Source organism: Lepidothrix coronata, unplaced genomic scaffold, assembly GCF_001604755.1.
Source record: "Lepidothrix coronata isolate B3197 unplaced genomic scaffold, Lepidothrix_coronata-1.0 Scaffold114, whole genome shotgun sequence".
NCBI lineage: Eukaryota > Metazoa > Chordata > Aves > Passeriformes > Pipridae > Lepidothrix > Lepidothrix coronata.
In genome coordinates this window covers 2,961,411-3,025,926 of record NW_016690294.1, presented here as the reverse complement: position 1 = coordinate 3,025,926, position 64,516 = coordinate 2,961,411, and the positions used below count along the sequence as shown (strand labels likewise).

At 39.8% G+C, this 64,516-nt stretch overlaps 3 protein-coding genes across 4 annotated transcripts in view; all 3 read left to right on the top strand.

Annotated features, from left to right (window-relative positions):
* The first annotated feature begins 12,701 nt into the window (after positions 1-12,701).
* Positions 12,702-34,170, top strand: SSX2IP (SSX family member 2 interacting protein). The gene is made up of 14 exons (XM_017824948.1): positions 12,702-12,996; positions 20,412-20,545; positions 21,197-21,363; positions 21,621-21,821; positions 23,454-23,564; positions 24,776-24,911; positions 26,490-26,565; positions 26,640-26,811; positions 27,471-27,621; positions 28,825-28,961; positions 29,391-29,558; positions 30,930-31,041; positions 32,987-33,107; positions 33,293-34,170. Exons 2-14 carry the CDS (start codon positions 20,503-20,505, stop codon positions 33,441-33,443), a joined length of 1,746 nt encoding a protein of 581 aa, XP_017680437.1. The 5' UTR covers positions 12,702-12,996; positions 20,412-20,502; the 3' UTR covers positions 33,444-34,170.
* Positions 34,171-38,392: 4,222 nt separating this feature from the next.
* LOC108502229 (vitellogenin-2-like) lies at positions 38,393-60,892 on the top strand. Of its 2 annotated transcripts, XM_017824953.1 has the most exons (35): positions 38,393-38,464; positions 38,576-38,596; positions 38,702-38,853; positions 40,213-40,464; positions 41,026-41,187; positions 41,268-41,416; positions 42,013-42,163; positions 42,283-42,440; positions 42,531-42,696; positions 43,503-43,628; positions 43,975-44,193; positions 45,165-45,382; positions 45,540-45,637; positions 45,952-46,076; positions 46,182-46,283; positions 46,936-47,055; positions 47,140-47,329; positions 48,137-48,230; positions 48,341-48,526; positions 49,067-49,211; positions 49,331-49,553; positions 49,644-49,819; positions 50,195-50,983; positions 51,377-51,427; positions 52,308-52,397; positions 53,446-53,658; positions 53,755-53,897; positions 54,285-54,423; positions 54,934-55,069; positions 55,502-55,688; positions 56,013-56,104; positions 57,172-57,269; positions 58,011-58,170; positions 59,586-59,747; positions 60,570-60,892. In XM_017824953.1, exons 1-35 carry the CDS (start codon positions 38,395-38,397, stop codon positions 60,686-60,688), a joined length of 5,682 nt encoding a protein of 1,893 aa, XP_017680442.1. In that variant the 5' UTR covers positions 38,393-38,394; the 3' UTR covers positions 60,689-60,892. The 2 variants fall into 2 exon arrangements, with proteins under 2 accessions (XP_017680442.1, XP_017680443.1); XM_017824954.1 differs by lacking the exon at positions 38,702-38,853 and having other exon boundaries at positions 38,413-38,464.
* Positions 60,893-64,390: 3,498 nt separating this feature from the next.
* The window catches only part of LOC108502197 (vitellogenin-2-like), a 23,216-nt gene continuing 23,090 nt past the window's right edge, over positions 64,391-64,516 (top strand). Inside the window, exon 1 of the mRNA XM_017824849.1 lies at positions 64,391-64,433. Coding sequence (XP_017680338.1) covers positions 64,394-64,433 — 40 coding nt within the window. The 5' untranslated portion in view covers positions 64,391-64,393. The remainder of the gene's footprint in view (positions 64,434-64,516) is intronic.

The window sequence follows — 64,516 nt, the reverse complement described above, 5'->3', positions numbered from 1 at the left end:
CTCCCTAAAAAAAATGACACAGAACTCACCCAAATCTCCCCCAAAAATGACCAGAAACTGACCCAAAATTACCCCCAAAAAATGACACAGAACTCACCTAAAATTACCCCAAAAATGACCCAGAACTTACCCAAATCTCCCCAAAAAATGTCACAGAACTCACCCAAATCTCCCCAAAAAATGACCAGAAACTCACCCAAAATTACCCCAAATAACGACCCAGAACTCACCCAAATCTCCCCAAAAAATTACCCCAAAACTCACACAAATCTCCTCCAAAAATAACCAAAAACTGACTCAAATCTCCTCAAAAAATTATCAGAAAATGACCCAAAATCTCCCCAAAAAACGACCAGAAACTGACCCAAAACTACTCTAAACAATGACCGGGAACTCACCCACATCACCCCAAGTATCACAGACAGGTGAACTGCTGTAAACCTATCGCTATAGATTTCCAGTCATTTCATTTCTTTATTTATTTGTTTTAAAAAGAGAATGCAAACCAACTTCAGAGACAACCACCAAAGCAGCGGCAAAACTATTTGTCCTAGCACACACCCACACCTAGAGCATTCAGAAAGGAAACTTCTCTAGACTGCCTTCCTGCCAGCTAGCAGGAAACTTTCTTTGAATATCTGCAGTAAGTTAAAAGTGGCACGATATTAAGAAAGCATGGAAAACACTGTTGTGCAAAGACAAACATGATGCTTTAAAGCACAGACAGACCCTGCCAGTGACATCCAAAACAGGAGAAAAATTCTCTACGTGTTCAATGTGCACAGAGGTACTGCATTACAGCTGATCTTCACATTCCCTGAAGTAGACAGGCAGGTCTGCAAAAATCACTAAGGAAGTGCTTGCAACTTGCTATTAAATGCTTCACCAACTTCTCTCCATTACAGCCTAAAGAACGTAATATAATGAGTATTGTATTACCTAACCCTAACCCTAACTGTGAAATTCAAACGGTAATGATAAGCAGTGGGAGAAAAGCCTCATTCTGACAAAGTAGAAACGTCTCTCTAAGAATGCAGTCACTGTGTCCAAATGCAACAAAGGAAGAAGCGATCTTTTAGTCCAAATAGCTCAGGACTACGCATTCCTCTAGCAAAAATTCGAATTTTGTATGGTCTAGAGCTAAAATTCCACTCCAGTAGTTTTAGGATCAGCAAACCAAATGAAATGAAACAATCCTCCAAAAATAAACAGAACTATTCCACAAGCTCACTCTCTGTTTTTTCCTTTGAGGAAAATCAGAGTTTCTCTTCTCTCCCAGGTGAAAAGTGAGTCTTCTCTCAAGAGATCACAGAAGAGATATTTGCAAGTCTCTAGTTTTCTCCACACTTCTTTCATGGAACTGAACTGTCTCTCATAGGAGAAACCCATGGAGAGAAGCCAAGCAAATCTCCATTAACTTTCCAAGTAGCAGAGGCCAAGCCTCAGGTCAGCAGCAAGTCAGTACCTTTATTGCTATTTCTGTGCTACAATCAACTGCTTCCTTTGTAATATTTCCTGCAATGCTGGCTAATGCTTTACATGTGTCATTTCCAAAATGCCAAGAAAACTTGGCTTTGCTAGTTGTTAAATTCAGGCACCAGGTTATTACCAGGTATGACCCAAAACTGCCTCTAGAAACTCAAACGCACACTGGTGTATAGTTTTTAGGAGAGCTTTAAAATAAATTAAAAAATAATTAGTTTACAGAAAAATCCTTCTGCAGACCACACTGTATAACAACTGAAATTGCTCACTAAGAGAATTACCTAATTTATAACATGTAATCATATTACCTCAGTGTTTATAAAATTTATTCGCTGGCACAAAAAAAAAAAAAATTGCTCACAGTGAGACTGACATAGCAAATAACTCTTTGCTTTAAAACCAGCACTGGATCAGAGCCCACCATGGCTCATCCTGGGAGGGTCTGCAGAAGCCAAATCTCAGCTAAGGGCATTCCCCGGGGAATCCTCCTCCAGGAAAATGGGAGTGCCTTCCAGATCCTGACATCTCTGCACAGTTAATGGCAAACCGACGACTTTGCAAAGCTGTGCTTCCCATCCCATGCTCCTTTCTGGAAACCAGAAAATAAGGAAAACATCCGGGGAGCAATGGGAAGAACAGCTGCTGGAACAGCTCTGATTTCACAGGTGGGTTTGGTAATCCACTTTAGCCAGGCTGGGATTTTCCCTACCTGTCCATCACCGATTTACTCATTTTCACCTCAAAACGTCCATTGTCTTCCCAACAGATGAACTCAGATTTTAGCCCCCAAATGTCCATTTTGTCCTCTACAGAATCCGCCCGAGAGCGACGCCTCGGGATCCCGCACGGCCGGGCGAAGCCTCCGGTGCCACGAGCCCTCAGCTCCCGGTGCCGCCGCCTTCCCGCCGGGCCACCGATCTCCCCAAGGGACAGCGAGTTCCGCCCACCACCTGCGCGGCTTCGGAGCCGGTCGGCCCCCACTCCGTGCCCGGGCAGCCCCCGCCGCTCGGTGCCTCCGCCGCGGTCCCGCCCCCGCCCCCGGGCTGTCCCCGAGTCCCGTCCCCCACCCCCGTCCCCTCCTCTATCTCCACAGCGATAGCGGAGCCATTGCGCATGCGTGCCCTTCTTGATTGCAATCCCGCGCTTCAGTCAGCAGGTGTCACCCACGAGTCATCGCACATGCGCAGTACCTCCCTTTCACCGCCAGGTGGCAGCAGCAGCGATTCCCGCCCCAGCCCAGAGAGGTGAAATCCGACCCCAACGAATATCGTTCTTTAATATTATTTTTAGGTTTTATTTTATTTTTATTTTCTATTAATTTATTTTCATTTTACTTTTAAAATTTTTTAATTTTATTTTTTATTTTTATTTTAGTTTTTGTTATCGTCACTAGACAGCCATATAATTTAATTATAGAATAGCAAACTAATTAGAGAAGTTCATTTAGTTTCTCTCTGTCAGATGTCACAACACCTGACTATAATTAATTGTATTTTGGTATTTGATAAGTACCACAAATGTTGTTAAGATAGCGTATAAACCTGAAATGGGCTAAACACTACAGAACTTACATTTGACTTCTATTTAGGCCAGACATGAATGCTATCAACACAGGTAGATGGAAAGCTTTAATCCATATTTTATGCTGTTACTTTCATTGAAAGTAAAAACTGAATTTAGCTTTTAAGGTGGAAATCAGAAAGATATGCTATTCAGAGCATTCACAATTACGTGTGAGAATCATGGATGGTATATCGATATCTACACTGCAGAGATCTCAATCCAGGATTATAAGTATTTTGTTTTCACCTTGGCTGATGTGCAAATATGTTATGACTGTGAAGATTCACAACTCAAACCCAAGTGCCCTTTTAAGTTGTCAGGAGTATATCTGAGGGGAAAAATATTTTTCTTGCTACAAGATTTTAGTGTAATTTTATTGCAATTTTTTCCCTAGATATCACAGGATCTCAATTACAGTATTGTGTTTCCTGCAGAACTGAGATTGCAGCAAAAAATTTGTCATTCCTGTGTCTGGGTTAGGTTCATCGGTTTGGCTGAAATCTCAAGGCAGTAACAGAAAGTGGATGTAAGTGAGCTACTCAGAGTTCTGCTGAGTGAACACCCTCTTTCTTTCCAGTGTAGGAGTAGAGGTGGTGGGCATTAGGATGATTAGCCTGGTTTGAATGGAAGCTCTCCATCCACAATTTAAAGATGAGACTCTAAAAACAAATATGGCAAATCATATTCTCTTAAAACTTGCTTTTAGTCTGGGAAGAAATGGTATAAAGCTACACAACACAATGATATTTTCCTAATATAGATGATGGCTAGTAAGGAGACATGATGCAACTGACTTCAGTGACAGAGCAAAAATCAGTTTCCAAGGATTTACGGCAACCAAAGTATTACTTCTGGTGATTTAATAAAGGTGCACAGAGATCTTCCTCTAGACAGTCAGAGGAACGAAACACAGAAGATAGCTGCAATGATGTATTATTGTTTGTTTGACCTTGTTCCTCATAAGAAGAGGGCCTTTAGATCAAATGTGTCCACACCAAGGCTGACTATGCCCTCCCTACAGTTACTTGCCAACTGGAAGCTGGGCCTTGGAGAATAACATTTTAACTACTGGACTTCAAAAAATATATTCTACTCTTTCTATGGCAGTGCAAATACACCCCTGTTCCAAGAAGAAATATTATCTAACACATTCAATTAAAAAAAAAAAAAAGCAATTGCAGGCAGACTATGAGATGTACAAGCAGACCACAGTATCCCAGTGAAACCCTGGAAAAGCAGTGCTTTGAATTTGCTGATTGACCGCTGGATGTCACTATTGTTCCACTGAACTAAAGTTGTCATCTTCTGACTGACCTACTACCTCAAAGAGGAGAGTTTAAATACCACTGCTATACGCAATTTTCCACAGAAAATAAGCGGTTAGATTTGTAATTATTAATGGCTTTTACTGCGTTTAGACATTTGAATTTACGCCCTATCTCTTCCCAGCAGGAATCGCAGCAACAGTCTCTCCCTTTGAAAGCCTTTGCAGGCTACCCCCATGTTTCGACTCAAGGAAAGCAATTTCAAATCCCCATTCTCGTCATGCAGACTATTTAGGCATTATTCAGGAAAAGAGGAAGAGATGAATGACCTAACATTAGCCCCCAAAACTTCAGAGACCTGAACTGGGGAGGTGGTCATGGTACTGTGGTCCCCAGCTGGCAGAGGCTGCAGGAGAGCTCAGAGTCTCTATCAGTAATAAGCTCAGAGCTGAATGTTGGACACATTAAGATCAGAAGAAAAAAGTGTTAAGAAATTGCAAAATTTTCTCCACATGTGGGTTATGCTATCTTCCTTATAAAATCTCTTTACTGTTTTTAACATTTTAAACTATATATATATTTGAAACCAGACCAATTCTGCTTCTGTCTGCAGAATCACGGGACATGGATTGCTGTACTTCTTACCATCCTCAGGTCTGTGTGCAGCACCTCAAGATTTGTGATCTCTTGAAGCCCACAGGGAAACCTTGGTGCTCTCAGGACATGGTGCAGTGCTGAGGTGTTCCCATGATTGCCCTGCAGCCTTCCCCTCTGAAAGGGCTTTCATTTTACTCCTGAGAGAAACACAGGGTGTAGCACTGCCCCAAAACCTCCACACATTTGCATCCTTAGACACCAGATCTGTGTACTATCTCACGCTGATGCTTTCCATGATTAAATTCCCACTTGGAGATGGCACTGAGCCCTGCTCTAGTAATAGAAAGTGTGAGCAACAATGCCACTTGGGAGCCCCTCTGCTTCCAGCTTTTCCTCAGATGTTTTCCCTTGCAAGCTCTCCACACACCAACACTGTTCATCCCTCGCTGTCTGTGCTGTGCAGCCATACTGTGTTTTTTTCCTTTCCAGGAGACAAGTCTGTCACGAAGGAATAGACGTTCCCCTCTTAGCTGCTCTACTTGATATTCCAGAGGCAGTCACCTCCAGCAAGAGGGAAAGAAAACAATTGCAGGTAGTAATGTCTTAAATCCTCTGCTCTAAAACTTGGCATTAAATCAGGGAATTTTGTACCATTAAACAGAAGTTTTTCCCCTTCCTACAGAGAGTATAAGAGGGAAATATAGGAGGTTTTTTTCCTTATGAACCCCTGACATATTCCTTCTATTGGCAATTTCACACACACACAAAATACTGGATGTTTGAAATTAAAATCAAGATGGCTTTATTCTAGCTGAGGGATCCCTTACCCCATCTTGCCACTGCCTTTCAAGATCCAGGAAGTGTACTTCAGTCACCAGGGAAAGGTAACTGTCAGCTATGTGGATGTGGAGGCAGAAATAACAGCATAATTTATGATGGAACCTAAAACAAATCACCATTACTTGTATTTTTTCTTTTGCAATTTTCAGCAGTTGAAGTGATTTCAATATGACAAACCTTTTCTGCCATGTTTCGTGATAATATTTATTTGAAAGAGTGCCTTATTTTTTTTTTTTTAAATGTGTTCCCTTTATGCTCCACCCCAGCTATTTAAAAAGATGTCTTTGGCTTCATTTCGAAAGGGCACTCTAACTTTTTGAAATTCCAATCGTACAATGTAGAATACCAGTTTTCCTTTAAAAGGGACCATATATAATAATAATAATAATAATAATAATAATAATCCAAGAATCCTAAAGCACATGTCACAGCCTGGACAACGACTGAAGAGGTGCATAACGCAGTTGTTACCGTGACCCCAGCATCCAACATAAGATGTTTTTTCTGCAGATATTCAAAGAAATAACCAAAGCGTAGGGAGTGGAATGTTCAGGTGTTTGCTGAATGCAACTCTGACAACAATTTTACAAAAATTACTTCACTTAAGGACATTTTTAAAGATCCATTTGTTGGCCTCAGTCTGTTTTTAAAGCAGCTCACTTTATTTCTTCAAATAACAGAAAACCTTTCTTAAAATATTACCCTAGAGACCGGTAAGAATTGTTCTCTTCCCAGTTCTGGACAGAGAGCTACTGTACTAGCTGTATTTGTTGTGTTTAAACTGTGGGTGCCAGTGAATGAAAAGTTTCTTTGTGCAGGTTTCAGATTAAGAACCAAGGAGAAAAGAACCCACATTACCAAGATTTTCTTATTATCTTTAAACATTTAGATTTAAAAGTATTTTCTTCATTTTTGGCTTTGCCTTTGCATTTCTGTTGCAGGCACAGGGTGCAAGAGGCAGGCCAGCTATCTGCAGAGACAGCATGTCTGGACAGAGCTGAGAGATCCTGCTCACTTTCATATTATTGTCCTTAACATTTATTTTAAACCAGAAGTATTTGGTTTTACTTTTAAGATATTAGCTTGAATATTGCATTTTTTCTAAATAGTTAGTTTCCTTTCAGCCAGTAATCTGTCTTGAAATTCACTTTTTTCTTTTTCTCCTAAGAGGTGATGGCACTTGTGCACATGAAGTTTAAGTTAAACACAGGCACTAGTGTATCAGCACTTGCCAAACTCAAGTGTGATACAGAATCACACATACAATGGTTTCTTAACGCTTTGCTGAGCTCATCCTAAAAGAAAGGATTTTGATTTAAGGGTCTTTAACTCGCCCTGTCTCAGATTGTACTCCAGCAGCGTGACATGAAGCACCTCTCTTGGGAGAGGCATTGTTTGAAACTACTTGCAGATGAGAAAGTTTAAAAACAAGAGCATCAGCTGTATTCTGTGAGGATAACTGTAGTTTGATGGCTCTGCAAGCTAGTCAGAGACCAGCTAAAGAGAGATAGGACTGAAATGATTATTTTGTGTTGCTTTTCCAACACTTACTGTTGTTTTGTGAGTGCATCAGACTGAAAGGACTGTGTTGTGGTAAAATATGATTCTAGACATTTCATTTTCTGAAATATTTTGCCGTATGGTTGATAGTAGCACTGGGTGAAAGCTTTAATTCTTCTCTTCTGACACGTGTATAATTCTTTTTACAGTCAATAAATGATAACACAGTAAATTTTCTCATGGAAGGAGATTTGTATTTGCATGCAGCATCACTCCTGGTAGCTCCCAGGGCTGTGTTGCTCCATAGGACTGCTAAATGAAGGGTAAACTCGGCTGAGAGTGTCAGGGGCATATTTCTATTGAAATTTAATGTCCTAATTAACTGAAATTTGAGCTAAGAAAACAAATTACAGCCCTCGGCTGTGGAATGGATTTCTGTGAAAATACACTTAATACTTTGGTGCCTCAGTTCCCACATGTTTAAAATTAACACCACTTCTGCTCCCTTTTCTCTGATTAGCCTCCAGAGTTTGAGGTTCTGTGCTTATTTTGGGGTGCTGAACTATGACACATGTCTGTTTATTTGCAGACAACAAAAGAAGTCTTGTTTTCATGATGGGGAAGAGGTCAGAGAAACCACACCCTGTTCCTGTGGACACCACATTAACACACTTCATTCACTGCTTTCTTCTGAAATGCTATTTCCCTGCTTTTCACGAGCTGTGGGAGCTTCTCTTTATTTCTCTGGTGCTACTTTTTGCTCTTCCTCCTTTACAAACACACTGCAACAATTTCAACCACTTCTAAATGCCTTGGTGTTTGGTAATGGCATTAACACAACTATCTCAGCAGCTGTCCTAATGAAGGAGAGCAGTTAGACGTATAAGATTCAGTGACATTTAGCCCTGCCTATAGTGGTATTTCATGAGTGTGAGATGTTGAACAAATTTTTGTGTAGTTTTTTCAGATGGAGATTGAAACTGATATGCAAAATACTGCACATCTTCTCTGAAGATGGTATATGTGTAGTACAGGACACGTGAACAATTGTTTCATGGCATGAGTTGCTATTGCTACTAACATCAAAATTTGTCATGAAGTATCTGCATCACTGAAACTCTTCAACACAGCTGAACTAAATGGCATTGCCTGGGTTGCTCCTTACCTCATGGGAGGTCTCTTGAACCGTTAACAGTCTCAATGATTTCAGAAGGGAACCTGAGTTGCTGGAGGCTTTGTAGCCATCTGATGTTTGATCCTCCTCCAAATGTCCTTGGTGTAAATCCAATGAAAGCTTACCTGGTGCCTGCTTCCCAGAATGGAAGGAAAATCTGAGTGCCTATGGTACCCCTATCATGTGTGGAGATAGTTAAACGAAGTAAATAAATGCTCCCATCTTTCACCAGAAATAAGGTTGCAGAGAGAGACATGTGAAGGTCCCTGAAAGGGATTAGTATCTAATGCCTCATTAACATTAGAACTGGGGAGTCCCATTCCTCTCCCCATTCTTTCTTTTCCCTCTCTCCTTTCCTGGGTTGTCTTATACTGCCTCTAGCATATGTGGAACCCTCCGTGAACCAATTCACTTGCTAAGCTGTTGGAACACTAGCCCAACAAAAAAAAAAATTAAAATAAATAGAATTAATGAGCTGAACTGACTCAGACGAGGATGCAATAAAAACTGGGGCCTGTGCAAAAGCATAACTGTGTAGACAAGTTTGGGGAGGAGCAGTGAAACAACGACAGCCTGTGATTTAGTTGGCATCTTGTCACTCACCCTGAGGCACTCTTGTTCAAAAGTTTTGGCTGTAGTTTCTTTTCTGCTGAGTCATCATCCTTTTTGTGTTGCACCACCTTGGATCCCTGATGCTTAGTTTGCTTTCCGTGGCTCTGGTTCAGCACAACGACTTTTTTTGTGACTGTTGGTGTCCTTGGTCAAACCCCTGGGGAGAGATAAGCATCTTTTTCTCTACTTTTTTTTAATCTAACAGGGATTAGCCTGAAATCTCACAGTCCAAGAGCAGAGGAAACTTTCAGATAAAAGTTGAATGTCTTTTAAATACTAAGCCAAGTGACTCTCATGTAGTGGGACATTGGGGGAGGGGAGGGACTGAATCACACAGGTGTAAAGTCCTGTATCCTACTATAGGTCTCTGCATCTTTGGAGCCTCCAATGTGTTCCAGAGGTATCTGTTAAGATCAGTACATGACTGGAGCTTCTAATGTGTGAGCTAGAACCAAGAGCAAACCTTAAAGCGCTTAGTAGTGCACAGCACAACCCACAGACTGGCTTATGTGGTTATTTTTATGCATCTCCACAAAGAGACATGAAAGGCCCATGAGCTGGGCTTTGTCGAGACACAGTTCTTACACCAAGAGACAATAAAGGAGTCACAGGCTGCCACTGGCCTATTGCATAACAGGATCAGACATTTTAATGAGCTTCTGCATGTCCAGTGTTTGTCAGCCCTGCTGATTTGTAATCAAGCAGGACACTGCTATAGAAACCACTCCAGCAAACAGCATTTTTGAATGTACCTAAGAAGATGAGTTTGAATTGAAATGCAAACAAACTGTGAATCAGTCCACCTCTTTCTGGATTGTAGGACCCTGTTTGCCCTACTGTTCATGTTATAGTTTAATCCAACCTGAATTTAAGTTTTTAGAGGTATTTTGTATATCTCATTTCACAAAACAACTAGTTTTCTCTGGTTCTTGAATATTTTTCCTGTTATAATTCTTAATCCTACTTTTTAGCAAAGAATTACATAGAAAAAATGATAAATGCATCTTAAAAATTTCTATAATAGTTTATTCTATAAAATATGTTTATTAAAGAAATGGAACTAAAATTAATTTTAAGGATAATTGTCTATATGACAGAGTGGAACAGCTATGAAATAACACCAGTTGTTTGAGTTTTTTTAAACTGCTGAATTATAAAGCAAAATGAAAGGATTCTCCTCATAATTTTGTTAATTAAATTAAAGCAAACCCAAGTAAAGAAGGAAAAAACTGTTTAAGGAATTTTACTCTTAAAATTTGGGTTACTGTCAAAGACCTGACATCCACTACAGGATATTTATGATGTTACTCAAGAGAGCACAGAAATATTTGATGTTATCCTTTACTGTATCCCTTAGGACCTTAAACTTCCAATGACACCCCCTTTCCCTACACCAAAATCCTACTTATGAACACCAAAATCTCTGTTATGAACCACGTTAGAAAGGTGTGTTTTACTTCTCACTGTAGTTTACAAAGACTATGTTATACCACACTGGTGTATTATCAATGAAGGATTGTGTTGGGCTACATTTTTCCATAAGGTAAAATTTCCTCTGACACTCTTGCCTGAATGCATCTCCCAAAGACTTCTCCTTTCCTGGGCAGCCTTTTTTCAAAACGCTTTTAACCAAACCCAATCCAGGATGCAGAGCAGAGTGCCTGGGGAGTTCTCCTTTGAATACCATCAACTTCAGGAACAGCTGCTAAGATCAAATAGACAAAGGGAATTCAGCACCACCCACTCTTTGTATTATCTTTTAAACATGAGGAGCTTAATCCTTCCTGTGAACAAGGTCTGTTGTCCTGCTTGCCATTACCACTAACATATTATATTCTGGGTAACTCTGCTTTCTCCTAGGAGTGCACCTGCAGCAAAGCTACAGTATAAAGGTCCAAAGTCTCTGCAAATAACGTGAGTCATAAAATAATAAAAAAAAAATAATAAAATAATCAAAATTTGCCAACTTGGGTGGATAACTGACTTTAAGAAAGGGTACATAATTATAATCTATTAAAAATAAATATTTTATATCCTAATTCCTGCGATTCCTCTGTGATGGTGTCTTTCCAGTCATAACAGCCATTCCGTCTACTGCATTCTAAGCCTCTTTGCTGTCAGTAATTGGTTTTTTATTTCGTGATAAAGAACTGGGAGAATAACCCATTGGGAACAGTTGTGGAGAAGGACTTGGGGGTTCTCATGGATGAAAAGCTGGACATGAGCCAAAAGTGTGTGCTCACGGCCCAGAAGGACAACCCTGTGTGGGCTGTATCAAAAGCACCATGGTTCAGGTCGAGGGAGCTGATTGTCCCTCTCTCCTCTGGCATCGTGGGAGCCCACCCGGAGCACTGCATCCAGCTCTGGGGTCCTCAGCACAGGAAAGATGTTGCCCTGTTAGAGTGCGTCCAGAGGAAGCCACGAAGATGATCAGAGGACTAGAGCACCTCCGCTATGGAAACAGGAAGGGAGTTTATAATAGAGAGTGACGTTTTACACAGGCAGAGACAAGGGGGTTGGGTTTAAACTAAAAGAGGAGAGATTTAGATTTGATGTTAGTAAGACACTCTTTTCTGTGAGGGTCAGATTATGTGACTAATACATCTGTTCTAGAACAAGCAGCAATCACAAGTATTGAGGCCATGTTGCTGAGAACACAGCTGCGTTGGGCAGGACACGTCTCCAGGATGAAGGACCACCGCCTCCCTAAGATCTTGCTTTATGGTGAACTTGCCACCGGCTGCCGCATGAGAGGAGCCCCGAAGAGAAGATACAATGACTGCCTGAAACAACATCTCAGCCTTGGCCATATTGATCAACATAACTGGTCTACTCTGGGCTCCAATCGGGAGGTCTGGAGAAACACCATCTATAACGCTGCTGCTTCCTTTGAGAACGCACGCAGGATCACTCTGGAGGAGAAAAGACAACGCAGAAAGAATCGTGTCTGGCAGAATTTCCCACCTAAGGAGTCTTTCTGCTGTGCCTTTTGCAATCGGAGGTGTCTATCTCGTATTGGCCTTTTTAGCCACCAGCGCGCTTGTAACAAACGTGGGTAGAGCCCTTCCCAAATCTTCGTTCGCGAAGCCCAGCCATGATGACTGTGAGGCACTGCCACAGGTGGCCCAGAGGCGCTGTGAGAGGCGATGACCTCCCGGGCCACGCAGCAGCGACCGGCCCAGACCCTGCGGGCACTTCTCGCAGCCAAACCAGCGGTGCCCTCGCTCACCCTCCCGCACCGGCGCTGCGGGAGCCGCGCCCGCGACGCCGCCCGGCCCTCGGGGCCGCCAACAGGTGCCCGAGGCGTTACCCTGCCCGGGCCGAGCTTGAGCCGCTCCGGCGGGCGCGGAGCAGGTGCCGTCCAAGGTCTCCCGGCAACCGCCCGGCCAATGGCGGCGGGGCGGCGCGGCGCGGGGCGGCGCTTTAACCCCGCGGGGCCCGGCCAAGGGCCGCACTGGCCGCGGGGCTCGCTCAGGAGGGGTATCTTGCTCGTCCCTGCAGCCGCAGCAGGTGCTGGGTGCGCGGGCTCCTCCTCCCCGGCAGCGGCGGCGCGGGAGGAGCGTCCGGCGGGGCCGGTTCCGCCCCACGCGCGGCGGTAACGGCGCTCGGCGGCCGCGGGCGGGGCGCGGGGGAGGCGGCGGCCGGTGGGGCAGCGGCTGGGGCGCGGCGGGACGGGCGCTTAGGGACCGGCGCTGCGCTGGGCAATCCCGCCCACGGGCTCGGCGTGCCGCGGTCTGGGCTCGCCCCGGGCCGGGGAAGGGCCCTATACGGGGGCAGCAGCCTCTGGCCGCGGCGGTGCGGTGGGTCTTGACATGTGCTCCCTTCTATCAGGCTCCGGCTGACCCGCAGGGAGGAGGGAGAGTTGCGGTTCGGCTGGGCTTTGCCGGCTGTTCCCCCTCCGCCCTCAAAGGCCCGGCGTTTCGTTACCTCTGTGAAGCTACAAGCGGCAGATGCTCGGAGGTGGGAGCCGTAAAGCTTTCTACTGAGGCAGGGAATTTGTGGCTGCTCGGGTTGAGGTAGTGGTTCACGTGATGTAAGGGGACAGGTTCCGTGAATGACCTGGGTATTTTTTTAAATCTTGTTTAAAATTTTATTTACTTGCAGCGAAGCTCAACTCAGTTTGAAGATCAAATCGTAACGCGAGACCAATTTGAAGTGTTACTGCATGCCCTGTTTATGTAGAATGCTCTGTTGCTTTGCTGTGCTGTCAGTGAAACAGTTATGCAGGGCTCCATGGGCTGCCAAGGTATGATAGGAATTTCAGGGCAACGACTTAAAATAGGAGGCATTCGAAGTAAAATGTGAAGGTATTAGATAAATTTTAATAGTGAACTTAGAAAGGAGACTTAGAGAGACGATTTGATACAATTAATAGAGATTTCACATTGTAAGGGTTTAGCAGGAAAGATGTTATTTTGGGGATCTTTCTTGGTGAGGGAAGGGGAGCAGAAAGCTGTGGTACTATCAGTTATAATTTGGACTGGGAAAAGCATAGGAGAGGGTAATACCAGGCTCATTGGGTTCAATATCTTTTTTCTGAAGCTGGCAGCAGATGCTAAGGAAAAGATGGTAAGTATAGGCTGGCTGTACAGCAATGCTTTTATCTATGTATCCTCCCAGTATACTGCAGTCTGGAGCTGAAGGATTTCTGAGCAGAGGTTCTAGCTGGCTTTTTAAATTTAATAGCTGCTGATGGATGTTTTTCAAAGAATTAGAAGCAATTTATTATTTATATTCACAGCACCTTATGGTGATGTAAGTCCATAGTTTAACTATATTTTATATGGAAAAATGCCCTTATTTTCCAGCTTTTGCAGTGAATGTCACATTGCACTCTTTATAACTGCTGTGTTAAAAGAAGCAAGGAATATTTGTTTTCTGTATGTTGGTCCCGTTTCTCTAACTGTTTCCTCTTCTACCTGAAAAGTCATAGCTTATTAGTTTCCTGGATGAAAGCATTGGTTGACCTTGGTGCACTGTATTCAGGTCCATTCTGCCTTTTTTTACAGGGAAGGTTGTACCTGTGTGATATTTTAGGCTGGAGAAGCTTAGTGTTCATACAGAGGCATAATGATGGTCTCCTTCTGTCCTTTGGTCCCGTGTACTGTTAGCTGCCTGTGAGCTGTTATTTCCAGAGGACTAATCATAGTGAGCCTGGCATCTCTTCCCGCATGATAATGCCTAATTAGAGGCTGTTGGTTTAAGTACATAGCAGAGTTGTCTTTTTCGTTGTTTAGTTTGCATTTGTGAACGAGGAATTTCAGCTGCTGATTTTTATCATACGTTTACTTAGTATGAGAACAGCCTTCTGCAGTTTGTCATTCAGTCTGGGCGTTTAATTTTGTGAATAGCTCTGTACAGTGCATGAATACACCACCTGTTCATCCCCTTTTTAAATTTATTGAACAACAGAGATGCCTGCACAGACCACTTTGGGATTCTAAATTTTGTCTCTTTGGGACTTTCATACACTCTTCTCATCCTTCTTTACCTTATTCCTGCATTTTGCGCTTCCTCATTTATAATCAGTCATTAATAAATCCTCTGACATCTTAGTTTAAGAGCCTTTGGAGGGAACATTGTGAAAAGGCTCTTGAAAATCCAATTATGCTGTCTTGCCCAGGTGTGTTGGATTATTCCTTCTTCCAGAGCACTGTGGCGGACTTGTTAGTGTACCTTCCTTCCACAGGATGAATGCTGACATTTCACCAGTCCTGTTTGCAGTTGCCAAGTTTGTTCTGTGACCCGTTTTGATTAACAGAAACCTAGAATTTGCATGAGAATTATTCTCTTAATTCCCCGGCAATCTTTAGAGAAACTAGTTACAGTTACCTTCTTGCATTCCATGCCCGATTTAACTTGCAGGTTATATGCTACTGAAATTTGTGAGTTTGATAATTTCTGATGTCTGGAATACTAGTTCTGGCTCTGCCCAGTAAATATCTCACCAACTTTCGGAACTAGTAAGGTGGTGGTTTGTTTTGTTCTGGTATTTTGTTTGTTTGATTTTTTTCTCTCTTTCCTTTAAGAAGTTGTCTGCTTTGCAGAGACAGATGAGCTGTAGAGTTTGGCTAAAGTTGATAAGGAGGACATGCCGAAGATGGTTTCTGAGGTTTCCCTCTTGTCTGTGGCATGGAGAGATGTGGTAACAGAATGTTCTGCTCCAGCTATGTGTAGTAAGTGGCTTGTAAATACAAAGAGAGAAATACAATTTTGAAGCTTAACAATAGAACTATTGTTTAATGATAGGAAAATGCTAATGTGAAATCCATCATGTTACTTCAAAATAGGGTGGGAATTTGGGAGCCAGATGAAACATTTCCATATATTTCAATTTTTTTAGTGATTAAATTAAGAGAATTTCAGTCACGTGTGTACGTAAAACGTGGAGTTGAATCTTGAGGTAGTAGATCGGATTATATTCCTTGTAACCTGAGTGTTTGAGGCAAAGACCATGACAGAATAGTCACTGAACACTGAACTTTATCAGATGTGAGAGTACATTCTTGTGTCGTTATATGGATTGAGAAGATTGACTATTTATTTTCATTAAACTCTTGATTTTTTTTTTTAATTTGTTCATTTGGTTTTCTTTGGGGTGCATTTTATTTAAATAAAATAGAATGGAGAATTGTAGTTGGAATTTTCCAAGTATGATGCATTCAGAATGAAGCAGAGACTTAATACCCACAGCCTGGATGGTTTGACTTGCTTTTTCACATTACTTTGGACAATACTGGAAAGTTTAGCTGGAAATCTGACATTACTTGAAATTCCCATGTAGTGTGGATAAGTGGAGGCATTCCCTCACTCTCATTTTGAAGCTAATACAAAATTGTGGCAATTTAATCATTATTCTAAGTGTGGGAGGAAAAATCTGGGGTCTGCTTTGATTGCAAGACCCATCATTAAAATTACAAGATTAAATAAAAGTCGCTAAAAGACATTTTTAGAGTAAGACATTTTTTTAACTATACAAATATCACTGAACAAAATATACATATTAGTGCTAATTATGAACTGTTATTAAAAATTCTGTAGAGAGAAAATGAATGTCAAAACTCAAGAGAGGAAATGCAGGGACTTTTATGGCAATTACGTGAATTAAAACAAGTATATGTCATTATGTTACCAGGGATATATTTGTAAACCTACAATGTCTTGACTGGAGTGTACATTAAATTTACCTAGACTTTCGTGTCTTTGTACCTATCCAGATAAAAGCCATCTGTGTGACATCTGCGGATTACTAGACAAATATAAAAGCTTTAAACAGCTTCACAGCTCCTTTTGGTTATTATTTTAGTGAAAAAAAGTCACATTGGCCTTTGAGGAAATGCTAAGTATGCGCCCCCACAATTTTGCAAGTTGAAACATATGCATGTCACAAGTTGTAGTAGTGTTTGAAACGTACAGAGAAGGAATGTTGGGCAATTTCTGGTCGATGCTGACTTCCAACTTTTCTTCCAAGACATTGCACCTCTCTAGAGGTTCCTTTCCATATCCTTTCTACCTTTGGGGGGTAAAAGTTTTCTGGGTTACCAGGTACTGCATTTCCAACTTGTATCACACCCTGTCTAGGTTAGAGATGACCAGATGGTGCAATCTGATCACAGTACAGCACTGTGACAAGTGATTCTCTGCTGATTGTCTGAATGAGTTTTACAGACCCAGTTACGACTGCTCCTTTTCATGTTTAAGGATGATATTTAGAAATGTTAAGTGTTCTGCACTGTATTAAGTTTATAATTCTATTTCTTGCTGCTGCTTGTGATTTTTTCAAGTTTTGATATGGCCTGAACTCAGGCTTACTTAATGAGATTTTTGTCTCGAATCTTGACATGTTTGTTGTCGGTCCCTCCCTTGTCCCCCAAAACACAAAATAGTAATTAAGAAGAGCTGCTTTCAGCTCTTTGGGTTTGTGATATGTACTATTTTTAAACTTTAAACTTGTTCTTGAAAAGAAAGATGTACTTATTAGTGAGTTATCTAGGAATTTCTGGAAATATTTCTGTAGATTTTTGTCAAAAAATTCCCCAGATGCCTTTCAAAAAAAGTTCTGGTATGTTATTACCATGACGGCATTTTTTTTTTTTTTAAGTTCTTTGGGGTTTTTTGTACTTGTTCTAAAAGTGCCTTGGTTTGATTACTGCTTCTTCGGTATTAATCAAGCTCTCTGATTTTAGTGGGGTGTGTATTGGGGGCTTTTTTGTTTGATATTTAGATTTCTTTTTGCAGTGAGATGGTTCCGCTGTTATGTTTATGCATTTGAAATTGGATTCCAGAGGCTCATTTTTGTACAGTCCATCCATGTCTTGTCCTCTCCAGGAATTTCTAGTTTGGAAGAGGAAGTGATGCTGCCAGTTGGCAAAATTACATCTAGAAAGCGCTGGATTGTTACAAGTTTATGGGCAAGTCATCGAACCTGCTAGGAAAGTAACTGTAATAAATCCCTGTGTACAGGCAGTGGGCGCAGAAGGCAAATCATTAAGTGGTTACAGCAGTTTTAGCTGCTTAGTGGTTTTCTCTCCCACTTGCAATCAGTCGGATTGTTAACACTAGTATGAGATGCTGGGAAACAGCAAAATTAGATTTTTGCTTGCTATTGCATTTTTTTTCTAACCAGGATTGAAGGGGGGGAACAACGACAGACAAAAAACCTTTTGCTACTTTGTTTGGTTAAAGCCTTTTCTGTTGGCTAGGATAGCCTAGGAAGGTCCCTAAAGTACTTTTCAATATTACGTGTTGTTTTATAATTCTTCCATAATTACATGAAATATTGCTCCAGAATTGTCCATTTTCATCCTCTATATGAATATGTTCCCTGGTGCATTAAGAGAGCATCGTACGGTGTACAGAAGGCCCCTTCTGAATACACTGTATCTAGATTAGTTTCACATTCACTGGGTCTTCATCAGGAATGCTCATCTTCAGCTCTTGCATACTTCAGTGAGGCTATATTGTGACATTTTGCTCCCAAGAAAATGCCTATACTGGGAAGGAAATGTATCTGATGGATATTAATCACTAGAGAGCTTTAGAGGTCATTCCTGAGGTGTTGAACTTGCAGTAGAAGCCATGTGGAGCTGAGGAGATGATAGTACGAAACTAAAGGCTTGTAGCATTTGCTTTTGCAGCTGACACAGCATTGTCTTGTTCTGTACATCTGAATTTAATTTGAAATGTATGTATGTAAAGATATGTATGTAAAGTATGTAAAGATAAATCAAGTACAAAATGCTGACCACTCCTCAAAATGATTACTTTTTTAAAGCTACTGCACTTGTCTGATGACACGTAATAATTTGAGATACTTTGGGGTAGCGTTCTAGCAGTTGAGGGAAGTTTTTGAGTTTCGTGCCTTTCAAATCTTGAAACTACTGAGGGTGGCTTTTAGTTTGATGTATTAGCAGTGCGGAGTGGACTGCAGGTTGTCTTCTCAAGGCAAAAGGCTCTAGAGCTTTCAAGGTTGAGAGAAGAATATAGTTTCATTACCTGGACTTTGTTGTACTTCTTATGTAGTCTTGCTTTGTCTTCACTAGACACCCCTCTGAGCTTGGGTTTCTGTGTTAATTTTCTGTGCTGTTAACAGTGTCTCACTAGAGAGTAGTTTTGCTAAAGCATCTGCACTGAATGAATGTGCATGTGACTCGCAGGGCTCAAATTTAGAGCATCATTGCATTTGCACACCTGGACTAGTCCTGTTTCTGCTTCCAGTCAAATATTGTTTGCGGGGATAGATGCTGTGTCGGAATAGTATTGTCAGTGTAGGGAGACCTATGGGTTGATAATACCGTATATTCAGGCAACGTAGGTGATAAAATCTGATAATGGGTGCATCAGAAATTTGAGTAGTATTTTTGTGGACTTTCCAACCTCCTTAATGGAATTTATGTGTCTTAAGGTTCTTAACAATATCTTATTAGAATGCAGGATTGCGATGTCAGTAGTGAGAACATACTTGTACCTTAATTTGCTGCCTTTTCCCCTTATGTTCACACATTTATTTGATGGATACAACAGAAATGAAACTAACATGTAAGAAGTGTGTCCTCTTAATACCTTCAATTCCATTTTTAAAAGCGTAGTTATTCATTTCTGGACATCTTGGTTTTACAGAGGAAAAAAATGGAAAAATATGCATAAATTTATATGGGCAGAGAGAAAACAGAAAAAACATTTGCTAAACTAGAACAGCAACTAGATTGTTGTATTGACTGTGTTTTCTTGCTGCTTCATGTACTTTCAGATATGAAAGCTTTCAGGAACTACTGAATTACAACACATGAGGAATAGCTGTTTGCCTTTTTTCCACATAAATTTATGAACCTGGAGAAATACTGATCCAGCTGGATACTTTTTTTAGGGGTGTTTTTGTTTCTTTTTTTAGTGCTGAGCATTCTATTACATGATTGTAATAGAATTGGAACATTAGCAGGGGGTTAGGGGACTGTGTAGACTTTGCTCTACAAGTCTACACAGTCCATCTAAAAAAGACTTGAAACTTTGTTCTGAAGTGTTGATTTAAAAAAGGAGTCTTCTTTCCTGTTAGGTGGAAAGTTTGTTTCCCTGAAGTATCCTTGTTTCCATAACAGCTGATGGGTTGTGCTGTCCAAATCTTAAGCATCCAAGCTGGATTTAAAGTTTCCAGCAGTGAGATAATTAATGCTATTATGTGTCTTCTTACTGTGTGGTGGAGGTAGGGTGAGGGGACAATCAGTTTGTTCTTTCTTACGAGTGGGTGGCTTTCCTTTGGTTTCTGGAGGGATGCTACTGTACTGAGTGGCTGTGCCAACAGGGTAAGCCTTCTCCTGTTTGTTTTCTTCAACAATTTTGGAATTTCTGCAAAGAAGCAAGCAACTTGCCAGGGAAAGGCAATATAACTAAAAGCTAATTTAAATGGTTAAATATTTATGAGAAGTTTCTTTTCCCTCTGCTAAAGATCTTCTCTAGAGCCTTTATAACACTTCTCTTTAAGTAATAATCTCACTTAGACTTATCCCACAGAGACTTATATTAAAACTTCATATAAATTTACTTTAATAAAATTGCTTCCTGGTTATATGACAGGAAAATACTTAATATTTGTCCTGCTGTGTTTTCTCTGATGTACATCAACAGAAACAACTGAGTTATCTATAGGGTGAGTAATTATTTTCATGTGTTTACAAGACAGTTAAGTTTGAGGCTAAATATTGATAGATGCATCATTTTTACAGTGTAATATTTGCTGTGCTTACTGAGTTCCAAATGCTGTGTAAAGATGTAGAAAAATTTGACATGGTTCAAGTTCAACAGTCACTCTTCTGTGCCTGCTTTAATCTTCTAGCTGTATTAGCTGCTTTTCTTAATCTAAAATGCTCCTGCTATTTTAGGAGATGCCTACGTAACACACACTGCCAGCAATTGTACAAAATACTTCACCACTGAACCAGTTGCTCAGGTACCCTGCCTGTCTTTGTTGCTATGGGAGATTGGAAGACTATTACTGTGCCAGTGCTGTCATCAGGTAATATTTTGAATTTAGTGGATTTGCTAATTTTACCTGCGATGTTATAGCTGCTAAAGAAAACGAGATTGGAGTTTTGTGCATGGCATACTTGACTATATAAACAGAAAGTTAAATAATATGTAGTACAAACAGCGCTCTGACTTGGATTGAGTCCTTACAGAAATGGTACTGTAAAATGCTATCCTTTCATATATATGGAAAGGTTTTAAAATGTTTTAGTCATATTTTATTTTTTTTTTGACACCTATCAGCATGTCTCATGTTTGTAGAGGTTTCTTTACTTGTTCCGTATTCTTTTGCCTCATAAATTGCTTACAAGTTTGTTAACCTGTGTAGGAAAAAGTAATTTTAAAAATTGTCTTGCAGCAAGTCAATAAGGAAGAAAGTTTGGTCAGCTTTTTCTTGGGGGATAAGTAAAACTTGAATGATACAATACCTTAATGTTATTGAGTCTTTAAATCTTCAGTGGAAGCTTATCCTTTATTTTTTGTGAGTTGTTTAATATATGTCATTCTAGATGAAATTCTGAGCTCTAGAATTGTAAATTTCTGTAAATAATAACTTGAGTACATAGGAATTTGATTTTTTTTTCATGTGATGTATCTTAAACTATTAACCCTGATTTGTTTCTTAATGTTCAACTTTTAGATAGCAAAAATATATTTCAATATACCTCAGAAAGAAAGAGATCTCCTACAACCATGAACTCACAAGTGCTACGCTTGCCACTGCCTTCATCCAAAAACATGCACAGCTTTTTCAGTGCCTTCTGCACAGAAGAGAATATTGAACAGAGTATAGCCTATATTGATAGGGTAAGCCAAATCTTTTTGTTTATGGGAGGTTGTGTGCAGATGACATTAAATCAATTGCAGTAAAAAAGACTGGCTGGATTAAGAAGGCTTCTTCCTCAGTGCTCAGAAGCTGAAGTTGGTAAATTGGTGGGGAGTAGGATTTGGGCTTTTCCCCTTAATACAGGATTTCACCTGATACTGTTTCTGTCTTTTGGAGAATTGTGGGACTTTGATCCAATTATTGATCTCTTCTCACCCTCCCCCTTGTCTTTTGCCAGGAATTGACAACGTTGGGCTTTCCTTCTATTTATGTGGAATCCAAAGGAAAAGAGTTGAATTTAATATCTGTCATAAATTGTATAAATGAATTGCTTGCACTCCAGCACAAGAACCTTCGAGCTCAGGAAGAAGTAGAAATGCAGCATCTGAAACTGGGAAGTGATATGGATCACTTACAGAACTGCTATGCTAAATTAAAGGTAGAAAGCAAGATCATTCAACCAATATTGTGCAGTTCTGTGTATTCTTAACAGCAAGTGCTTTTTTGGTTTTTTTTTTCCTCCCAAGTACTAATCTGTGGTTGTATTTTCAAGTGCATTTGGGGGTTTTTTGAAGTCATTTTTCCGGTTGAAAATGCCTTAAAGTTAATGAAATATGAGTCAATGAGAGAACTGAAAGCTTATTTAGAATTGTGGCCTCTTTAATCAAGGAAGAGGGAAGACTGTTCATATTGGAAGTGTTAATGCATGCTGTGGGTGGAAATGTTAAACACTTCAGTTCATGTGATTTAGTACTGTTTAAAAGGGTATGCCCAGCTCTAAAAGATAAATTCTCAATATAACTGTAACAAGTAAAAGCATAAGGGAACACATCTAGGGCATTACAGTTTTTATCAGTTTTTCTATATCATTTTTTTTCCATGTGTTTTTGTTTTGGATTCCTTGGATATCCGACTACAAAATCTCTTTATAAGAATTGCTCAGAAGCTGTTGTCAAAGTAGAAGTTACTAAGCTTCCTTTTATTACAGGATAAACACATGCACAAGGCCAGTCACTGTGGTGTAGCTGACATATTGGAAGTTCACAGACTGTGCTACTTCATGGGTACTTGTATGCGCAGTTATACTAGAAGAGACTTGTCTTTCTCTTAATTCTGCCAAGAAAATAAAATATAAAAAGCCTAAAAATATTTCAGTGCAGGATTCAGTGCTTTTTAGGCTTGCTTTTCACTTGGGCTGGCCAGCACTATCTCGTTGAGAAATACTGCTGTAGATTCTCAAAATCATAGTAGTCCTGCATTTTGATTTGACACTAAAAGTCATGTGTAACTGCACTCATTTTTATACGAACACTATATCATGGTAATTTCCAGAACACTCCAGTTCCTTTCCCTACATGGATAGCTTTAACGTGACAGGGGCAAACTTAGCAGGACTGCATCAATCCCAGGACATTTAATTGGGCTGTCAGCTTGTAAGGTTTCTCACGTAAATTCTTTCAAGTACCATACAGCAATCCTCTTGACTTGCACTATTGTGTTACCTGTATCTAATTGTGGTTTGCTTAGAAGTTCTTGTTGCTTAAATATATCTACACATTTGTCGCTCTCTACACAGATGAAGGAAAAGAGCTTGTGTGTTGTGTTTAGATGTCATTTAAGCTGCCAGTTTCAGGTCTGAGTCTCATATTTGTGGACAAAATTTTCTAAAATGCTAGTTTTGCATCATCTGTTATGAGATCATCTGTCTAGCCTTCTGTATATATGTGAAACGTCCCATATGCTTTGTTATGGTCACAGTCTACATATCTCTGTCAGTTGTACTCTCGTACCCTTGATTATTTAACAGAAATGTTCCAGTAAAATTGTAGTCCCAAATTCATATACGTTGCTTAGTATCCACCTCACTTTCACAGTGTGGACATGCTTACAGAATCCCGACTTAATGAAAAAGTCATAACTATGTAAGATAATATCTGTTAGATACTAAGCCATATCTTAAGTGAGGTGGTTTGGCAGCTTGGTTTGCATGGTTTGATTGGTTTGGTTGGTTAGGTTTTTTAACTCTTACTGTTAATTCTTACTGATACTGAACTATCAACACTTTTTCTAGGAACAGTTGGAATTATCTAAAAGGGAAATAGTTGGGCTTCAGGAAAGAGACAGACAACTGCAAAGCAAGAACAGAAATTTGCACCAGTTACTTAAAAATGAAAAGGACGAAGTGAGTGATTTTTGCACATGAACACACGTTATTATGTAGATATTGAAGAATGGGTTTTTGCACGGAGTCTTGTAATTGCTCATTTTTAATTTTTTTTTTTTGTTGGTAAGTGTTGTCTTTCAAGACAACTGGCATGTTGCATATGGATAAATAGGTTCTATAAGGGGTACATCCAAGTTACAAGAACAGTAGAGAGTATTGCAGAAATGCAGATGTGCAGTTTTCTGAGACTTTCTGTACTTTTAAGTACAGCTTTCTTAGAATGTTTGGAAATATCAAAAAGGAGGAGGTGCAACAGGATTCAGTCACTTACTCAAACGTTTGTGTATAGAGGCTTTTCTTTTTTTAGTTAGAGGAGAGCAAAAGACCATAAAGAAGGGAGGTGGGGGGGGAAATCCAGCTCAAAGGCACAGTCTCATTAAACTTAAATGTCTTGAAAGAATCAGGATCAGAAAACACTTGAACAACCATGACACTGCTTAGTTTGGGATTTGTTTCCAGTGCGCTCCTTCCCTAATACTGTACTTCAAATGGCTCCTAAGTTTCTGTGAATGTTCTTTGTGTCCATAAACATATTCATACAGTTGGGAATCACAGCACTATATGTATATAGTAAACATCCTACAGTTACAGCTTACAAACATGCAGCACATTCAATATTTTAAGGTTAAATCTGAAAATTAGAAAAGAACCAAACCAACACACATATTGATAGTACATGTCAAAAATGTGCTTTATGATTTTTTAACATTCTTTTAGGCCAAATGGAATAGAGTAATTTCCAGCACCTTCCTGTATCAGGAAGAGGAGTTTATTTTTTTTTAGTGTAAACCTAACAAGCCTGCTTTAGAATTAGAGTAAACCTAGATCCTGATCATGAATTACTGAAAGCAAAGATATGTCTTTCTCTGCTCTGTTAAATAAAGGTGTTAAAGAAGGTTATGCAAGTTGTTGGGACATGAATTCAGCTGTACTTCAGAGGAACTATAGTATTAAAATCTGTTGCTTATGATGTACGTTTCTGCTGAAAAGAGACTACCTCTCCTGAGGTCAGAATTCATGGGTTGGGAGAGTTCTTCTGATTCCTTTTGTCACTTTTACCTGAAATACAGCTTAATAGAAGCATTGTTTTGCATATGTTCTGCATGCAAGAAATTTGTGTTTGTAGTATACAGTTGAAGAAACACACTTTTTTGTGGGATTGCCTTTAGGTTCAGAAGCTACAGAACATAATTTCAAGTAGAGCTACACAGTACAATCATGATATGAAGAGGAAAGAGAGAGAATATAACAAATTAAAGGACCGCTTACGTCAATTAGTCATGAACAAAAAGGACAAAAAGATAGGTAAGTAGCTCTTTGAATTTTACTGCAGCAAAATAGCATATTCTGTATCTTTATCAGAAGCAAATTTAAGCATTTTTATCTTTAAAGGCAATGTGGCCCTCCTCTCGTAGATTTTTATTTAGATGTTAGAATGTTAAAAAAACCCATACAATATTTCATGTTAACTAACTGTGTAAGACTATTCTATATTGTGTTCCATAAGATTATTTACCAAGCACAAAACAAATGCTGATCTTTACAAAATGAGGTTTTCTTACTAAGGAAAAATTTTATTTGCAGTCAATTCCTAAGCTAGAGCTATCTCTCCTCTACTTTCTTGCTGCTGGTGCCATCACAATATTTGGATAGTGTCATAAACGCTGTATTACGCCCAGCAGTTGCCATCAGGAAGGCACGCTACATGAGCTTTTCCTCCTTGAGACACTACACTCTGCTTGTGGTTAACACAAGCAATGAGAAATTATAGAGAAGAAGTAACACGAGGCAGATGTACCATCTAGTGCTATGTGAAATGAGGACAAATCAGCTCTCCCTTATCATACGAATACTCATATGTTGTATTGCCCAAAAATTGCGTTCAAGACATTCATCAGTGCTGTTTACCATGAATGGGTTTTACTGTTATGTATTTAAAAAGACCTGTACCTTTTGCTTTGTATATCTGCCTTAGAGTATTTATATAATTTGTCTCCAATGAAAGGGGAGTCCTGCTCTTCTCCACCCCATCACCTCCACAACGCTCAGCTATTTGCCAGCAGTAGTGCATGTTATATTTTAGTAAGCTGATTTAGTTCACTAAACCAAGAAGAAAATTATTCATGTTGTTGTCAAGATGGTTTTCTACTCATTTAGTTTTCTGAAAGTGCTTGTGAATAAGGCAAAACAAGTTAAGACATAGTAGCAGGAACACCTATTTTGGCTGCAGAAAGTCTTTAGGTATCTGTTCAATAAGCTCTAGAAGCCTCACCTTGGGGTCAGCAAAACTTCCATGTTCTTGATTCCAGTTGGCTGGTCCTAGTTCAAGTGTCAGTGAGCTCAAAATAACAGGGTTTGAAAACTAGTTACTGTTTGCTTGATAGCTAACTAGGATTAAGCTTGGAGCTCTAATCTGTAGTCTTATGTTGGATTTGGGTTTTTGTTGTTGCTGTGCGGGTTTTTTTATTTTATTCAATGTAGACAGAAGTTTCTTTGTTCTGAGGAACACCTTGTGAAACATTGGGAAGTTGCTTTCCCCAAAGAGGAGATAAAACGTGTTATTGCCAGAAGAGATGGTAGAGTTTATATATTGATATGAAGGTTGAAATAGAGATGAAGGTGTCATTAAGAAATGCACAAAAAAGATGAGACAGGATGAGAATACATCCCTCTGAGTTTCCAAACACAAACCCTGTTTTCTTTCTTTCACTATCTTATTTTTGCTTTAAGCAGGGCAATGTGGTTTCGTATGGGTCTGAAGATTGAGGGGGATATTTGGGTAATGTGGTCTCTTTGCAATAACTACATGTAAATGCAATGTCATCTGAATATTTATATATTTGCATGTTGTTTCACATTTTGAAATATCCTTTTCATTTGTAGCTATGGAAGTTCTAAATTATGTTGGTAGAGCTGATGGGAAGAGAGGTGCATGGAGGACTGATAAGACAGAAGCCAGGTAGTTGTCTTGGAACATTAATTGAGGCATATATTATGGCAGTTATGTTGTTACTGTAAGATTATTTCTTGTAGAAACGAAGAAGAAATGTACAAAGTTCTGTTAAGTGACTATGAACAACGCCAAAAACAGCTTTTAGTGGAAAACGCTGAGCTGAAGAAAGTTCTTCAGCAAATGAAGAAAGAGATTATTTCACTTCTCCCACCACAGAAACAGAAACCTAAGGAAAGGTCTGAAGATGGGCTGGTAAGTACTGTTCGGTTAAAATTGAATCTCCATGGTAGTTTGGTATAGTGCTGAAGTAATTTGACACTTATTTAAAAAAAAAAGTAAACCTCTTATGAGACTTGCAGTGAATTGCACATCATGTGCTTTGTTTGAAATCCATCCATGTTTAAGTGTTCTGCTGTCTGTGAACAATACTCAGTGTATTCTTGCCAGTCAGTCAATGAAAAGCTTAAGACATTCATTGAATTAATTTTCAATGCAGTAACTACGAGTGTGTAATTCTGTGTAGCAATGCATATTGGATATTTCCTGCATGGGTTTTTTGTTTGTTTGTTTGTTTCCAGATTTTAAGTATTTCTTTATGCAGGATATTTTTATGGAATGGTGTGCTGCCCATTCATTATTTATCAGAGGTTTTTTATTAATTTTTTGATTCTCTGCTAAAAGTCGCAGTTCCGTTTTGATGTCAGAGTGAAGTGGGTCACTTCTGTCTCTTCAGCATTATGCTGTCAGGGAACTGAACTCCTTGAGAGTCAAATTTCCCTGGATGGAAAATTCTTTCCTGTATATAAGGGTTTTCCTTCTCTTCAGTAAATTAAATCTGTGCACATATTTAAATAAGCACACATATTTGGAGTGGCGAAATGGTTTGCAGCTTTTTATTGCTACTTCTACAGGTGCTGTCAGACCTGGAGGAAGATATTGGAGAGTTAAATAAAGAGAATATGTGGGAATTATCTTGTGAAACTGTGCGAGAGCAGCTTACCAACAGCATTAGAAAACAATGGAGAATGTTGAAAAATCACGTTGAAAAGCTGGATAACCAAGGTGATGTTTAACTGTATTACATGTATATATAAAATACATTAAAAATAAGTAATGCAGATATGACAGTTTGAAGTAATTGGATGCAAAATATGTAATTCCCTCTCAAGATTCTTGTCTTGCCACATCCATATCACTGAGACCTCTTGTGGCATTGTAAAACAAACTGGCTGATGGTATGGTGCTGGACTCTCCTCATTTCCAGCTGTTAAACAGCATTAAGACAGCTAAAAATATATAAAATTCTTTCCTAGTATTATTTTCCCATGCAAGCAAATGCAGCCACTACCATAGGGATGTTTGCAGTCAGGAGTAAGACTGAGAAGGTCATGCATGCAATTGGAAATAAAAGAGCAGATGGTCTTTGAGAATATGTTTATACCCTGGAAAGGATTTTAAGAATACTTGCAATACTTTATTTGGTGTAACTAACTGAAAAATAAGCATCAGGAAAAATGCTTCAATTATTTGCTCTTTTCTTGAAGTCCTCTTTTTAGGATTTTTGGTTTATAGGGATGACCATAGTCTAGTCCTCTACAATTCAATTAATGTTCAAACACTGGCATCAGGGGATCAAAACTTGGCTCATTACAGTCATTGTGATTTAACTATGCATTAAATAAAATAAAACAAAACAGAATGTAATTATACAAACTACAATTCATTCCTGTAATTCATTCCCTTACTGAAATGAAAAAATTCATCCCAGTTTGTTAGCTCCATTTCTCCTTCCCAGGACTTGAAGGAAAATGCTTTCTTTTTATATCTGTGATAAATATAGTTACTGTCATATTTTTATGAATGCACAAGCCCTTCAAAAACAGGCTCAGAAGAACAGGCTAACAGCATGTCAGTGGAAAAAAGTCTTCAGTTCTCTCTTTTTTTTTTTTTTTCTTCTCCTATATGACTGCTGAAACAAGTGAGGATTTTGTGTAACACTCATTGCAATGCAGATGCATGGTGTACCTTGAGGAATGTGTACCAGCTATGTTTTCATTGCTGGTTTTTTCTGAAATGGATTTGGTGGATGATTACATGTATAGCACCAGTTTGGGATCTGATGTCTCCGATGGAAATGCTTTTGAATACACTTCGTGTCTGTCTTTCAGGATGAAACAAGTAGTCTAAAACCTTTTGCTCTTGCTAGGAGTCTCTAACGTGGGAGATGTTTTAATTTGTTTTTAAGAAGCTTTTCTTCCCCCTTAGTGTCACGTGGACATTCAGGAGCCTGGAATGAAAAAGATGTCATTTCAAGAGAAGACCATGAGCTGGAAACTGAAAAGCTAGAGTTAGAGATTCAGCAATGTAAAGAAATGATCAAAACTCAGCAACAGCTCTTGCAGGTAGTAGGCTTTACTTTTTCTTATTTTTCTCAGTTGGATTTGAGATTTTTTTTATTTAACATGCCACTTTTCTTACCTCTGAGCCTTTCTCCCTTCTTTGATAATGCTTTTGAAATAAAATGTCTTAATTGTTGGTCCAAGTATAGGTGTGCTATTGGGTTGGTTAATAATTTAATGAGTTTTTAATCCTGATAGGAATAATTTCAGAAGCTAAACAAAAGGCAGGAAGGCTGATGAGGTCAGCTGCCTGAAAAAGGGACATTTTGCTTGCTATCTGAAATTTGCCCCCGTCATCCACCAACTTGATATCTGCATTGTTTCCATATTGAACTTCAACCATTTTTCTGATAAAACTGAATCTGTGGAAATACTGCATCTCTTAAGTCACTCCCAAATTAATGTCTATCTTTTGTTGCTTTAAATCTGCAGCAACAGCTTACATGTGATGATGAGACCACTCTGTTACTACAAGACTGCTACTTGTTGGAAGAAAGAGAACGTCTTCAGGAAGAATGGAGACTATTTCAAGAACAAAAAAAGAATTTTGAGAAGGAACGAAGAAGTTTTACAGAAGCTGCTATTAGATTAGGACTTGAGGTATTAGAAAAGGGAGCTCCAATGGAAGATGAATTACAAATAAGTGGCCTTATACATGCTAAAGGGCAGCCATCCGACCATATCTGTTTGCTGGCATCTATAGAAAAAGACATTTCCATACTGTACGAAACATATCTTTGGTCATTCTAGGAGATCATTCTGTTGACAATTCAAAAAGCAAGGCTTTTGTGTGTATTGGAAAATACAGTTGCTGCAACTGGAACAGAACCATTTTCTTTCAGCTTTTGAAATATCTAAGTATTCCAAAATTGGTAATTTATTAACTAAATCGTTTAGATACTGCTTAAATTTGACTTCCTACAAAAGTAAGGCCTATGCAAATTTCAGTCAAATAGTGTGCTGCAGAACATGGCCATGCTCATAAATAGCATCTCTTGTGGTCACTGTTGGAGGCAGAACACTGAGCTAGATGGACAACCTGTGTGACTCACAATACAAAATACTTCAGATTTTACTTAAGATACTGAGACAGCAGTAGTTCACATGATGACAAATCCTGACTCTGGCTAATTTAATTTCATTTGCATTTTAATGAGTTTTTGAATTTCGTGTTGCACCTTGAATTCAGCTTTAAAAGTCGTGAGCGATAATAAATCATAAATATTTGTCCAGAAATGTTTAGGAGTACATTGCAGGATAAGTGTAACTGCCAATGCTTCAGCTTGTTAACATGCTGAAGTAACAAGAGAAGCAATGCTGTAATCTTTGCAGGTGTTTGTGAAAGAAGTGGAGTTCAGCTTCCTCTGTTTTTCTACTGACATAGGTGCATCCCGTTTCACTAATGGTTTTTGGAGATGAAATAGCTTGTTGCTTGATTCCAGAGCCATTGGATCTTTCGGAGGATGTCATTTAGGCATTATTTTCCTTTTCTGTGCTCAGAGGGATTGGAAAATTGAACAACCCCTTTCTTTTTGCCCCAGTTTTGAACAGAAGTAATCAGTGCTCTTTTCAATGTAATTTTTCTGTTTAGAAGGTTCAAGCAGTAATCCTTTCTGGCAGCTGCCCTGGATGAGGGCTACCTCCAAAAGGTGGTGCTACACCGAGGGGGAAGAGGAGCATAGGAGGCAGAGATAGGAGAGGGTATCACTGGAGTGGAGAGCGGTGAAGTGAAAGGATTAGTTAGATCCCTGTGAAACAAACCACAGGGCTTGGCTTGTAAATAAGTGCCTCCACAATTAATCCTTGTTGGACTCCAAAGCTTGCTCACATGACAATAACTCCGTGTTAAACTATAGGCTCTCCTTAGTTACGTGAACATGTTACAACTTGTGATTTCTTAAATAGAATAGCATCAATTTAATGCGGGCTAAGCTTGTTCTTGTGGTCTTAAACTGTTGTTTCTTTTCCTAGAGAAAGGCATTTGAAGAAGATAGAGGAATGTGGCTGAAGCAGCAGTTCTTAAGTATGACTGCTGATTGCAAGCACTCTGAAAATGTGACAACTCCAAGTGCCTTCTTAAGAAGCAAGTATTTGGTTCAAATTATATTCTTGTACAATGTTTCTTTTTCTTCCTTTCAAATAGAAGACACAAATATGGGCAAAACCATTAAAAAGACCGAAATGTCTCAAGACAAATTTTACCATGTATCTGTGTGCCTCTACATGTTGGATAACCAATGGTTCAAAATTTCATTTTAAAAAGGAAATAATAACTCCCTGGTAATTACTTACGTGATGAATTTATATTTGAGAAACAATCTGATGAATGTCAAATACGTGACAGCAGAGCTGTTAGGAACAGGAACTTTGAGAATTACTAAATTAAGTTAAAAGTGAGCACGTTATTTGCAAGGGCAGTTGAAGAAATCATGATTTATAGAGATCTGTATAGATTAGAAACAAACAAGTTTTGGAAACAAGAACATTATGTGGAAATGGCAGCATTAATTATTTGAGATGAGGTGATATTAAATGTGTACACGTATATATTCAGTAAAAAAGAATCCTTTGGAAAAAAAAAAAGCTATGAAAAGAGCATAGTGATAACGAAAATAAGTTTGAGCAATAAATAATTGAGGTTTTAGATACAAATCTCATAAATTTCTTTTGAAAATATGGCTATATGACGCATAGTTTTGAATATTGTTTTTAATGGAAATATTTGCTTCCTTTCTTCTACAACTGGATTTTTTTTTCAAGTTATTAAATTTATTTCCCATTCCCTCATGCATGTGCAGTGTTTGATCTTCACCACTGAGAATTTATTCATTACTTACCTTCTTTCTAAGGGATGGGGAGCGTGAGACAAACACTAAAGGGACAGGGAAGGGAAAATAACAATCTCTCTTCAGTAGATTCTTGTCGTGGCAGCCAGAATGTAAAGATAAATGTGCAGACCACCTGTCAAGTAAATATAGCTTGAATTTTTATTCCTGTTAGATAAAGTAGCCTACCTCGTATGTTCTGGCTTCTCTCTGTTTCTCCTCTGTGCAATTCCTGCTTCTCTAAGCGGGAAATGAAATTATCTTCCGCAGGAGGAACAAAGTTGAGATTGTTTGGCTGTTGCTCATGGAGAATGACTTGATTTAGTGATCTGAGAGCAACGTGAGATCAGTTTAACAGTCATTGTACACTAAAGCTTTTGATTTGTAATTGCCGTTTTCTGAATTCTAGTGTTTCAGGATGTATTTCATGTCATATTTTCTCTTCTAAATGGCATTCTTCCATCTTGTGTATCCTAATCCTAAGATACTGGATAATAGTAATGAAAATAATACATCTGCCATACAGAGAATCATACTCCATGTGGATGTTACTCCACAGCTTATCATTAGAGTTCTTTTAATGTTCAATTTTTCTTTTTCACAACACTTGCTTCTGTAGTGCTGTAATACTGTAGAATATGGAATCATTCTGTTTTTTCCACTTGATATGAAAGCTTTGACATCTAAATGTGAGAGAAGTTAGCAGGGATTGATCTGCCAAGTTTGCCAGGACTTTCCATTGACTTGAGTGATAGTTCAGTTCATATAAATGCTAAGGCATCTAACTTAATGCTTTTTAATTTTGTTTTATATACTCTGACAAGTTTACTGCTTTTCATGCTGGTGTTCATTACTATCTGTGCATGCTGGAGAAGTCTTTACTTAAGGAGTAAAAAAGCTTTATCAATTGTAAAGTGAGAAACTATATTTGAGTAACTTCATATGACTACTTGCAGTGGTGGCTGTATATGCAAATACTGTGTTTGCAAATTTAGAGTCCTAATTTTAACATAACTTGATTCAATAGCATTAGTTACAAAATTTTAGCACAGATCTGTAGCAATAAGTTTTATTATTATAAACATGCCTTAAGATGTTTGCTGTGTCTTTTTTTTTTTTTTAAACAGAAGACCATGAAAATTTGAAGTACTTTCTGTTTTCCAGTTGCACTGTAGTTTAACTGATGGTATTTGTATCTCTCAGGTTCTGACCAAGACAATTGGTTAGTGAAATCTACATCTCAGCAAAGGAAACCTCCCTCTGTGTTGAATGGTCCTGTTTCAGCAGAACCTTGCCAGACATCTCAGTACATTACGCATAACAGGTTTGTGAAATGATGGTGTAGATGGTTTTATAGTGATGAACTCTACATAGAGCACAGACTAAAAGCATAATCTAAGCCTTACAGTTGGTATATAATAAAGGATGTTAAACATAAAACCAGTACTCTGTTTCTATTCAAAGCATAATTTATTTGCATTGTAACATTTTTCTATTTTCCACTTCCAGCATTGAATCAAAAATTGCTGGAGATAGCATGCCAAATCTGTGGGTGGAAAGTGATGACAAAGAAGAAACTGGAGAATGCACCAAGTCATGGGAAGACTCTGGAGCTGGCACTCTGCTCTGTAGAAACTTGCACATGGAACAACTGCCTTAGACTTCTGAGGGTTACCTGCTGGGTTTTTTATTAGACACTTGTTCATAAACTTATCGTTCTAAATGAAACAGAATGCTGTAGTTTGATCATTCTTCTAGAGGATTATGTGGTGATCTGAATTGTGGTGTGTGTGTATGTGCGTGCACCTGGCTTTTATTTTTTAGACCATTTTTTGCCTCTTTTTCTTGCAACTCTTGAAAGAAGACAATTTAAAAATATATAAAAGCATTGATATTTTTCTAGTAACAGAAGCTCTGATTCTATGAATGAAGCAATGGTCTGAAACTTTGACTGTAATGAAATACTGGATCCTAATGTTACCTTTCATCACAGGCAGAGATAGTACTTTTAGAAATTGTTTAATTACTGGAAGCATTCATTTATGTTTTAAGTGTAACTGGCACTAGATCCTCTTTTGCCTCGACTTGAATGTACAGTATACTGTAGATTTTTAACAAAACAGGTTCTATATTTATTGTGTGATTTGAAAATACCTCTTTGATATTTCAATGACGTAAAGCGCAAAATCTTTATATATTTGTAAATAGACTAAGTGGTTATGCTGAGAAACCATGAAATTAAACACGTGCGTACATAAATATTATTTTACATTGCATTTTGAATTGTTTTATAGTGATACTCAGTTTACAGATGCATTAGGACTTTCAATGGTTCAGTCAAGAACCAAAGTCTTTTGAATGTGAACAATAAATGTGTAATTCTATTCTAAAAAGCCCTGGTTCTATGTTTCGTGTGCACTAAAGCTATAAGCTATCATGGTTGTAGGGTTGTATACAACGTCTACCAATCTGGTGCTGATTTTGTATTATGTTAATTTTTCCTTTTAATTGACTACGGAATATTTTTTTTTCGTGTAGCCTTTGGGGAGTCTCTTGTTTATAATGTAATAAAAATAGCCAAGTAGAGGTAAGATGTTTGAGTCTCCTTCACTTGACTAAATGCCTGTAATTTTCCTTGCCCACTACAAATCCATCTTGCCTCTTGTTGAGTTTTTGTGCGTCTGTGATCATGTGTATAGCTCTAATCCTGGTGTAATTGGCCTTTTGGAAGATGTCTAAGAAAATTCTGCCTTTCTCAGGGTCATAGGCAGGCAATTAGCTCAAGCTTAGATTCCTTCACTGAAAATACATAGCTGCTCTGCCCATTTTCTTCAGAATTGGGTGTAATGTGGTGATTGGACTACATAGAAAAATAGCAGTGGAATAACATAGAGAAGAGAAGAAACTGGAGTTCTTCAAGAAGCTAAGGCAGAAAGCAACAGTTTCTCCTGCTTAGTTCAGTACATTGAGTTACTGCTTGAGATGAAGTAGTAGCCAATGTAAACTGCAGAGGATACTTGTGTGGTTTTCACATGGCACCCTTCAGGAAGCAGAAGTAGATGTAATGATATTCTTGGTTGGCATTCCGCTGCATGGGTAGTGGGGTTAGAAGGGCAAAACATCATATTTCTCTGTTTCTCCAGTTCTTCCCCAGTAAATGGGTGATCTCAGTCATGTCATTTGCTGCAGGTGTTTAGCAGGATACAGTTACTGTTGGGTTTCCCATAACGTTGGGCAGTTCTTGCCTGAATTTTAGTTATGGAAGAATAAAAACACATTGAAAAATATATTTAAATAAGCAAAGTGAAAGATGTAATATACTAAGTGGGAGAACAGTACTATGCACATAGAGTTATTTTCAAGGCAGGAGGTGACTGCAGGCCTGGAAGTCCATGGCTGAGCAGGATCCAGATGCCACTAGGGGCTGCTGCTGCTTTAAGGTGAGCTTGGGGGTGCCTCACATGCATTTGCTTTACTTGGGCCTTCCTTTCTTCAGACTAATTTTCTTCATAGAAGTAACTTTTAGGATAATAATGCCTTGAAGAGCAAAATCTTTTGTTTATGTCTATAGAGTGATTAGCAAATAATAAACATTTTGTAGTAATTCTTTGCTTTAGCATTTTGTAACCCATCTTATGGAAATGTATTCAAGTGCTTCCATGGGAAAAGCAACTGTGGTAGAAGGGTGTATGCAGTTGAGTCCTGAGCTGGCCTCAGGCCTGGAAGTCGGGGATATAGATTCAGTCCTGTCTCTGTAAAGAAGTAAACCAGTTTTTGGATGGCTCTATATACAGTGATTGGGAAGCTTTTAAATCTGAAGCTGCTGCTAATAGTGGTAGGTCTGCCACAGATGGTGACAGTGTAGTACTTCATGGTGTCGGAAACAACTGCAGGATCTTACTCAGAGACTGCTGAAGAATAGAAAGGGAGACTTCTTGCAGGAATGTAGTACAGGTGTGTCGCTTCACATACTTGTATATTTGAGGTAATAGAACAAATGCCCTACCTAAGGAACAAGAAATACAGACTACCAGTGACTGATTACCATACAGCTATTGTTAGCTACCTATGCGTGATATTGAAAAGATGAGTTGTTACCTTAAACTATGGTGTTTCATTTCACAAAAATCTTTAAATATAACATTGCTGCTTTTTCAGTCTGTGATGGGAGTGCTTTTACCATAAATATTAGTCTGATTAGGTATGAGAACTTACTTTCCAGGATTATATTAGAACTGATATTTTTTTTTACCTCTCCTCCCCAGTGGTTAAGGATAATACAATGTAGCTTTTGCAATATAGACTGTACAGCAAAGAAACTAAGAAATGAAAATTTTTCTTAAGAAAACTTTTTCTCCCTACAAAACAGCCTTCTTCCTAATTTGGAGAACTTCCACCAGATTCTGCAGACTTGTAGCAGGATAAAAATATTCCTATGTGTATCAAAAAAAATCATATCCTAGCTTTTTTTTCAGGGCTCATTCTGTGTACACTTCAACCAGGTCAAGGTAACTGATGTATTTAGGTAATGTCAATGCAAACATTATTCTTGAAAGGAAAATTGAAGTATATGCAGGGTAATGGCTTTGCTGTATATATTGAATTAGCAGCTTAATTATTACTTGTGCAGCTTTTTTTTTTTTTTTTAATTTGCAGTTATCACAAAGCTTTTGTGTGTGAAGGCTTTCACAAGACATCTTGGTTTTAGATTTTTCCCTTCCATTGCCCCCATTTGATTTGCCATAGAAGTAGATGACAAGATACTAAAGGTTGACGTAGTTGGATAGAAAAAGTGATCTGAAAAGAAGTGTTGAAATTAACAGATGATTTATTTATTGCTTTCAGACAATACATCTGATCTCTAAATCTCTAATGTTCACTATGCCCTGCAAAGTTACACTGTAATAAAAAAATAAAATTCCACGGTATATATTTTGTTGTATTTTTCATACTGACACAATGTTCATGTTCCCTTATTCAAGTGTGGAGTCAAATGGAATGCATAACAGGTAACTTTGTTTTAAAGAAATGTTTAACAATAAAAAATTAATTACCGCTGTATGAATGCACTTGCCCCTTTTGTAATGAAAAGCTTGTCACCTGTGGCATAAAACATACTTGTTCCCTTGAACGTTATGGATTGATAGTTGTGAAAAAGGAGACGTTTCTTGCTAGTGTCTACCCTTCACCCCTCCAATGTAGGCTTCTGCAGTGAGCTGGGTGGCAGTTCCCGAAATAGAGGTCTCACAACCCAAGGTGGATTTACATCCCACATGGAATCTGTTTGAAAAAGTCAAGACTTGTGGAACTGACAACCTGGGAACAGCAGTTGCTAATGGGAGACTGTAGAAACTGCTACAGTAGAAAATAAGCGTTCGTTTCTGGTTGTTTAAGTGATGTTTGCTACAAAGCTTGCTCTCGTGGTTAACCTTAAAACCACAGGTAAAGTAGGAGTAGAAATAAACTGTCTGATGACCCAGTATGTCGTAGATATTGAGTTTGAATTGGAACATCCTCCAACTCAGAAGTCTGTGCATTTTTCTTGCTTTTTTTGTTGATCCAGATGCCACCCAGCTCAGTTTGGGAGATTGTGTAACTTATTTGGGGGATTGACCAGACTCATTCTTCCCTTTCTATGGTTATCAATCTATTACCATACTCAAAAAGGCCAAGTGTGTTTTGTGCACCTCTGCTTGCCTCTGTGGCCCTGACGTTTCTAGAACTGAACACTTCTGTGAATGTGCTCCTGGGCTGTCACTGTAAATTGATGATGAAGCTGGCTGCCAGCCTACATCAATTCAGATACTTCGGCTGCATTTTGTGTTTAACTCCTTAGGAAATGCAAAGTTCTAACTGACCTGCACTCCCACTCCCCCTGCTTTGCTGGGAAGAGTCTCTATGGCTTTTAACTGTTCAGATTTGGCTGTCAGTTACCTTGAAAGATAAAATATTTACTGATGGCTTATGAAATCTTTGTTCATTTAAAAAATATTCCTGGTCAGTGTGACCAGAGCTGAAAGGACATACTGGTCCTCTCATTTATTTAAATGAATATATGCATTCCATATGTGGGGGGTTTCAGTAGAATGTTAAATGTGCTTTGGTGCACAGAGGAATATAATAGCAAGGGACTATCTGTCCTCGTCTCCTGTCCAGGGGGGTGTCTGTAAACCAATGCTGAGGGAAGAGGAAGAACACTGTTAACGTGTTCTGTGATACTGACTCTGTTAATTGGGCCGCTATCATCTAGATATCAGTTTGGGTCACATGCCAGGTCAGCATAACCTGGGCAAAATCAAGCTAATCTGTGGCAGACCAAATGCAAGCACACAGCTGTGACTCAACCTAGGAATTAAGTAATGTGTTTATTGTAAATTCATTGTAAATGACCTAGTAAAACTTATTAGGATAAGTAGAAGCTTTTAAACAGTTCTGCAAAGGGCTTATGAGATAATCAGTGAGATGCCAAGGTATGACTTGACTTCCATTATTCCGTCTGAAGAGAAAGCATGATTGCAAAATGAAAGTGTTTACATAAACTGATAAAAAACTTGAGAATTCAGCAGAACGCAGCCACGTGTTCCTGAGCTTTCTTCCATAAAAGTCTCACCATGTCTGGCAGAGCCTCATTCACCTTCACTATGAGGGGAATCGTATTTTTACTAGCGCTCACCCTTGTAGGTAAGGCTACATATCTCTTCTTCACCTTTCTTTCCCAAAATTTCCTTCAGTTCTGGCAGCGTTGGATCTAGATTGAACATTACTTATCTGCTTTTCCATCTCTTTTTACAGGTAGCCAGAAGTTTGACTTTGGTAAGTAAATTTCCTTCTATAACTTTTTCTCCGTGACTTTGCTGTTATTTCTATTTATTAGAACACGCTTGCAAGTATTGTGAAAATGGCTATTATTTCCCACAGACCCTGGATTCAGTAGTAGGAAGAGCTACTTGTACGGTTATGAAGGCTGGGTGTTGAATGGGCTTCAAGAAAAGAATTTAGCCAAAGCTGGCGTACGCCTGAGCAGCAAAGTAGAGATCAGTGGGCTATCAGAAAACACTTACCTCCTCAAGGTACTGCGTCTTCTTTCAAATGTGCCATGCAACATTAAACTAAAATCACAGTTGTAATTGTACCTGGCTAATCTGGGGTGTGGGAAAGCAGCAGGAAACACAAGCGGAGACTTACCACTGTAGATGTCAGAGAATGATCTGCAAGCTACGATTTCAGAAGTGAGGAGACGCTGGTGTCTGCTGTGGAAGTTGCTTGTAGCAGGTGTTCCTCGAGACTTTGCATCAGAAATACAGCTGGCAGGGATTCTGTTAGAAAATGGCTATTTCTAACTCAAGACATTTAAGCCTGCTCAGAGTTTAAGATTTGATTCTAGTCTCAGCACACATTTCCAGCTCCTGTGGGAAGCCAGGACTTGGGTGTATAAAATCATTGTCATGAAGGTAACTGATAGACATAGACTTAAAACGTGATAAGAGCTAAAGATAAAAAGTGTTATAAGAGTAAAAAATGAAAGCAATCAAAAAGGAGTATGTAACAGTGTTTAGTGTCTGAATAGTGCAGTAAAAGATCTGGACATGTGAAATCATGCCTTGCTGACATCAGCAGTGATAGGACCTGATTCATTCAAAATAGGTATGTTTCGGAAGAATACTTTTGTCTGTTTAATTCAGTCAAAAATCAGAGCTTCTTTTTCAGTCATTGAATTCAGTGACAGAGCTCTCACTGGTTATAGTTGAGCTGTAGATCTCTCAAAGTTATGGGCTAGGTATTGTATTGCACACTACAGTCTTCATCCTGAAATTTTTATGTGTGTGTACTAGGCTGTGCTCTGAGGCACCTGAACTGGCAGTAACTTTGCCAAAGTTACTGAAATTGCTTCTTATTTACGTTCTATCTCAGTGTGTATAAATATATTGTTCATTATTAAAATATTTGGGTTGATTTAAGCAATTCACAAATATGAATCAAATATAGTGATTCGTTTGGTAAAAGAAAAACTGTATGGGGACATGATGTAAACTTTTTAAATGCTAAATTTTACCTAAAGCAGAATATTTATTTTAAGACTGAGAAAAGGGAGATTTTTATTTCAATTTTTTTAAATGACATTTTTAATCATCCTTTTTCCCTATAAAGTTAATGCAAGTAAAATGTTTCAATGTCCCTGAAAGATAATAGCAATATGTTAACTGCTTCTGTAAGATAAAAGAGCACTGCTCAGCCCCCAGGTTTTGCACTGGTTTTACAATAGTTTAAGCAAGAGACAAAAGAATAAACTTCTGTATGACTATCTAAGCCTATATTTGGAAGGAAAGAGAATCTAACTAGTGGTTATGTTGATTTCTTCCAATCCATTTGCATATTTAGTATCAAAGTAATTTTATTCTCCTAAGTGTCTTTTCTGAATTTCCTTCCAGATCCGCCCTCCACAATTTGAGGAATACAATGGCATCTGGCCCAGAGACCCATTCACTCGATCTTCCAAAATCACCCAGATGGTTTCCTCATGCTTTACCCAGCCCTTCAAGTTTGAATACAATAGTGGAAGGGTTGGAAACATTTATGGCCCAGAAGACTGTCCCAATACTTGCATTAACATAGTGAGAGGAATACTGAACATGATACAGATAACCATTAAAAAGTCACAGAATGTGTATGAATTGCAGGAGGTTTGTTTTTTTCCATTCTAGAACTACTTTAATGAAAGGTTGTGTTCTCTTTAATTATTCTTCCTTTGAGTTTCTGTTTATCTGCAGCTACTTTCGAATGTTCATAGTAAGAAAAAGATGATTTTCATTCATATAGAGGAAAATGTGTGCATATGCGTTGAACAAATTAACTGTGCTGAATTTTTTCTAAGACATCTCTCTTTAAGTCTTAACATGCAACCCTTTGGAGAAAAGAGAATTATTAGCTGTGAATTTATTTGTTATATGGCTTCCCTGATACAACTACTTGACCCATTTTATTTGTTAATTGTTGATATTAATTAATTGATTACTTTCTAATTTTAGATTCCATTCCCTGACTGAGTATTGTTCACATGCCAATATTTTAGTTCAATAGGAATAATTGTGTGTAATGGCAACAGCTTTCAAAACATAATTAAGACTGTTCAGTAGGTACTAACCCTCATATTGTGCATTTAGAATCTTCATTCAGTAAAACTTCTTCTCACACAGTGAAACTGATATAATTGGGAAGTCTCATTATCTGTGTTCATCTGCCAGGCTGGAATTGGAGGTGTTTGCCATACAAGGTACATCATCCAGGAAGACAGGAAGAACAGCCGGGTCTCTGTTACCAAAACCGTAGACCAAAATAACTGCCAGGAAAAAGTGGTGAAGAGTGTTGGAATGGCTTACATCTATCCTTGTCCTGTTGACATGATGGTGAGATGTGAAAAGATCTTCCTAGTTACAAGCACGGCCATTCTGTATCCATTCACTCTTTGTTCTCTGTCCTCCCACAGAAAGAAAGGCTCGTAAAAGGGACTGCAGCTTTCTCCTACAAACTGAAGCAGTCAGACAGTGGTACCCTGATCACAGAGGTGGTGTCTCAGCAGGTGTATCAGTTCTCACCACTCAGTGAACCTACTGGTGTTGCTGTCATGGAAGCAAGGTAGGTGGAACATGGGGTTATTTTCACAGAGCGAGAATAATTATAGGTTCTATCACTCCCTTTCTCTCCCAATTGAAGTGAAATGAGAATTGAGCTCCATAGGAGTTGGATAAAGGTCTGAGTACTCACTCTTGGGGTTTCCACAGTCCTTAAAGTTCAGCAAACCATTCTTTATTTGTACTCTGGTCAAGCTGGCACTACAACTACATGGGAGAAAAGGAGAAAAGATGGGTTTTTTGCTTATACCATAAGAATGCAACTTTACTGTTCTGCTTGTCTTGAAAAAGGGGTAATTGATAGTGTCAGGAGGAAGATGGTGCACGTAGAAATAAGATCATTCATTACACTGTGTCGGTAGCTCTCACTAAGAAGATGGAAATTTTGCTTCTCCTTGGAAACAATTTCATTGTAGATAACTAATACCATTTTGCTTCAGATGGAAGGCTTTATTCATTAGCAAAAGGTTTTACTGTGATAAGAAAAATTATTAAGGAGTAAAACTGATACCATCACAGTATCACTGAAGCAACAAATAGCCAAGGCAGATGGATGAAAAGAGCTAATGCCTTTCTCCCATGACACTTGTCTCTCAACAGACAACAACTCACCTTGCTTGAAGTGAGAAGTGAACGGGGCAGCTCCCCAGACCTTTCCATGCAGAGCTATGGAGGCCTGCGTTACCAGTTCCCAGCAGAATTGTCACAGATGCCATTGCAGCTAATCAAGACGAAAAACCCTGAGCAACGGGTAGAGTATTTTTAGGCCTTCAAACTGATTTCCTAATAGTAAAAAACCCCAAAATAATAATGATCATAAATTCTAAATAATGTAATTATGTAAGCCCTCTCTCTTGTGTTTTGTAACAGATAGTTGAAATACTGCAACACATAGTCCTGAATAACCAACAAGATTTCCATGATGATCTTCCATACCGATTCCTGGAACTTGTCCAGCTCTGCCGGATAGCAAGTGCTAACGCGCTGGAGTCCACCTGGAGACAATGTTCAGATAAACCCCGCTATAGGTACTTCATTGTATCAACTTGTAAGAAACTTTTCTGGCTTTGGAGAATTGAGAGTGAAAATCAAGGAATTTTTTTTGCCTCTACTTGCAGGCGATGGCTGCTGAGTGCAGTTTCTGCAACAGGCACCACAGAAGCACTCAAATTCATTAAGAGCAGAATCCGCAATGATGACCTTAACCACCTTCAGGCTCTTCTAAGTGTTTCCTTTGCTCTCCATTTAACCAAAGCTGATGAACACACTGTTCCAATAGCAGCAGTGAGTAGATCTACGTGAATCCTTCCTGTCTGATAACAAAAGGAATGATAATCGATGGCGTCCTTTGATTATTAAGCACATTAGAGACTGGATTCTCCTCTCGTATACACTAATTTTGTGCAAATGTTGACCTGTGAGTTTCTTTTGGCATTACATTTATGAGAGGAGAGTTCAGTCCTCTGTCTTCATTTCCCCGCATTAATATAAAGCCCATTTGGGTTTGCTGGGATCACATGGCATGCCTTCTACAGACAAAACTTTGTCCACTTCAATCTTCTACTTCTGAAACAAATGGTCATTTGTGTGTTATGTCACTTGGACAGCTCTTTTAATTGTGAACTGTCCCTACGAACTGGAAAGTGCTGCAAGTGAAAGTATTTGTGCAAGCATCAAATATGTTGACACTATAATGAATCATTTATTCTGAACAGGATTTTTGCTGTCCCTAGTCTATATTCTCCTTCTTGATGAGGAAAAGAGGATATGAGAATGCATTATTAACATAATTGAGTTGCACATTTCTCTAAGGATATTCCATTTTTACAGTGATGTGTATCCATAATCTTTGTTTTGAGTGTCATGTTCAGTTGAGGGACAATGTAAGCTTATATATACATATATATTGAAACTAGCAGGGAATTAAGCTCCAAAGTGAAGCTTCCAAACAAAATGTCTACAAGCTACTTTAATTTGTTTGGATGCAACAATAATTATTTTGAAATTGATCCCCTCAGATCTGATGAGTTTCCTGCTCTGAAAGCTTTGTGAAACACTGTATTAAATAACAAATTTTTTTTTCCTCATAGGATTTAGTGACCAGTTCTCGAATCCAGAAAAGTCCCCTACTTCAACAAGTTGCCAGCTTGGGATACAGTTCTGTGGTCAATAGATACTGTTCTCAGACCTCAGCTTGTCCTAAAGAAGCTCTCCAGGTGGGTGGCTTTTTTCAGGTTTTTTTTTTAATAGCTTAGTAATGCTTATTTTATTACCTTAATTCTATTAAGATACAGTATCAAAATGGCAATTGGACATGCACATACACATTTCGTAAGTCTCCTTCAGAACCAAGGCAATTAATTGTTTTATTAATGTAGATACTGCTTCAGCGTTGAAAACAAAATTTTTACATTGCAAGGGTAAAATCCTGAGAGAAGCCACCACTGAGTGATTTTATTAAAACCAGTTGCTTTATTGTGATAGGGTTTTCAGTGGGTAAGGGGAACACTGTGGACAATCTGTACATTAGGAAGAGAAGATTGAACTATGCTTTGTCTATAGCCCATCCACGACCTGGCAGATGAAGCGATCAGCAGGGGCCGTGAAGACAAAATGAAATTAGCTCTGAAGTGCATTGGCAACATGGGAGATCCAGCCAGCATCAAGCGCATCCTGAAGTTCCTTCCCATATTTTCATCCAGTGCTCCTGATATCCCCATCCACATTCAGATTGATGCCATAATGGCCTTGAGAAAAATAGCTTGGAAAGACTCAAAAACTGTAAGTAGGATCTAGTAGCTTTTCTTTACTTAGTGAATTAGACAATATATTCTGTAAGGGTAATGAATTTAATGGTATCATGTATGTGGATTCAGCATGTTTAAAAAAAAAAGATTATTTTTAAGAACAATATTTTACAATTTTATATTCAGCTGATATTTTCTGCTAAGGTGTAATGATTATTAGTCAGTAGGAAGCTTCCAGAAGGATATTAGCAGTATTGCTTTCATCATCTGTCATAACCAATTAAGTCCTGTGCTAGTTATATTTAGTGGACATTTAACCACCTAAAAGTCAGCCATATAATTTAAACTGCCTCTGTAGTAAGGAGGAGAGAGAGAGAGACTTTCTGTTAAACTCCTAGACAAAATATCAGCATTGCTCTGCCTCTTAGACCCCTTCCTTAAAGTTGGATGAGTCACTACTGACCCCCTACTGAAGTTGCTTTCACAGGTAGTGTAGGCAAGACTCCTGCCTTTCAGATGGTTTAGGTTTAAGACCTCTTATGAGATACAATTCACTCAGACTGTCTTTGGCAAACTGATGAAGCTCCTCTTTTAAAACTGGTCTAAAACAGTGAAGCATGCTCACTTATTCAGTGGAGTTACTCCAAAGAATGAATCTGTCTTATTGTCTACAGTTGTTTCTTCCAAAGTTAGTCACTAATCTTTGAAGGGCAGTAATGCACAATGCAATGCTGATATCTTTTTGACTGTGGTGAGTTGGCTCAATACATTGATAGATGGACATTTATTTCAGATTCAGTGCCAGGTCTCCATGATGCTGTTCCACCATGGCCCCTTCAGTTGTCTGAATAAAATGATGTGGAACCATGCAGTAAAAAAGATCAGGAAACCTTTCTGCAGGGATAATGACCCCCTGTCCCATATTTCTTGTGGCTTAGGTGTGGACTGAGTTTGCAAAATTGTCTCAATTATTTGGTAATTCCAGACACTGTTTTCTCTCTGCAGGTGCAGGGATATCTCATCCAGATCCTTGCAGATCAGTCGCTTCCCCCTGAGGTTCGCATGATGGCTTGTGCTGTTATCTTTGAGACAAGACCTGCCCTTCCTTTGATAACAACGATAGCCAATGTGGTGATGAAGGAGAGCAATTTGCAAGTGGCAAGTTTTGTGTATGCCCACATGAAGGCTTTGGCAAAAAGCAGGTTGCCGTACACGTATAACATGTGAGTAGAGACAGGAGCAAAGCAGGTGATCTTCTGCAAATGAGTTCTGTTACATTCTTTTTGGTGAGCACTCCATGTGCTGATAACTGAAGACAGTTTATATACTGATGGGGTGCAGCTTGTTTCCAGATATTATTACCTTTCTCATTTTGTTTAGATCTTCAGCTTGCAATATCGCCCTTAAGATGCTGGCCCCCAGATTGGACAGGCTGAGCTATCGGTATAGCAAGGTGATACGTGTTGGTGCTTACTTCGGTGAGTAAAAGTGTTTCAGGGACCAGGAAACCTTCCCTTCAGAAATCCATTCTTAAGAGATATTAAATCCTTTGGAGAAATAAGGCATTCTCCATTTCAATGAGAAATTAAATTAAATATGAGGGTCACATGTTTAAAAGTGCATGTGTAGCCATATAATAATTTCTGACTAAACAAGATTTATGTAATGATATATCTTACATATCATTACATAGTGTATGATATATCAGTGGAAAAATCTGCAGAAGTATGATCTTGAATGACAAGCAGAATGGTTAGAAAGAGGACGTGTCTCTTGTTTACTTCTACCGTAGATAACTATAAAGTTGGTGCTGCTGGAGACGTCTTTATTATGAACAGCCCAGGAACAATGTTCCCATCAGCAATAATTTCCAAGCTGATGGCATATTCTGCAGGGTCAGTGGCTGATTTGGCGGAGGTAAATATTTGCCTAAATCAATGATAAAACAAAATTAAAACTGATGACGAAGTGTCACCTCTGTAAGTATGTTTCAGACTGCTCCTTCTCATGCTGTTTTGGTAGGCTGGTGTCCGTGTGGAAGGCCTCACAGATGTCATCATGAAACGAAATATCCCATTTGCTGAATATCCCACATACAAAAAGATAAAGGAGATTGGAAAAGCTGTAGGTATTTTCACTAATGCAACGTGTGGGTTATATAAGGGGGTATTTAGTGAAGCTTCTTGTACTGGTGAGGCTGTCTCAGAAGATAAATTACTCTCCTAGCAGTCAAGTATTTCTGTGAAGGGGAGATATGCAATGGGTCGGCAGGGGACATCTGCCATGGCTGCAATAGCTTTTGCCAGTTCTTTCTCAGGCTCTGCCTCCTCCCCACCTCACAGATGGCTGCAGAAGGAGCACGGGAGGTGAGGGAAGTGGCAGGCATTGCAGCATGGTGTGTCACATGCCTGGCAGGCTTCCTACTCCCTCCCTTCATCTATCTAACCTAGTTTACAGGAATATACCTTTGTCTTGAAGAGAAAAGATTTTTTTTTTTTTTGCTGTTTTTTTCCAACTAGGTTTAGTGGTATTAATGGTCCAGAGCCTCTGTGTAAGTGTTATTGCATTGGAATACCAAACACTAGACTGGAGCCTATTCATGGGCATCTCAATGGCAGGAGAAAGTCTGAATTAGTGTCACCATGCTATTTATGATCAAAAATTTTTCAATGGAAAATGGCAGCTTGGCCAGTGATGGGTCTGGTCACCTTGCTGAATTACCATTTGTAAAGCGTTACATTAAGAAACTTTGCTTGTTTCTTTATCTGTTCCTCAGCTGTTGGGATGGAAGGAGCTGCCAACAGAAACCCCCTTGATATCAGCCTACTTGAAACTCTTTGGCCAAGAACTGGCCTACATCAACATCAATAAGGAAGTCCTACAACAGGCTGTGAAGGTACCAGACACCCTTACTTCTCTTTGCAATATTTGACACCATTGTACTTTCATATCCTAACCTTGGATGTCTGTTTTATTGCAGACTGTGCTAGAACCTGCTGACAGGAACACAGTGCTGAAGAGACTCATTAGCCAAATCCACAGTGGCATTGCAGGACAATGGACACAACCAGTGTGGCTGGGAGAGCTGCGATACATCGTGTCTACCTGCACCGGTCTGCCACTGGAGTACGGGTCATACACGGCTGCTCTGGCCCGGGCAGCAGTCAGCAGTGAGTTGGGCAGTGGGAGATCAGCTGTGTGTGTGGTGGGAGCAGGTGCTGCACTGCGGGGTCAGGCTGCCCCCTCGGGAGGGGACCCTGACAGACTGGAGCGGATGGCCCAACAGAAGTGTGATGAAATTCGACAAAGGCAATGCAAAGTCCTTCACACCTGGGATGGAGTAACTCTTGTGAGTGTATAGGCTGGGCATCACCCAGACAGAAAGCAGCTTAGCAGAAAAGGGCCAGGAAGGCCAGCACAAGCTGGTACAGTAAACCAGCAGTGTGCTCTTGTGGTGATGAAGGCCAACTGCATCACTGGCTGCAGAAGCAAGCGTAAAGCTAGCATGACAATGATTTGCACATTTGAGACTGCATCTGGAGTACAATGCCCAGTTTTGTGTCCACAGTACAAGAAAAACGTTCACACTTGATGTGAGGAAAGATTAGAGAGCAAGAGTTGTTTAGCCTGGTTGTCCTTCATCCACTTTGTCTTCTGACTCCCCACATTTCCAAAATTTTAGTGTTATAGTAATTATCAGACTTTCAATTTGGGTCAGTTCTTCATTTTTTTTAGTATATTTTTATTTCCATTTTCAATACATTGCATCAGAACCTTTGTCTACATAATGATCTTTCTGTATATTTTCAGTATTTTTCAGACTCATAAAAGATCTCATGTACCCCAAAGTCTGTCTTGTTTACGTCTTATTTGTTGTACTAGCAAAAATATTACCTTGTACTGAAAACTGTCATTTGCTTATGTTCAAATCCATTCTTTCACTTTTACCATGTTTAAATGTGCTCTTGCATTTGCAGTTGATGGAAACATAACCCCCCCTTTAACTGGAGATTTTAGACCTTCACAGTTGCTTGAATCCACTGTGCAGATTCGATCTGACATAAACCCAAGGTACGGGAGGTTTCTAAGACTTTACATATGAAGGAGGCTTTAGGAGAAGGTGGTGTCACACGCGTAAAAAGAGCACCTTTCTTGCATCTGACTGCTTCACTCTGTTTCAGCTTATATGTACAGACAGTTGCAACAATGGGTGTCAACACAGAATACTTCCAACATGCTGTTGAAATTCAAGGCAAGGTCCTGACAAGAGTGCCAATGAAGTTTGACACCAAGATAGATGTGAAACTGAAAAATATTAAGATTGAAACAGATCCATGTCATGAGGAAACTGAGATAGTGGTTGGAAGGTATGGTAGCTTTACTTCAGAATACTTCATATTGCTGAAACCTGATGAAGTTCACCATTCACTGACCTCCTACAGGGGTTTCTAGATAGGCAGAGTAACTCCTCAATGTGTAGCGGAACCTTTGGTATGAAGTGCAAGGAAGAAAAATAGGGGAGCTAAAAATCAAAAGATACCTAAACTATTTAGCAGCTTAATTTTTACTTTAATTTGTTTATTATTTTGTGTTCTTACTATTTTTCCATTATTTTATTGTCCTTTAAGGATTTTAATTTTTATGTTTGAATGATTTTTTTTTAATTTCCAAAAAGTTAAAATTTAAATTTATCCAGATTTTGAAAGCTTCACGTGATATAAGGAAATTACATTTGTCATGAACTCTTACTTGTTTTCAATAATACTTATATTTATTAATTATATATAATCCCTATGTTCAAATGACAGATCTCTGTGCTGTCTCGTAATACTGACAGGGACATATTTAATTTAACCCAAAGACAAGAGGTCAAAATAATTCACCATTTTTTGCACATATCTCAACAGACATAAGGCTTTTGCTGTATCAAGAAATATAGGAGAACTAGGTGTTGAAAAGAGAACTTCAATTCTCCCAGGGGATGCTTCATTAAATATTGTGGAAGAACCTTTCAAACCATCAGAGAGAGCTTCCAGTGAAGGTTTCACAAAGGTAACCTATTGCTTTTTGCTTATATGGTAATATTTACCCTCTCTGTAATGCATGTCTGTAGTTTTATTCTCACCTATGACATACTCTTGGTGGTATTCACACACTCATCTCTAATGCAGCAAGAAGCCGACAGCATGGCAAGGAAACATGCTGATAGCTCTCAAGAGGATCTTCGCCATGTCACAGGAAGAAAAACCCATAAACGAGACATTTGTGTCAAAATGCATCACCTTGGTTGTCAGCTCTGCTTTTCCAGAAGGTCACGAGATGCCAGTTTCCTAAAAAATACATATTTGCACAGATTAATTGGAGAACACGAAGCTAAAATAGTCTTGATCCCAGGTAAAATGCTCAGCATGAGCCTTGTCATCTTAGGTTTTTCAGAGCTATTTGAAGCAGTATAACCTTCTAATGTGTGCAATTGGTGTGTAGTTGAAACAGATGCTGATATTGACAAAATTCAGCTGGAGATTCAAGCAGGATCCAGAGTGGCTTCCAAAATAATTCAAGAGGTAAACTCAGAGTCTAAGGAAGAAGATGAACCATCTCTATATAAGGACATTCAAGCTAAACTGAAGAAAATTCTAGGCATTGAAAATGTGTTCAAGGCAAGTGACTTTGAAAATTAGAGTGGGGAACATTTTCCCCTAAATGAAGCCAAGAATTTGAAGTTCAGTGTGGAAAGATGGCATGGGAAAGAAAGGGTGAGGCTAGTTTGAAAGGTGCCAGTGCTAGGCCTGTCAGTCAGTGCTACCTCTGGAGGGATTGATTCCTTGGCGTGCAGCCAGCTAAGTCTTCTGTGCTGAGCTAGATTTCAGCTTGGCAGAGTGGATCAAAGGGAGTTCTGCAGATTCTTCAGTGAGTGAGGCAGGGAGGTGGTTGTTCCTTGAAAGGCTGATGTGAGAAGCTTGTCTGACACCCTCAGAGGTTTTACTTTGTAAATACAGAACCAGCTGTATCCTCTCTATGAACTGTTTTTGCAGGTTGCAAATAAAACACGACACCAGAAGAAGCGACCTTCAAAGAAAGAAAACATTGTGCTAAGAGAGCTTGGGACAGACCCCGATGCAAAACGTCCCTTCAGCTCATCTTCTGCCTCCTCAGCTGCCTCCTCTTCCTCATCATCTGCTGTTTCTCCTGATCATAAAAAGGCTGTGGATGAAGATGAGAATGATCAAGAAAAGCAAGCAAGAAACAAAGATACAAGCAGCAAGAGCAGCAGCAGCAGCAGCAAGAGCAGGAGCAGCAGCAGCAAGAGCAGCAGCAGCAGCAGCAGTAGTAGCAGCAAGAGCAGGAGCAGCAGCAGCAAGAGCAGCAGCAGCAGCAGCAAGAGCAGCAACAGCAAGAGCAGCAGTAGTAGCAGTAGTAGCAGCAAGAGCAGCAGTAGTAGCAGTAGTAGCAGCAAGAGCAGCAGTAGTAGCAGCAGGAGCAGCAAGAGCAGCAGTAGCAGTAGGAGCGGTAGCAGCAGCAGTAGCAGTAGGAGCAGCAAGAGCAGCAGTAGCAGTAGAAGTGGTAGCAGTAGCAGTAGGAGCAGCAAGAGCAGCAGTAGCAGTAGAAGTGGTAGCAGTAGCAGTAGCAAGAGCAGCAGTAGCAGCAGTAGCAGCAGCAGCAGCAGCAGTAGCAGCAGTCATCATAGCCATGAGCATCACTCAAGGCATCTGAATGGCAGCAGTAGCAGCAGCGAGTCATTGAGCCGCTATAGCCATGGGCATCATTCAGGACATTGGGATGGCGACAGCAGCAGCAGCAGCAGCACATATTCCAAAATATGGGTAACTTTGTGTTTCTGAATCACATTCCTGATGGTGGTTGGTTTCGTGTGACAAATCAGGAAATTTGGAATTGACACAGTAAATTTTAGCAATATAAAATTGCAAAATTTGTTCTGCAAACACATCTGCAATCATTGGCTCAGATGACTACTTCAAAGCATCTCAAAAGTTTCCACAAGTTTGTTGAAACTTTTGTTATAGGCAAGGAACTATTTTTTTAACAGTTTATTGTCCATATATTCATCTTGAATTATGTGCTTGTGGCTAAACATACAGACCTATGTATGAAGGATTATTAGTATTATTTAATTTCCAGTGCTCAAATTTCAATATAATTGCAGCATTTCTTTTCATTTGAAATTTTTAATCTTCTTGGTTTTATCATTTTCAAAGGAAGCTCATGAGATTTACCAGTACCGCTTTAAATCAGCACATAGACAGGAGGTGAGTTTTTCTTTCCTCAGTAAAAGAATTGTGGAAACTGTCATGAGTCAAATGGAGAACTTTAAAGGCAACTTATTATCTTTGTTGGGGAACATTACAGTACTGATAACATTAGAGCCATGGTGGTTCTTCTGATATGAGTAAAGACGGAGAGCTATGTGCCTCATTGTGTTGTGCACATGACGCCATTTGTGGCTCTGCAAAGGAGATGAAAAGCCTCTACCAAAGCAATATGAGGGACTGGAGCTGCCCACTTTGGAGGAACAAAGATCCTACCATCAAAAGATTGGATCATTTGACTGGCTTTGATAGTTTGGTTTCTTGGGTTGGAATCACTGCTGATATACACCAGGATGATGATGTGGACAAACACAGGAGGATACCTTATTTTATTTTGGTTTAACAGTTTCTTACTGCAGCATGAGCCTGCCAGGAGCAGTGTACTTGATATTAGTGCTCCTCAAAAAGTAAAATTTCAACTGTGTGTGTCCATTCAGATGATCCTTTCCATCCAGTTGTCAGGTCCATTCAATGTGTCCTCCAGTTGATAAGACCCTTGCAGGAGTTCTGGTCTTTCATATTGAATTGAGAGGCTGGTTTCCTTTGACTTGCTTTGGTCCATTATTTTTTCATACAGGGAATTCTCATCTAAACACACTCCTAATTTGTTTCTTCTGAGGCATCAGATATATTTGGGCAAACAATATTTTGCAGAGCTAGATCACACGTACTAAGCGGGACAAAGCCTACTGCAAGTCATCGAGCTGCTCAGGGTTGGAACACAAATTTACCAACACCAAGTGCCATGACAGTTCAACACTGCCTAGTGCATTTCTTCAAGCATGCTTTTGAGTTAAGCATGTTGTGTTTTTTCTTACAGTTCCCAAAAACAGAACTCCCAACTGACCGACTTAGCAGCTCATACTCTTCTACCAGATCCAGTCGTGCCTCATCTAGACCTGCTTCCCGGGTTAGTTGCATCATTTTTAGGGGTTTTTGATAGCTTGGAAGAATGGCATGTGGCCACGCACTTGCAGTAATTCTATATCTAAGTTAATGGGAAGGGAGAAATGCCAACCTCTCAAGTCTCAAGTATCAGTCAAGAGTGAGACATGCCCCATAATTCCCACACATATGTTCCTCTGCAGTGAAGATCCTTCTTACTTGCATTGCGACCCTTCCCTCATGGGAATCCCACCCGACAGATGCCTGCAGAGACTCATCTTGCGAGCTCTGCAACCAGGAGGGAGGTTGAGGTGCTGCAATGCCAGTGTAAGGACATTGGTGGTGGCAGCTGAGGCTCAGAGTAGTCTCACCAAAAGGTGTGCTCCAGAGGGGACGTCTGCGCTCCTCACTGCCACCCAGTCAGATGTGTACAGGCTTGCTAATAACGGAGTGAAGGTATCAAAGATCATACTGCATTTAAGGCCCTGCTCCAAGGGAGTAGGTTCTTCATGTTGAAGGCAATATCCTGGATTATATTCTGTGCTGGGTTGCTGTGCAAACACAAAACCTGCCCACCCTACAGAATTCACAGCTGAAATGTGAGGTGAAAGCCAACAGACTACCCAGTCAGATAAACAGGAGGAGTGCAGCTGGGGGATGTTATTACTGTGACAGAGTGATGCATAAAACTGACAGTTGATGCTGTTCAAATTGAACCACTTTTATTCACAGGCTGGTTATTAACAATGAAACCCAAATCATATAGTCATTACTGTATTTTAATCCCATGAGTATTTCCATGGTATCAGCTGTAGCTGAGGAAACGGCACAAATTTTGGATCATATACACACAGTGGTAAAGTCCATCTGTGCATGCAGAGGCACGTGCACATTAAAGACATATGCATGAGATTTTGTAGGCATGTATATATGTGTGGTACATATGATGGTATATATTTGTGGTTCAGTTATTTATTTTTCATTTATCCATCTCAATCTTGCATCTAAAATGTTCCACATGGTAACTCTTTTATGGTTATATTCTTTGCGTACTTTCTCCCCCTTCTTCTTAGCCCAAGTTTTTGGGAGATGTTAAAACACCAGTATTAGCTGTTTTTCTTCATGGCATCCATAACGATAAGAAGATAGGAGGCCTCCAGCTCGTGATATATGCTGTTATTGACTCCATCAGGCCCCAGATGCAAGTATTTGTGTCAAACCTCACAGATTCAAGCAAGTGGAAGCTCTGTGCTGATGCTTCAGTCCTCAATGCTCACAAGGCAGTGGTAAGACTCAAAAATAATTATATACAGCTGTATGCATCACAGGAAAACCATGGTCCATGCATTAAAAAATGGATCATTTATCTCTCTCCATTACAGGCTTACTTGAAATGGGGAGAGAATTGCCAGGACTACAAGATTTCAACTGAGCTGGTGACTGGGCGGTTTGCTGCCCACCCTGCTGTACAAGTGAAACTTGAGTGGCCTAAAGTTCCTTCCAGTGTGAGATCCATAGCAGAATGGTGAGGCTTTAGTCCTTAGTGACACTCATTCACAATATTGGTCAACTGGGAAAAATCAGCAGCCACACATGAGGTTCTAGTAGCTAAAATACTGGCTAATATTTTATTCTCAGATCTGCCCAAGTACTGCCTTTGGACATAAAAGCTGAGTGGCATTACATCCTATTTTAATGTACAGTAATTCTTTATACTGGATGTAATTACTGAAAACTGAGGAACAGATCCTTCCTTTCACTGAACAGTAAAGCAGAGAGTGGGTGTGAGCCTAACGAGTGATCCTGAAGACTATTATGCTACTTACAGAGAGGTGTGAGACAACCTGGTCGGGATGTGTGCAGCTTTTTACTTCTCCATTTCACCAAGTCTTTCTGATTTGAACTTTTGAAGGTTTTACAAGTTCATCCCTGGGGCTGCACTTATGCTGGGGTTCTCTGAAAAAACAGACAAGAATCCTTCTCGACAAGCCAGGGTGATCGTGGCTCTAACTTCTCCAAGGACATGTGATGTTGTTGTCAAGCTTCCTGATGTAATTATGAAATATTTTTATCACTCTCCTATTTATTCCTAGTAGAAAAGTGTAAGTGTTGCACTTTAATTACAGTGGGTCAATTCTGAGAAAAAAAAATTAAGTAAGCATCACTTTGGGTGCAAATGATGAAAACAACTTTTATTTATTTTCAGCCTTTTGGTAGTACATAGAAGGATATTCATATGGTACTTCTGTTCACAGAGAGAGACATGGGTACTCATAATTACATGAGTTTCCATCTGTAGTAGCCCATAAGTGTTCACCTCCTCACCTTTGAAAGGGAGTAATTCATTTTCTCCCAAATAATACCTGAATGATTTCTCTCACACCATGAGAGAAAACTAAGTAAAAGCAAAAACCTTGTGGGCAATGAGACAGATGAGTGTGTTCACATAAAGTCTTTGCAACCAAAGTAGAAGGAATAGAAATCAAATTCCAGACAGGAGAAAAATCTTAGCTGTTGGTTGGCACAGTGTATTTTGAATGTGCTTTTGAATTCCTTTTCAGATTATCCTCTATGAAAAAGCCATGAGGCTTCCCCTGTCACTTCCTGTAGGTCCGAGGATACCAGCCTCAGAGCTGCAGCCTCCCATCTGGAATGTCTTTGCTGAAGCTCCCTCTGCAGTGCTCCAGAATTTGAAAGGTTGGGCTCAGAAGCATGACAACCTCAGTGTCACAATTTACTTGAGCATCTTCTGAATTTTTGCTGGCATTATTTATCTCCAGTTAATTAGGAAATGTTCTGTAAGAAAGTAAGGACGGTTCAACTGGGAGAATATATTTTGTGCATGTAGTACAGAAATCATCAGCATTTCAAGGATCAAGATACCAATTCTTTGAATTGATAACATTTAAAGTTTCTGACAATTATTTTTTATTAGATAGAGGAGTATATTTTCCATGCCTTTTTAAGAATTTATGGGTGCTTAGTAGCCAAAAGCCCCTTCAAACCATACAAAAATATCACATAGTGGAAAAAATATAAAGCTAAAATAACATGGCACTAAAAATAAAACATGACTTAATGACTTTCTCTAATGGAAAAGCAAATACTCACTGGCATTTTTTTTACCAGCTCAGTGCTCAGTTTCCTACAACCAGATCACAACCTTTAATGAAGTTCAGTTTAACTACACGATGCCAGCAAACTGCTACCACATCTTGGCTCAGGATTGCAGCTCTGACCTTAAGTTCCTGGTGATGATGAGGAATGCTGAAGAAGCTGTGAATCTAAAAGCAATCAACATCAAGCTTGGCATTCAGTAAGTAACTCCTGCCAGATGCTGGGAGCATGAGTGACCATCGTCCACATTTAACACGAGAGGAGCTTCGATCTGAGCTTCACTGCAACAGTTAGCAGCCCACGGGATTTCAGCGTTCGCCTTATTTACTTTCCATGCACGTTGAATGCGATGCTGATGCTGTTATCCCTCATCGTAGGTGACAAGAATACCCCGATGTAATTTAAGTGGCTGAAATAAGCTTATGCTGTGATCAGTGATACTTAGTGAGCAGGAAAATGCCAGTGCCACTGCATGTGTGTGAATGGGGCACAAACAGGGTATGAACACTCTTCTCCTTAACAGTGACATTGATATGCGTCCTGCAAACGGACGGGTGAAGCTGCTGGTAGACGGAGTTGAAAGCCCCGTGACAAATGTTTCATACACATCTGCTGGTAAGTGATGCAGCATATCTTCTTTAATTTTCCCATATGTTTTAGAGAGAGGTGCAGATCAGTTTTTATCAGTTTGTATTTACTGTTTCCTTGGTTGTAAGGTTAATATTTAAGAACATGTATTTTACTCACTTGCATAGGAAATTTTAGGAAGATTGGTTAGGGTGTGAAGCTCTTGATGTGGCCAAAGTAAGGAAGATATAACTAACATGAAAATCCCTGCTTTTTGTACATCACTGCAGCTCCTACTGAAGTTCCAAATTTGGGAAGTGGTTTGGTTATGGTGTAAATCTTGCTTGGTTAAAACTTTTTGAAGTAGACCTTTTCTAAAATTCACCACATGTGACTTGTATACCAGTGTTTTTTCCCAATTTGATTTGTAGGTATAAATTTGGCTTGCATTCTGAAATTTTCTATGAATAGATATGAAGAACTAGTAAAACCGCCTGCTTGATTCTCTCAGAGCCAGAATAGTTTTTCTGTGAAAGGTACGGGAAGACCCTGTTGCATCCTGTGCTGTGCAGTCAGGAGCTATATTCAGTGTGGGTATTCCCTGCCTGCAGAGCTGCAGTATATGGGTCAGGCTAAATCTTGCTGAAATTGGGTTAATGTGTGCCACTGCTGAGCTCTGTCCTATTTGTTATATACTTGGAAAGTGATAATTGTGCTAGAAATGGCTCCAGTGACAGTCTTGGTGTTCTTTGTATTTCCATACTCCAATATAGTGTACTCAGGGTCTTGTTTATCTGCACAACTACACAGATGCTATAGACAGCTCTGAAATAATTTCTAGATATAAATATGAATATGTTAATAACCCAAAGAAAAATGAATAAATCTTTGATCATTAAAATTGTCTTCCAACCCTTTACAAACACCTGTTTTCTATATATAAATATTTCTAGGGTGCTTTGTTGTGTGTTTTGTTTCTTGAATAGAACAACTGAGGAATTTTGAAGAAAAAAACATTTTAGAAACATGACAGTTGCTTTTTTTCTTTCTTAAAGAGGCTCGGTTTGGTCTGGTTTTGGTTTTGTTTTGCTTTCTTTTATTTTGTTTTCTTCTAGGTGCTTCTCTGTGGATCCACAGTGAAAATCAAGGGCTTGTACTTCTCGCCCCAGCCTATGGCATTGATAAATTGTACTTTGATGGATATACATTCAGGGTATCACTCTTCCTCTTCATAAGCTTGGGTGTTGAGAAATTTCCATAGGATTCCCTTAAATCTCATGAGTGCACGAGTGCAAGAGTGTACAGTGGCAAAGGCAACTCTGTGCAGGGCCCAAAAAACCCCAACAGGATGATGCTACAGGATTGCACAGTCCTGCTCCTTGTTCCTCAGCATGAGAAATGAGAATCCTTCACAAACAAAAATACCTTGTTCTTGCAGTACAGGGTGCGTTGGGAAGCGGGTCTCGGAGTGTACATGTGCTGAGTCATCAGTGCCTTTGCAAGAAAAATGAGTTTTCCTCTCTTCTCCGCTGTTCTTACAACTGTATAATTCTTCAAAACAGCAGAAGTGTACCCATTCTTTTTAGATAAATGAATGCTTTAAAATCTGCACTATAAATAATATGAAACAGGAATGTAAGAGATTGGTAAACCCTACTGTGTCTATCTCCTATACTATCAAAACATCCACCAGACAAAAACTTCAGTGTATTAAGAGTCTAGAGCATTAATAACGTTCTAGATTGGCACAGTATGTTTTAAAGACTGTAGCAATGATGCTGCACCCCCACAGGAGTTTGGAATATGACTGTCAGACTCTTTTGAATTCTTACCAAGGAGACTTTAAATGTTTGTTCATTAACTTATACTGGAAGGGACCTACATAGCAAAAATCTGCTCTGTAGGTATTACTTTTTTTTAACTTGAAGTGCTTTTGACTTTTTTTCCCACAAAGATTCAAGTTGCTTTATGGATGGCAGGGAAAATGTGTGGAATATGTGGAAAATATGATGCTGAATGTGAAGAGGAATTTCGGATGCCCAACGGATATGTAGCTAAAAATGCAGTGAGCTTTGGGCATTCTTGGATTTTGGAAGAAAAGCCTTGTAGAGGAGGTATGCAAGTTCTAATAAATTTAATATAATATTACTGCAGTTGTTCAGAAAATGCAGAATCTGTTCAGAAAATTTTAAATCTGTATACATTCTGGAAATAAAAAGCATACTAAAAAAATCATTATGAAGTTATACATTAAGTATTAAAATTACCTGCCGATTGAGAAAGAAATAGGAAATCACAGGCTAAAGAAGCCAAAATATGCAAGTTAGTTGAAACTAAATAACCAAGTGAAAACAAAATCTTTTGGGTTTTGAGTGTTTTAGTTTCAGTTTTGAAGTGTTTTAGAAGATGATCAGAAAAAAAAAAAGCAAAAGGGTAAATTCACACAGAATGCTTTGATTTAAGCACAACATTTTGCAGACATCAATTTTCAGCAATTGATCCATCAAAAAATAGAATGGGGGTTAGTAGTTGTTACCATGGCTGGCCACCTGATTTTTGAACCAGTGCAACCTGTCAAGTAAAGCATTCAAGTACACGAGAAGTTCCAGGGACTTTTGAAACAACAAAGCTATATTTTAAGTGTTTCAGTAGGTTAGGATCTTATGGTGTGTGATACTCTCAGCTGAGGTTATGATGCAACATCGTACCATAGCGCTCAAGGAGAACAGGAACATTGCATTTGTAGAGACTTGTCCTGGTGGAAAGGACTTCCTCAGTTCCTGGAAATGGCTTGTACATATTTAGCTGTGCATTAACTGTTATTCTTCTATATCTTTGTCATGAAAACTGGGCATCAAACTTGCTTTACATGGGTATGGAGTCCACATGCGTGTACACAATAATATTCCCGTGGTTGGTAATGACCACATACTGTGTTTCCATTTAATATACAGCAGAAAGTGCTGGAATTTTAGAGCATAAAAATTATAGTTAGGAATAAGTTGTGATCTGTTTAGCTTCTCACTTGTAACGGTTTATCCTGGGAATCCAAAATGAGGTCAATATTACTGGTTAGTAGCAATGACTTTTGCACTCTCTCTCCAGCAATTTTGTGTCTGAATCACAGTGGTAATAATGTAATTCTTTAGTGATTAATTTTATTTGTTCAGAAATCTCCCCTTTAGTTCTGCTGCTGAATATTCAACATTTTTAAACGTGGTTTGATGGCTATTCAGTAAGCCAGTTTACTTCGAAAAATGTTTATTAGAAAGTGCATCAGACTATGTTTCTACATCCTGATCTAGAAACAGACCGGTTGCATTTGAAATTAACTTTCCGTGACTCCATATCTTATCAGCCGATTTGAAAGGTTTGTCAGCCGGTAAAGCTGCTTCATTTATGACCAAAGCACAGTTTTCACAGAGGGAAGTTGTTTGCAAATTGTCAGTGTTGGCAGATGGGTCCTTCTGGGGAGATCTGGAGCTTCTGAGTATAATCACATAACCTATCACCCGTGACTGTGTTCCAGTCTGCAAACTGCGACGCTCATTTGTGAAGCTTGAGAAGACAGTTCAGCTCGCCGGTGTAGAGTCCAAGTGCTATTCCACAGAGCCAGTGCTGCGCTGTATGAAAGGATGCTCTGCCACCAAGACTACTCCAGTCAGTGTTGGCTTCCACTGTCTCCCTGCTGGTAAGTCAACAGAAATCCTACTGAATAGGAGCTGAACAAAAGTATAAATAGATTGTGACTTGAGTCAGTTATTCTACTTCAAAAATATAAATAATCTAACATACCCACAGGTAGGGATGGACTTACTGCCTTATTGACTTTTTTATTAATATGTAAACATTCCTTCAGCAAGAGAGATTATTTTCTATTGTAAATTTAAAATCTAAATTACAGCTTAAAATCTAAACTAAACTCCCCTCCATGATGCTTGAAGCTCAGAAGATAAGGGCAGGATAACAGCACAGTCAACATTGTGATTCAGCTGAAAAACTGTGAGGACTGAGCCACATATGACCATGGGCAGCACCCTGAAACAGGGATACTTGCCTTGTATTTTTTATATATCACTGCCTTTGGATGTGATCCTGTTTCACTGAGCTGATTTAGGCACTAAAAGGGCAGATGTGGACAGGATCCTCGTACACAGGTGCAGTGATATAGGAGGACATAGTTTTTATTGTATATCATAGTTCATAAGAGATTAGATAAAGTAGATATAGATTATATAGATCATAGAATTATGTCTGTTTTTTTCTTAAAGACCCTAATACCCTTTCCTAAATGTATCATTAGAAAATTCTACATAGAAGTAGTAGCTTTCAAGGTAGAATTCTCTTATTGATGAACATCTCTGTGTGACTTCAACAAATACAAATACATAAGTCAGTGAGGAGCAGCCAAGCCTGCTGTAATAAATGATTAGTGCATGGTAAATGTGCATGGTACCTTGCAGAACTACTTCTGCTGTGTACTGTTTGCTTTTCATTTCTTGTTCCCTATCAGATTCAGCTACCAGCCTGACAGACAAACAGACGAAGTTTGACCAGAAGTCAGAGGATATGCAGGACACTGTTGATGCACACATAGCATGTTCTTGCGAGGACGAAGACTGCAGTGCGTGAAGCTGTACATCGCAGCATGGGAAAAACCAGAAACACTTTCATGTTTTTATTATATGGTGTAAAAAGCCTCAGCTAAAGGAATAATAGAGACACTAAATTGTTTGAGGATGTGTGGAATCTTCTCAAGTAATTTAAAGTATTAAACTTAATTATTGTAGAAACTGTTATGATTGCCCATAAATATCTGATTTCATAATAAATCCATGCATGGAAAAAATTATGAAGGCTTCCTTATTTCACTGGTCATGGAAAGAGGAGGTCTGCATAGGTTCTTCTCACCCCACATTTTGTAGACTTCTTTAGTTTGTGACTGTCTTCTGTGTATGAGGCACATGTGTGTGTCAGGCCCCACTGAGAATCCGGGTTGTGTAGCTGTGGTACCAGGCTTCTGCTTGTTCCCCCAGTGCTTTTTTGCCTGGTGCTGGGATCCTGTGCATTCGGAGCAGGAACCGATCACCTCTGTGTGAGGCACTCCCTGCAGCAGCCGTGCAGCCGCGATGCTTTGCAATAGCTACACGGTGGCCAGTGCTGCTGCAGGGAGCAGCAGGGTCAGGGAATAAAGCCTGAATGTCATGCCCCTGGGCAAGGCTGGTCTGTGGGAGCCACAATCAAGTTATGTTTCTGGTGCAGAAGCTAGGGTGAATCAGGAGTCTTTGACCATGACAGGGTGGTGTTACCCAAGCACACCTCCTGCCAAAGAGTCTGAAGCAGAGTCAGACCTCTGCACTTTGGGTGAGATGCCCCAGCCACTGTGCCCAGCATGAGTCCTCGCTGAAGCCACCATCAGCAGGTGGGCTCTGCCTGCTGCCCACCTGCCACAGGTCTGTGTGGGCATGGTCAGGAACATGCTCATCTGCCCTGAGCACTGGAGCCCAAAGGATTCCAGCAGATCTGGAAGATGTTTTCTACTTGCCCCTAAGGCTGTGCTTGCAGGCTGAATATGCACACTGGGTGAATGTGTTTTTGGAAACACTTGAGAACATTCTGTAAAAATTGTGGGGTTTTTGCTTTCTCTGGCAGCTTTGGTACATTCAATGGATGCGCATATATAAGTTTTATTGTTTGGATATGAGTTTTATAGTTTAGAAAGGTAAAGTTCTTAGTACCAAAAGAAGCATGTGTGAAAGGTCTAACTATACAGTTCTGCAGTTTAAATGCTGCCATGGTAACCTGTTCTGCAAAGTGCTGGGGAGCAGGCAGCAGACAGGCTTTGGGCCCTATCCAGCAGCAGCAGTAAGTGATGAGCTGGTGGTTTTGCTGCTTGCCTGGAAGTCACATGGAGCAGCGACAGGAAGCACAGACTTTTCAGGTAACCTGGGGCTGAATTCAGTAAAATTCAGGGGTTATGTGGTCCCCAGAGCTGGGCTCCATGGGGGGCTGTGGCATGAGCTCCCAGCTCTAGTGGGGGCAGCCACAGGACTCCTCTCTTTCCAACATGTCAAGGCTGGAGCACAGTTTTGGGGGGATTGTCATCTTCCAGCCTCTGCATTCAGGTGTGATGAGCCCAGCAGGAGACCCACGGATGAGCATTGCCCAACCACAGTGGCAGCCTGCAGGGGGATCTGGGCTATAGGTATCCACCTCAAGAGGGGCTGTGGGGAGCCCATAACCAGCCTTTGCCCCTTTCCCCCACTGCCACTGTGGAGGGAGCTGAGTGCAGCTCTAGGGAAATGCTGTCCAGGGCAGGTCCTGGGCACAGCCAAATTGTTTGTCACCCTCACAATTTTCTGAGTTTTTGGGTTTTTTGCCTCTCTCTTTTCAATTCCTGTTATATCCTCCTGAGAAATCCTAGCACGAAAGGGCTGTAAATGCACGGGGGCACAGGCTGGGAGTTGAAATTGTTCTTGAGGCACTGAAAAAATGACCTAGAAAATGAGAGGGTTCTGTTTTATGAAGAAATCCCTAAAGGCAAAGCCCTTGGCCATGGGTTAACCTGCCCTTGAAGCAGAAGCACAGATGATCCTGCCCTGTGGCAGCAGCATGGCCAGGGTGACCAGGAATGTAGCATCTGCTGCCCAAAGCAATGGATGGTGTGGGATGGGAGTAAGATTCTGCAGCCCCAAGCTGCAGTGCTGAGGATTTTGGGGAAACCCTGTTCTTGCATCTGGGCAGAGCCTGTACAGCCCCCAGCAAGAACTTATTTTGGGGAGTGTTAGGGTTCAGTTTTTGATGTCACTGCTATAGTAGTGGGGTGTTTCAATGATACAGTGTTATAACTTTAAGAAAACAAGCTTTGCTGCATTTAATATGCCATTACAGCAGCTCTCTACTTTCACTGCCACTGACCTGGAGTTGTCCCTGCCCACAAGCTGAGTTTTTAAAAAAACCCAACTAAATCTGTGCAGCTGCATAGACTTATGTCATAGTATATTAGCTTTTGAGCCTCAAGTACCAGTGGCCAGTAGTTGCATACTCAAATCCTTCGAGTACCTTTACCAAATCTCCAAAGACATGATGCATCTCTCTAGGAAATGGTTTGGCTTTCTATCATGTGCTACGAGTTTTACAAGGGAAGGGGTTAAAACAAGTAGGACCTGAATACAGAGCCAGTAAAAACACAGAGGATTTGTTATGCTTCGAAATTATTTTTTTTTTCCCTAGAGATGCAATCTTTGATCCAGGAGCAAAATCCACGGTTTGTCAGACATTATAAATTATATCCCAACTGGCAATTATAAAAAAAAAATCGCCTATACAACATTACAAAAACTAAGCTGCCTTGGATAGGGGTCACTGGTCTGTTGATGGGAAACAGAATCCAGTCCCTTCCCACAGTGAGTTGGGCAGTAGCTTTGGTTCCCCACCCACAGAAGAGAAGGTTGGTGGGCAAACAGCAGCCACAGGGCACCAGTGTGAACCCCTCAGTCCTGGGGCTGCCTTAGCCTTCCTGGTGCAGGTTCCTGATGGAGCAGTGTGGGTGGCTCCAGCTACTTGGAGCTGTACTTGTGCACAGCTCCATGACCTGACTGGGCAGTACCAGGGACCTTGGGGACCAGGCCAAACCCTGGAGCCAAGAGCAGCCTGAGGGACCTGTGGGGCTGCCTCTAAAGGAACCGGGAAAATGCCTGCTGATGAGAGAAGGGGACTCCACCATGTGGTGAAAAGGCGGGTGAGGGAAGCATAGATGTCAGCAGCACTTAGCCATGGCCTTTGTGACAATGCTGGGAGATTTGTGTTAATGGGTGAATTCTCTGTCCCCAGAGAGCAGCGTTGTGCCAACAGCCTGTCCCACTCACAGCAGGGCAGGTAGGGGCACGGTGTCACAGGAGGGCTGCCCGGGCATTTTGCACAATCCTGCTGGGGCACTATCAGTTAGATAAGCTGTGTGTCTTATGGTCAGGTCAGTATAACCTGGGCAAAGTCAGCACAGACTGCAACAGCACCAGGTGCTTCCAGGGAATAAGGAAAATTAGTAGTTTTTTTACACATTAATAATAATTGACTTTAAATATATTTTAATACTTTTAAGCACTCATTTCAAAAGGCAAGGCTTTCATGGCATTCAGCTGCTGAGGTGAGAACAAGAGCATTTGTGACGGTTTTGGCTCAGCAAATATATCCATCACCTTGTCCCCTACCCCCTTTCCCTCAAAGGGTTTGTTTGGTTGATAAGAAACTGATAACTCAACAAAATTCACTGTGCCTGTTAATAATTCTTCTATAAAAGCCTCAGATTTTCCCCTGTGGGCTTCAGTCACTTTTATCATGAAGGGACTCATCCTGACCCTGGTGCTCACCCTCGTGGGTAAGTTGAAGCTTTACCAGCACTGCCGAGCTGTGACAGCCACTGTGATGCTGAGCGAACTGCATCTCCTCAGGGGTTTCAGG

Bases quoted from the DNA above. Each gene is read 5' to 3' on its own strand.
- LOC108502229 (XM_017824953.1), top strand. From the start codon at position 38,395: ATGTCTGGCAGAGCCTCATTCACCTTCACTATGAGGGGAATCGTATTT. The intron at 41,417-42,012 runs GTAGGTGGAACA...GTCTCTCAACAG, and splicing joins GTTGCTGTCATGGAAGCAAG to ACAACAACTCACCTTGCTTG. The intron at 50,984-51,376 runs GTAACTTTGTGT...TCATTTTCAAAG, and splicing joins GCACATATTCCAAAATATGG to GAAGCTCATGAGATTTACCA.
- SSX2IP (XM_017824948.1), top strand. From the start codon at position 20,503: ATGGGAGATTGGAAGACTATTACTGTGCCAGTGCTGTCATCAG. The intron at 20,546-21,196 runs GTAATATTTTGA...TTCAACTTTTAG, and splicing joins TGTGCCAGTGCTGTCATCAG to ATAGCAAAAATATATTTCAA. The intron at 27,622-28,824 runs GTGATGTTTAAC...CTTCCCCCTTAG, and splicing joins TGAAAAGCTGGATAACCAAG to TGTCACGTGGACATTCAGGA.